Here is a 72,089-nt window from a genome sequence, read left to right on the forward strand (position 1 = left end):
CAAAAGTCCGTTGCAGCCCACACACGATCGGATAGTCTGACGGACTCGGTCCTTCGGACTTTGGATGTTGAAAAGTCCGCTCGTGTGTACGCGGCATTAAGAGTTTACAACCAATTTAAGTTTTTTTGTTTGCTATATAGACACTTCAAAGAAAACTTGCCATTGGAGAAATACTGGAATTTCAGGCTTTAACATATGTACAGTATTATGGAGATCAAGCTTTTACAAGGCATTGGTAAAGCTTTTGGGAAGGTTTGAGCAGTTTCAAACTTATAGGCAAAACTGGTGACTGGTATTTGTCCTCTGCTTGCCTTCACTGGGCACATTTTCCACAGTTTAGGACTTTATACTCCTCTATCTGAATAATAACATTATTGTAAGAAAAAGAATCATCAACAAAAAACTCAATAGTAATGACATCTGGATTCATAGAACTCTATGTAAGAATATACAAATTAAAGTCATAGTGAAACCCTTTAATAGGAATCAAGAGGTTTTAAAAATGAAAGAAATCGTTTGTTAGAAATATATAAATTACTAAATCCCTGCAACTGAAGTTAGATATGGCTTTTTCTGCTTACTTTTAATGGTCCAGCTTTGACCAATGTAGGTATATATGTGCCATACTTGGTTAATCCCTGGAGAAGATGGAAATTACTGTAGTAGGTATCACTACTACAATGATCACCATTAGCTTCTAGGTCCTGTGCTGAGCGGTTCTCCTGCTGCTTGCTAAACACAGGAGGTTGCTCGCTTGGCATGGGTATCATGCAAAGCATTCTATGATTGGACGAAGTGAAGAGGTGGGGCAGTGACATTACGATCCCACAGATATGGAACATGCATACTTAGGCCCCTTTCACACTGGGGCGGTGGTAAAACGGTGCTATTTTTAGTGCCGCTTTACCGTCGTCTTAGCGGTGGTTTTACCCCCTACCAGTGGCCGAGAAAGGGTTAAAACCACCGCAAAGCGCTTCTGCAGCACCGCTTTGCTGGCGGTATAGCCATGCTGCCTCATTCATTTCAATGGGCAGGAGCGGTTAAGAAGCGGTATACACACCGCTCCTTCACCGCTCCAAAGAAGCTTCTAGCAGGACGTTTTTTACCGTCCTGCCAGTGCCCCACTCCAGGGTGCTTTGCAGATGCTATTTTTAGCGCTGTAGCACCTGCAAAGCCCCCCAGTGTGAAAGGGGTCTTACTGTACATTCATCCAAGCTGGACCAATTTGATTATGCAAAAAGACATACCTAAATTTCAGCTTTAACAAAAGGCTCTCTCCTTTATTTTGTGAGAAAAGTGATGTCTAGTTATTGGCTATGTAGATAATCTTGTGTCTGTCAATAGCATCAATATCTCGCTCCAGCAGTCTCATTTCTGCTTCCAGTTTCTCTTTGTAAGCCTTTTTGGGTGGTGTGTCAATCACAACGGAGAGGCCTTGGTACTCGTGGTGAAGCTCATCCCAGTTTTTCTTTAATCCCTACACAAAAAAAGGAAAATTTTAAAATATAAACTTCTGAATGGCCTTAAATCTGAGCGTCTGAAGATACAAGACTTTATGTTTCCAATTTCTAAGTCTGTGAAAAACCTGATTACATGATATAATACTCAAATTAAAGCAGACCTTGCATATAAAAAAGACACTACCTTAAAGCAATAACATTATAAAACATCAGAATTTTTTTTAAAAAAATGCTTACCTTAAAACACCAAAGACTGGGCCTTGCAGCTGGATTTGGAAAAACTGAGGTCCCCAAATATCAGTTCAGCTCTGCTCAGAAGCACGTTCTTAAGGTTTTTGGGATCCTCAGTATTTCCAGGGTCCTACAAGAGAACCTAGTGGTGTAACCAGTCTTGGATCCGGCAAGACTGCTCAGGCAGCCGTAGGGTTGCCACCTCATCCCTTTAAACCCAAACACATATGAATTGCACAGGTTCTGAGGCTGATTTAATGCAGATAAGGCACCAAGTAAGTTTAATTACCACCTTAATCAACCACAGAACCTGGTAATTAATATGTGTTCAGTTTTAAAGAGATGAGGTGGAAACCCTAGGCAGGTGCCTTAGAGAGTCAGGATGTGGGGGGCGGTGCTGGCGGATCTTGAAGGGTCATAATGGTGACCCCGTCTTTGCTCCAGGGGGCCTGTGTGGCCTCCCTGTCACACAAGGTTTTACACTGGAATAGGAGCAGTGGCGGCATTTACTGGAACCAAACTCTGTATTTTCTTCCTACAGGGAATTGGCCCCTGCCGCCTCTCTTGTCAAGGTTCCCCTGCCTACTGCTGCCTGAGCCCACTGTGTGTGCCTCTGCCCTCCTCCAGTACTTCCAGCTCCCCTCCTCTCCTATCCCGCCGGCCACTGCAGGGGATTGTTTCAGAATGAAGAGTAGGGAAGGTGCCGGTAAATATGTAATTTGCTGCCACCTTCCTTTTCTCAATGAAAACAGTAAGTGATCGGTATCGTGGCTCTGTGTTAATTCATAACTGAAGCACAGTGAACTGTGTTTATTATGCTTCGGTTTGTGAATAAACAGGGAGACAGCATAATACACCTAATGCAGGGGCCCTGGGTTAACCCTTGCTTAAGGAAGTCAAGCCTACTGCGGTGTAAGGTATTTTTCAATTTGTTCTTCTTTTATTGCTCCTAATTTGAGTTTTTTATTCACTGGGAGGGGGGGGGGGGGGGGGGCTGCGAGGTTAGAAAACCAAGCATTTTCTTGCATAATCCACATTGCAATGTTTATAGGATTTGCATTAGCAGAGCACGGATATACCTTTTGCCTAGAGTTGCACTTTGAAACAAGTGTTCATAAATCATTTTTATACATCATTGGGTTAATATTGACCCACTGGCTTTTGAAGGCAGTATTGTGCATAAAGAAGAAAGATTCACAGACTGAACAATAAATGATTACAATTTAATTGATAACTTTTAAATAAGACTTGTGTAAAAAAAAAAAGAAGGTATCTTGATCTGGCATGGTAGCTGTTACTAGTAATGTTGTTAGGGTTACAAGCACTGTGTACTTTTTTATGCGTTAGTTGGTATTCAATGTAACGACTTGGATATCCGCTCCCTCCATGGGCAGAGTGGCTGACCAGAATTTTGGATAGAAACTGGGTGGATGGTGGCCAAAGCCACAAAGTAGACACAGAAGGCTCGGCTTGTTTAGCAATTTTGAGAGCACTGAAAAGGGCCAAGGTACAGAGCCTAAGATACCGCCTGGTCCTCACCCAAGCTCCTAGTATTGAAGATGTTGCACTGCAGGCAGTGTTAGTTGCAGTCCTCCAGCTGAACATGCAGGCCATAACCAAGAGAAGATGAGACTTTCTTGCAGCGCTGGGGCACTGGACTTACACAGTAGCAGGGTACACAGGGAAATAACCAGAGAATGCACTAGGTTCATCAATTTGAATCCCAACCACTAACTGCCTGGAGTTTGCATGTTCTCCCTGTGCCTGCGTGGGTTTCCTCCGGGTACTCCGGTTTCCTGCCACACTCCAAAGGCATGCTGGTAAGCTAATTGGCTCCTGTCTAAATTGACCCTAGTATGAGTATATATGAATGTGCATTGGGGACCTTAGATTGTAAGCTCCTGAGGGCAAGGACTGATGTGAATGTACAATATATGCATAAATTAAAGGCACTATATAAATACCTGTAATAAAGAAAATAATATACACAGAGAGACAAACGAGAGACACAGACTGTTGTGGATAACAAGGAAGCTTGGGAAAGAGTGGTGCAGAGACAGTAGTAACAAGCTGGAGTGCAAAAACAGACACAGGTGTAGGAATACAGACTGCAGGAGGAGTACACAGAGTGAAAAGAGAAAGACACAAGGTAGGGAGCAAGTTGGGATTGGCTGGGAGCAAGGCTGGACATGAACTGGGACACACTGGGAGCAAGGCTGGAAATTAACTGGGACACACTGGGAGCAAGGCTGGAAGAAATAGGGATGTTGGGGATCAAAAAAGGCACAGAGAAACACACAGAGATTGCAAGGAGATCCAGCTGCTAGCCTGTGGATGCGTTGCTTGAAAACTGAGCAATCCGTGGGCTAGCCTTTTTAAAACAGCGCTCACTCTGTGATTGGCTGGACGCCAGTGGCTGCACTCAGGGGGAAAGATCCAGTGCTGGAGATTGCAACAAACAACCATAAGAACTGCCTTTTCTATTCTCTAGAACTTGTAAAGTCCATCCAAAAGTAATATTTCAGATTTTAGTAGATCTGAAATATTTCTTTTTAGTTCAATATAACAGGAGGAGCCCAACAGAGGACGACTTGTCCTCCATGGACAGAGAGATCTTGCTTATGAAGCAAGTAATAGATATAGGAAGCGAGGGGCTAACACGGTCCACCAGGCTCTACCTATCAATAAAGTATCACAGTGGGGTGGACTGACCCTTTAATGAAAAACAAAACAGACACATTACCTCTAGCACACTCTGTCTCTCTTCTTCGGACAGTTGTTTCATGGCGCCCATCTTAAGCCGTTCTTTCACATAAGCATCATATTCTTCCTGGGCTCTTCTCACTTCCTCGTTCCTCCTCACCAAGTATTCGGGGGTAGAACCAAAATCCTTTAGAAAAAAAATGATAGTGCTGAATTCTATTCTGTGAGGTTTCACATTTACTGATGTAGATGAGGAGAAAGGTTGTGCCAGAATTGGAGGTAAGAAAATATACTCTCCATGGGTTGTACGTCTTTTCAAAGCACCTGAAACTCTAACGTCTAGAGGGGAGCTGAGAGATTATTGTGCAAAATGAGCCAACATCCCATATTTGTAATATGGACAAAGACAAAATCCCTCAATTAGTATGGGACTTTTAAATAATAATTATTCATAAAATATAGTTTTATTGTAGTATAATTTAAAAAAGATTACCTTCTATCTTTCCCTCCCTGCTCTTTGGAGGGGGGGTCTACCTGTGGAGAGCAATCAATTGCTTGGCTCTCAATTGATTTTTTATGAAATCGGCTTCCTACCCTACATATGAGAAGCATTTTGTAAGTACATCATTAATGCCTGTGCATATTTTGTTTATTCTCTGTTTCTGGATATGTAATTTTTCTATGTTCTAAGATGGCGGATTTTGTGTCATAGATCATACTACATTACTTGCAGAGTTCTCCCTGAAGAAGGAGCTATTATGACTCTGAAACGTATTGGACGTTTTTCTAGGCATGTACAATATATGTGACGTATACAGATTATTGTATTGTATGACCCTGTACTTACTAGACATGTGCGGTTCGTTTCGTACAAATCGAAAATTAATACGAATTTCCGAAAATGTGTGCATTCGGAAGCATCCGAAATACAAATTTCTATGCTTCCAAATTGTATACACAATACAAATTTCTATGACGAATTTAGGATCCACGTGTTTGCTGTGTACTCCACATGGTTTCTGGCAAACTGCAAATTGGACTTCTCATGGCTTTCTTTCAACAATGATTTCTTCTTGCCACTCTTCCATAAAGGCCAGATTTGTGGAGTGCACGACTAATAGTTGTCCTGTGAACAGATTCTCCCACCTGAGTTGTGGATCTCTGCAGCTCCTCCAGAGTTACCATGGGCCTCCTGGCTCTTCTCTGATTAATGCTCTTCTTGCCCGGCCTATCAGTTTAGGTGGACGGCCATGTCTTGGTAGGTTTGCAGTTGTGCCATACTCTTTCCATTTTCGGATGATGGTTTGAACAATGCTCTGTGAGATGTTCAAAGCTTGGGATAATTTTTTATAACCTAACCCTGCTTTAAACTCCTCCTCAACTTTATCCCTGACCTGTCTGGTGTATTCCTTGGCCTTTGTGATGCTGTTTGTTCACTAAGGTTCTCTAACAAACCTTTGAGGGCTTCATAAAACAGCTGTATTTATACTGAGATTAAATTAAACCCAGGTGGACTAATAGGCGACTTCTGAAGGCAATTTGTTCCACTAGATTTTAGTTAGGGGTATCCGAGTAAAGGGGGCTGAATACAAATGCACGCCACACCTTTCAGATATTTTGTTGTAAAAAAATTAGAAAAACAATTATGTGCCACTTTGTGTTGGTCTATCACCTAAAATCCCAATAAAATACATTTTATGTTTTTGGTTGGAACATGACAAAATGTGGACAATTTCAAGGGGTGTGAATACTTTTTCAAGGCACTGTATAATAGATCCATTAATCTGAATTGCTCCCAAACATTTGACAACCTGACACACATCACAGTCCGTCCACACAGATAATTGTACGACAAATAGAAGAAAAGCCGCGTACACACGGGCGGATTGTATGGCCTACTTAGTCCGTCATACAATCCGACGGACAGTCCGTCATACTTTCGAATGAACAGACTTGACCACACACGGATGCACAAACAGTCCGTCGAAAGCTTGCGCGATGACGTGTACAGCACGTATGACGGGACTAGAAATAGGAAGTCCAATACACAGCAATGCAACCTTCGGCCGTGTAAATCCTTTCTGAGCATGCGCCATTCTTAGTCCGTCGAACTAGCCTACTGACGAGCGGATTGTCCGCTGAAACCAAAGTATGACGGACAGTATTACGGAAATTCCGAAATACTTAGTACGCCAGACTGCACGCTGAAAAAGTCAGCTGAAGCCCACACACGAGCGGACTGTCCGCTGAAATGTGTTGCGACGGACTAAGTTGGCCATACAGTCCGCCCGTGTGTACGCGGCTAAAGAGAGGAAGTGACTACTCCATCCTCAAACAATTTTGCAAACGCTCGTGCCAATATGAGTGACCTCCAAAAGCATGGTAATGGAAAGGCAGATGGTATATCCCAATTAGAAAAACCTCCAGAAAGACGTCCTCCCTGTGAGAGGTCCCCCACCGAGTCTAATGTAACTATAATTTTGTTGGCAATTTTGTACACCAATCTACTTCCCTGGGTTACATTTGTTTCTCAGTTTTGAGCGACCATACAATGAAATTGACAGTGAGAAACTATTAATACCTCCTTCAATGCCAGCTAAATGTTATTTTTAATAAATTCTCATTTTAATAACTTGATCAGCTAAAGCTGAAATATGTGAAATAACAAGGCTGACAGATGTTTGTGGTTTGAAACTGAGAGGAAGTTCCACATTTTTTTTTAATAAGCCCTCGTCCATATTGGAGCAACTTGTCAGGCAATTTGGCAATTCAAATCGCATTGCAAGTCGCACCCTATTGCAAGCGATGGTACAGTTCAAAACGGTGTGTTGCCGGCTTTGTGGTGCCGCATTGATTTGAAAAAGTAGTTCCTGCACTAGTTTGGGCGATTTTGGGTGTAACTTGCATAGACATCTGTGAATAAAGCCACACAGATGTCTTCAAAGTTGCAGTAACATGCGGCTTTGAAATCATACGATTTAAGATGAAGTTGAACAATTTCAAAGCTGCGTTCAATGAAAAAGAGGGGTAAAGCTGCCAAGTGTATGGTCAGCTGATGGATTGCTATACACAGTGTCAGAACCAGAATCTAGTCAAACACAGAATGGATTTAGGTGCTCTCAGGGAGAATGACCTGCATGTCTGGGACGTGTTTGAAATGTATATAGTATATCAAGAGATAGGAATAAAAGCAAAGCAATATCATTCATGGAGAAAAGATTAAAAGTGAACAGTGCTCCATAGAATACAGTCTAAAATGTAAACACTGCCTTCCAGGTACTACACAAAGGTATGTTAGAAGCAAACCACTAATGCCTGTGTACACCAGCTCCAAAGATAACAAGACTTTAACCACTTCAATACCAGCCATTTAGACACCTTCCTGCCCAGGCCAATTTTCAGTTTTCAGCGCTGTTGCAATTTGAATGACAATTGCGCCGTCATGCTACACTGTACCCAAACAAATATTTTATCATTTTGTTCCCCACAAATAGAGCTTTCTTCTGGTTGTATTTGATCACCTCTGCGGTTTGTATTTTTTGCGCAAAAAAAAGACCGAAAATTTTGAAAAAAAAAAAAAAGTTTTTCTTTGTTTCTGTAAATTTTTTTGTAATTAAGTATGTTTTCTTCTTCAGTGATGGGCACTGATATGGCTGCACTGACGGGCACTGATGATGGGCACTGATAGGCGGCACTGATAGGTGGCACGGATGGGCACTGATAGGTGGCACTGATTGACACTGGTGGCACTGATGGGTGGCATCGCTGGGCATCATATGTTATATAATGGTGCCAGTCACTGCCCATTTGTGGATGGCCATGGGGTACATACCTGGCCATCCACATGTTGCCCCCTTCCCTGGTGGTCCTGGCGGCTTTCCTGGTGGTCTAGTGTGGGCTTCCGAGTGGGGGTTGCGCTGATAAATAATCAGCGCAGACCTCCCCTGTCAGGAGAGCTGTCTGTCAAACGTGAGTGAGGAGAAGCCGATCAACGGCTTTTCCAGTTGACATCGTGAGCAGCCTTGATTGGACACAGCAGATCATGTGGCAAAGAGCCTCCGCTGGAGGCTCTTTACCGAGATCGGTGGAGTGGTGTGTCAGACTGGCACACCGCTCCACCGATCGCTGCAATGCGTGCCCCCACGGGCACACGGCGGCTGTTATCCTGAAGTACGTCATATGATGCCCAGTCAGGATAACAGAACCACTTCCTGGACGTCAATCTGCTATTGACCAGGCAGGAAGTGGTTAAAGAGACATTGTCCCTTTGGCCGTTGTGGCATAAAAAATTGCAAATATATATATATATATATATATATATATATATATATATATAAATATATATATACAGTATCTCACAAAACTGAGTACACCCCTCACATTTTAAATTTTATTATATCTTTTCATGTGACAACACTGAAGAAATGAAACTTTGCTACAATGTAAAGTAGTGAGTGTACAGCTTGTATAACAGTGTAAATTTGCTGTCCCCTCAAAATAACTCAACACACAACCATTAATGTCTAAACCACTCGCAACAAAAGTGAGTGCAACCCTGAGGGAAAATGTCCAAATTGGGCCCAAAGTGTCAATATTTTGAGTGGCCACCATTATTTTCCAGCATTGTCTTAACCCTCTTGGGCATGGACTTCACCAGAGCTTCAGGGGTTGTCACTGAAGTCCTCTTCCACTCCCCCATGACGACATCACAGAGCTGGTGGATGTTAGAGACCTTGCGCTCCTCCACCTTCCGTTTGAGGATGCCCCACAGATGCTCAATAGGGTTTAGGTCTGGAGACATGCTTGGCCAGTCCATCACCTTTACTCTCAGCCTCTTTAGCAAGGCAGTGGTCATCTTGGAGGTGTGTTTGGGGTCATTATAATGTTGGAATACTGCCCTGAGGCCCAGTCTCCAAAGGGAGGGGATCATGCTCTGCTTCAGTATGTCACAGTACATGTTGGCATTCATGGTTCCCTCAATGAACTGCAGCTCCCCAGTGCCGGCAGCACTCATGGAGTCCCAGAACATGACACTCCCACCACCATGCTTGACTTTAGACAAGACACACTTGTCTTTTTACTCCTCACCTGGTTGCTGCCACACACGCTTGACACCATCTGAACCAAATATGTTTATCTTAGTCTTATACAGACCAATTTGATGCAGTGTGCAACGTATGGTCTAAACACTGACAGGCTGCCCCCCCCCCCCCCATCCCTTCAACCTCTGCAGCAATGCTAGCAGCACTCATACGTCTATTTCCCAAAGACAACCTCTGGATATCACGCTGAGCACGTGCACTCAACTTCTTTAGTCGACCATGGCGAGGCCTGTTCTAAGTGGAACCTGTCCTGTTAAACCTCTGTATGGTCTTGGTAAACCATGCTGCAGCTCAGTTTTAGGGTCTTGGCGATCCTCTTATAGCCTAGGCCATCTTTATATGGAGCAACAATTGATTTTTTCAGATCCTTGAGAGGGCTTTCACACTGCGCTGCCCATAGCGTTGGCGCTAAAACGCCGCTATTTTTCACACTGGAGACAATGGTGCAGCAGTTTGAGGGTGGATTGCAGGCGCTATTTCTAATGCTATAGTGCCTGCAAAATGCCCTCGGTGTGAAAGGGGTCTTAGAGAGTTCTTTGCCATGATTTTCCATGTTTAACTTCCAGTGACCAGTATGAGAGAGTGAGAGTGATAACAGCAAAATTTGACACACCTGCTCCCCATTCACACCTGAGACCTTGTAACACGAGTCACATGACACCGGGGAGGGAAAATGGCTAATTGGGCTCAATTTGGACATTTTCAGTTAGGGGTGTACTCACTTTTACGGAAAGGTTTCTTCACAGTAAGAGCTGTGAAAATGTGGAATAGACTCCTGCCAGAGGTGGTTCTGGCCAGCTCAGTAGATTGCTTTAAGAAAGGCCTGGATACTTTCCTGAATGTACATAATATAACTGGGTACTAACATTTATAGGTAAAGTTGATCCAGGGAAAATCTGATTGCCTCTTGGGGGATCATTAAGGAATTTTTTTCCCCTGCTGTAGCAAATTGGAGCATGCTCTGCTGGGGGTTTTTTTTTCCTTCCTCTGGATCAATTGTGGGCATAAAAGTGGGTATATTGGATTGTACGATTATTTTTTATTTTATTTATTTGTTTTGAAGGTTGAACTGGATGGACTTGTGTCTTTTTTAAACCTGACTAACTATGTAACTATGTATATATATATATATATATATATATATATATATATATATATATATATATATATATATATATATATATATATATATAATATATAATGTTTGGGGGTCCTAAGTAATCTTCTAGCAAATAAATGCAGATTTTTACATGTGAGAAATGTCAGAACTGGCTTGCGGGTAAAGTGGTTAAACTCCATGGGTTGTTTCAGAAGGTAAGAGTTCACATATACTTTAATGCTGCACTTTTACTGGCATGCACATAAATACTGGAGATGTAAAGTGCACATAGTTTGTGTTTTAAAATAATGGAATACACTGTACATCCCCCCTGTGCCTATTATACCAACATTAAAACCATCTCAGCGTATGCACGTGATTGACATGTTTGATAGATAGATATCCCCTGTCCATGCATTAGGCCTAGACTTAGGCGCATTCTATGGGACTATCACAATAACAGCTTTCCAGCAGTCAGGATGCTGAGTAAGTAGAGACGTTAATGTCATCTTGAGATGACTGATGGCAAGCATTCCTTATCTGAGTGTATAAATTAATTATGTGATATTTCCTGTTGGTAAAAGCCTGTGTGGTGGTAACTGCTATATTACCTTCCTTTTGATATATTTAGGAACGAGTCCTGAGGCTTCGAGGAGATGCTTGTCCCCTTTTTTGGTGTCCACATAGATGGGCTGTGGCTTTTTAGGTACAGCCATGACCGCTTCAGCTACATTGGTTTTAATGAAACTTTTGTTAGTTTGCACGCCCAGGATTGGCTGCTCTGCTCTTGTGGGAACTGGGGGCCGCTTCTTGTCTTCCACTAGGCATCTTGGGGGTCTTCCTGTAGAGTCAAGCAAAGCACTTTCTTGTTGTGCACAAGAAAGGCAGACGTGATTAGTAGCAAATAACACACTTCCCAATGTCCTTATATATTAAAACTGATCATCTTTACCTTAGGTTCACATTGATGTAGCTCTGAAAGCAGCATTTTGCGTGGACAAGGCAGCCCATTCATTTGAATGTAGGGTTTCCACCTGTCCGGGATTTGAATTATGTGTCCGGGTTTCAGGTGGACTGCAATCCGGACACATTATTTAGACTGGGCTGTGGCTCCACAAGTAACCAAGATAGTCACACACACATTTGTTGCCGTCCAGGAGCTGTGGGCAGCTGTTTGGGGGCAGGTTTGGCATCACTGCGGGGGCAGGGTGATGATGTCAGCATAAGCGATGTGGCCACACCCACTGTTCGCTGTGGCAAGCTAAGCACGCCACATTACTATTCTCTTTAGGGCACCCAAAGGTGTCCCAGGCTGCTAAAGAGTTCAGGTTTGGCTTGAAGAAAAGGTGGCAACCCTATTTGAATGGGCTGTCGTGCCTTCTGAAACGCAGAGAAAAGGGTCCCTGCACCAGTGTTGGCGCATCCATTAGGGGCCTATGGGCATCACCCACCATCCATGCGTCCAGCCCCCTAATCTACATGCAGGGTGCCAGATGCATGGATTCCAATAGGGGGGGGGGAGTGTTTTTTTGGAAGCACGTGATTAGAGCCAGAGGCCTATAATTAGTCTTCAAAAAAGCGTGGGCTCGGGGCACAGAGCACTGCGCTTTGAGCCCACCCAGTTGTGTGACAATAGTGAATCATTTTTAGTTATTGTTATACTGATTCTGCATCCTAGCCAATCAGGAAGCAGGTCCTGAGACCCATTTCCTGATTGGCTGAGACTACCCTATTGGCCGAGGGAGGAGACACACTGCGAGGAAACCGCCGTGATGCCGAGGAGGAGATGCACAGGCCGCGATGCCAAGAAGGAAACACAGGGGAAGCCAGCCACCCGTTGCCATCGGGAAGCGCTGCCCAGGGTAAGTATTGCAGGTGACCGACCCTGACCCAGAGAATATATATTACCAGCCGCCACTGCCCTGCACCATTTCTGGAATTGCAGCTCGCACAAGAACCGCCACAAGTGCAGTGCGGTTCCCAGTGCGGGAGCAATTTCCACTGTGTGCGGAGTACCATTAGGATTAATGGCACCCAACACGTTTTACTGTGTGGGAACAGGTTGCGGTCCTGTAGGGGCTATTAACTGCACAGAGTGTGAACCCTCTCTACCCCTCTCCAACCCATAGACAGCGGAGGAGGGGATAGGGTGTAACATGTTGCTTACTTTGGGCCAGTGTTGCCTCTTTTGTGTGTTTGTGTAAGTATTCCTTTGGGGATGGGACCTCGACTTTCGCTGGTCCCATGGTCCTGTGTGCAGTTTTATTCTTCTGCTCCTCTACTTTAACGGAATCCCTGAAGTTAGATATGTATCTAAAAAGAAAAAAAAAAACAGGTTAAAAAATGAAATATTTACAGATATAGGAACATGAATTAGGGCCGATTCACACCAGAACACAGTGCGGGAAAGGTGCATTGTGTACTGCCTGTACTTCCGTACACACTGTCTTTGCGATCTGTTGTGCAGGTGCCAATACATTGTTTACTGCACTCCAAAGGCAGATCACAAATGCAGTGCGTTTGCAGGCACCAGATTGCACGGTACAGCAATACCATGTTTTTCAAAAGTAGTGCATGCACTACTTTTTGTGCGTTCCGGTGCGATCTTCAGCAGGCTGCAAATGTGCACTGCAGAGAAATGCACAGGAATCACACAGGAACGGGGTCTGCATTCCTGTGCGACTGCAGTGTGAACCAGGGGGTGTTAAAAGCAGGCAGTTAAGCTGCAGTTTTTTGCCCCCCCCCAACCCCCACCTAAACAAGGGCATGCATCCTTGATGACGCACTGCGAGAGGGGCAAAACCCAATTTCTGGTTCCCTAACCAACGACGTCACTTCTGCCATCCGTGGTACGCTCGTGGCAAACCCGGAAGAGCCCTTGCTAGTATTGAAACGCCTGTTTCAATATTTTCATTTTGTAAGTGAATTTTAGCCTCTTCAGCCCCGGAAGGTTTACCCCCCTTCATGACTAGGGCATTTTTTGCAATATAGCGCTGTGTTACTTTGACAATTGTGCGGTCGTGCAACACTGTACCCAAATAAATATGTAATTTTTTTCCCCCCACAAATAGAGCTTTCTTTTGATGGTATTTGATCACCTCTGCGGTAATTTTTTGCTTTATAAAAAAAAAAAAAGACCAACAATTTTGAAAAAAAAAGAAAAAGATATTTTTTATTTTATGCTATAAAACATATCCAATAAAAAAATTTAAAAAAATATAATTTCTTTATCAATTTAGGAAATATGTATTCTGCCACATGTTTTTGGTAAAAAAAAAAAAAAAAATCCCAATAAGTGTATATTGATTGGTTTGCGCTTGGGTTGCACCGATACTAGGAAGTGCAGTCGTTCTAAATCTGAGGGCTAGATCTGAAATGAGGGGAAGTTCTGCTGATTTTACCAATCACGTGCAAACTAAAATGCTGTTTTTTATTTTCCTTCCATGTACCCCTCAGATCTACAGCGACTTTACTTCCAAGTGCACTTGCAGTGCAAAGTGGATTTTCCTTTTCGTAAAAAACCCCCTTGCTTTTTATTTTAGTGTTTCAGGGCAGAGCAATGTTGTTAATAAACATTGCCGGCTGCTTTTTTTTTATTTTATTTTTTTGACAGCTCCAGTTACCGGACTTCTTTAACACTGGGGAGACCCACTGACAGCTCAAATAACCGAGCCTGAAAGTATCGGTTTCAGGTATTGGTGCATTTGCACGAGTACCAATACTTGTGCAAATACTCGGTATAAGCACCGATGCCGATACTAGTATCGGTGCAACGCAAGCGCAAACCAATCAATATACACTTATTGTTTTTTTTTTTTTTACCAAAAACATGTAAATAACCCCCTTTGTTTCTTTTTGTATATTTCTGTTTCTTCATATCTGTAGATCAAAGGGATGAACAAATATTCCTCTGTTTAACCCCTTAATAACCCTTAATTTACTCTAATCAGCCTTAATTAACTCCCTATTCTCCTCCATTTAATTATTATTTTCCTGCTTTCTTTATTTTGTTCACGTCTATTTTATAAACGATAAACAACTAAAACTTTTTTTTTTTGCTTTGTTAGTGAATATTTTTACACATATATAGTAACATATATTTACACATTTCACACTGAAAGAATCTAAATTAAAAAAAGAATTGATTCATTTCATTTGTAAATAACTTTTCAATGATTTGTACCATTACTGACAGCTGAAGTTAAAACAAAACAGATGCGCTAGGTATCGGTAATTGGTATCGGCGAGTACTTAAAAAAAAAAAAAAGTATCAGACCTCGTACTCATTGTAAAAAAAATGGTATTGGTGCATCCCTAGTTTGTGCACAAGTTATAGTGCCTACAACCTATGGGATATTTGATGGAATTTTCTTTTATTAGTAATGGCGGGGATCAGTGATTTTTAGCGGGACTGCAACATTGCGGTGGACAAATCTGACACTAAGTGACACCTTTTGGGGACCAGTGACAATAATACAATGGTCAGCACTGTCAATGTACTAATGACACAGAGCAGGGAAGGGGGTTGACAGCAGGGGTGATTAAAGGGTTAAATGTGCTCCTAGGGAGTGCTTTCTAACTGTGGGGAAGGTGCTTTACCTGGGGGAAGACAGAGATCTGTGTTCCTGCTTAGCAGAAACACAAAATCCCCATCTTCCCCCTTACAAAACGGTGGTCTGCCTCTTTTGAGAACAATTGCAGGGTGCTGGTGAACATTGTGTCCTCTGGACCCTTTGATTGGCTCCTGCTGTGTCCAATCCCAGTGGGAGCGGGTGGCAGGCGGTGTGTGCAAGTCACAGTGCACAAAATCGCATACAGATATGTGATTTTGCGCAGGAGGGTTGCCCTGATGCAGTATATATGGGGTGGTCCAGAAGAGGTCAAACCTATTTTATACAGTACTTCACTTTGAGCTGCTCTTAAGAAAAAGAAAGTCCCCCAGACTGCATATATTTATTGATTGCATCATTATTTGGATTAGGAAATTTTTCACAATATTTGGACTTTTAATATATTTTGTGTCACTTGAATTATTCATTTATTTATATCAAATTTTTGTTGTACTATATTGTTTGGCAACACTGTAAGCGCTGTAATTTTGAAAATTTAAGGGCATGAAGCAAAATGCTGCAACAAAACCTAAACAGCAGGTGGCGCCGCCCTGCAATGGCGTGGCAGATACAGGTAAGCAGACAGTGAGGAGGTGACATGTCGCTTCCTCACCATCTATCAAACACCTCTAAAAATCTATCCACCCCAGAAATATTTTCAGATGGAAGCCAATGACTGCTGCATGTATGAACGAGCCCTAAATCTTCCAGAAACACATGGAAAATAATGTAACAATTTAAAGTGTATGTAAAGCCATTCTTTTTTTGATTTGGATAAAATAATCAGGGGTTAAAACCCCTGTCAGGTATGTGTCGCTGTTTGTGTCCCCCACGGGGAGAGTCGCCCTCTCTGTTTGTCTCAGTGACTACTGTCTGCTGCACTATGGAAAGTAATGGGAAAGCCAACATCCTTGAGTCGTCACAGGAACAGGAAGTTAGGGAAAATCTTCCAATGGGGACACCTATTCTTGTGACAGCCCTCTTACTTCCTGTTGTGTGTCTGGGACAGGACATGAAGGGAAATCTGCTGTCGGGATATAGACAGCAGAAAAAATGAAGGGGGCCACAACCATTCTGTATGATATCTATGAAGAAAAAAGTTTGTGCTTTAATTATACTTTAACCACTTAAGCCCAGGACCATTTGGCTGGCCAAAGACCAGAGCACTTTTTCGATTCGGCACTGCGTCGCTTTAAGTGACAATTGCGCGGTCGTGCGACGTGGCTCCCAAACAAAATTGACGTCCTTTTTTTCCACAAATAGCGCTTTCTTTTGGTGGTATTTGATCGCCTCTGCGGTTTTTATTTTTTGTGCTATAAACAAAAAAAGAGCGACACTTTTGAAAAATAACACATAATTTTGTACTTTTTGCTGAATTAAATAGCTCCAATTTTTTTTTTAAAAAAGCAGATTTTTTTCCTCAGTTTAGGCCGATATATATTCTTCTACATATTTTTGGTAATAAAAAAAAATCGCAATAAGCGTATATTGATTGGTTTGCACAAAAGTTATAGCGTCTACAAAATAGGGGATAGATTTATGGCATTTTTATTGTTATTATTTGTTTTACTAGTAATGGCGGTGATCTGCGTTTTTTATTGGGACTGCAACATTATGGCGGACAGATCGGACACATTTGACACATTTTTGGGATCATTGCAAGCTATACAGGGATCAGTGCTATAAAAATGCACTGATTACGTTGCAAATGTCACTGGCAGGGATAGGGTTAACTGTGTTCCCTAGTGTGTGTTCTAACTGTAGGGGGAGGGGACTGACTAGAGGAGATGACAGATTGCTGTTCCCAGCTAGTAGGAACTCTTGATCTGCCTCTTCTCTCCTCACAGAATAGGGATTTGTGTGTTTACACACACACACACACACACACACACACACACACACACACACACACACACACACACACACACATCCCTGTTCTGGCTCTCGTACCCGCGATCGCATGTGGCCGGAGCTCATCACGACCACGCACATCGGCACCCCCACAGTGCAGCGTGTACACGCCTGCTATCCCGCTTAAAGGAGCTGACTTACAGCTACAACAGTTTGCGGGATCGTGCCAACCTGCCGCAGTATAATGACGGCGGCTGGTCGGCAAGTGGTTAAAAAGCGGAACAAAAAATGCACCTCCTTTTCAAAGCAATAGGAAACACATAAAAAATGCACCATGGTTGCGTTTTTGTGCGCTTTTTTAGTTAGATGTCCATGTTTCACAGGTGCATGTTGGGAGTCAAGCAACCAGAATATGTACCAAAAATGTATATGCTTTTTTACTGCATTTTTTCAGCAAAGCAGTTGGAAAAGGCCCTAAATCTATCTGCATATTGCCATGGCCTAAATCTATCTGCATGTTGCCATGGCGGTGATGGTGAACCCTGGTACCCCAGATGGCTTGATTTCCCATGATACTCATGCACTCTGCAGTGTAGTTGAGCATCATGGGAAATGTAGATCCACAACATCTGGGGTGCCAAGGTTCGCTATCACCGCGCTACGGCAACATGCAGTTTGGCGTGCGCACAACTGCCCCACAGGTGCCGATGCATGTCAGTAGGAATTTTTGGCACCCCCCCCCCACTTTTACTAAAATGCAGTGCGTTTCAGTGCGGGTCAGAAACGCACCTAGGCTGAACGTCCAGCATTGAAACTCACAGTTCCTGCTGGAGTACACTGATCACAGCGGGTCACTCGCTTGGCACTTTGTCCATTGAGAAAACATCTTGCATTCTTTTCACAGTACAAGGCGTTCTATGATTGGAGGAGGGGACATTGTGACATTAATTAATACAAAGAACACTACATGGAATAACCTAAACATCCCCCAAAAAAAACACACCTAATAATTTTTTTAAAAAAAACGGCACAATGAGCAAAATTTTCAGCTTCAGCGCGATTGGTACATTTGTGGCGAAATCAATCATGCCACAATCACTGCACTCATCCCTAGAGAAGAAAACTGTAATATCTTAAGAACTGAATTTAAAATGCAGGAAGGCAGGAGTCGTTTTCATCATTTCTAGGGACAAATAACTCGTCATCGGATACATTCGATGGGCCAGCTCACCTGGGTGCTTTGTAAATTTTGACCTCCTCTTTGGGGATGAGATTATAAATGTTCTCCACGGGTTCTGCCATGTCCTTCATCTTTGTGAACATTCAGGATCACAGAAAGAAAAGTGCCTGTCCTCTCCAGGGGAAGAAACAGCTCCAGCCTGGATTGTTGTCACTACCGTTGCCTTAGCAACCGTTTCCACAAGCTGCTCTTGTCTTGTCTTTTTTTCTAACAAGCTTTATTCAGCTGACTCAGATTACACAACCTGCACCTATTACTCACCTTTCATTGAAAGATCATTCAGAGAGCTCCAGAGCCCTCTATAAACAACAGAGAAATATCCAATATATTCAATGATGGGCGAATGCCACATAGGGCACTTTTCAGTACGGGGGCCACGTTGTGTGTTTTACAAATATTTGTTGCCCGAAAACAAATCAGTTTAATAAAATTTAAATAATTGAATACGCTTCACTTGGAGAAAGAACTTCAGTAAACCAAAGCAAAGAAATTCCAAATAAAATTAAGACGTTGATAAAGGCCGAACAAAAATAAATTCAGTCTTAATGCCGGTTTACACTTATGCTCTGCGAATTCAGGGCGAATTTAAAGCGTAACGCGGTGCAAATTTGGATTTCAATTTCTGCTTGCCATGTGCAATTTCAATGTGAATTTAGTGCGAATTTGTGAGGGGAGTGATCACATCTGCGATTTGATTTTCTATAAAATCTAGGCAAAAACAAAAAAGTTTTGCAGTGTTCACACTGGACTGCGATTTCAATCCGATCCCGTAGAAGTCTATAGAGCTGAAATTCGCACCACAACGCAATAAACTTGCACAGGACCCAATTTGCACCGCATATATGTGAACAGCCTTTATTGGAAATAATGATTTTTTTAACATGACATGCGAATCTATGCTTTTCGGGTTTGCATCTGATCCACATAGAATTAGCATAAGACTCCTTTCACACTGAGGCTTTCAGGCATTTTAGCGCGTGAAATAGTGCCTGTAAACTGCCTCCCATTCATTGCAATGGGTGCTTTCACACTGGGGCGGTGCACTTGTGAGACGTTAGAAAAAGTCCTACAAGCAGCAACTTTGGGGCAGTTTGGGAGCGCTGTATACCAAGCTCACAAAACACCCCTGCCCATTGCAATAAATGGGCAGCACTTCAGAATCGGAAGCGTTGCAACACAATAGTTTTTAACCACTTCTTTGGGCAGTGGCGTAACTAGAACCTTCAGGGCCCCAATGCAAGAAACCATGAAGGGTCCCCCTGAACCCCAGCCAGGGCCCTTCCCTCCGAGTCCGGCAGTGGAACTCCAGGGCGTGGTCACAGGTATGACCTTTGTGAGCCCTGTAGTTCTACCACTGGTTGAGGAGAACAGACATTGGACTGAGCGGCAATGCATGGAGCAGGAGAGGGGTACTCTGAGGACACAGGTCATGCGGGGAATGCACAACTAAAGAGCAGCCAGTGCGTTAGTAGAGCATGGAGCTCTGCTAGTCACCCTCTGCTTCCAGCCACCCGTGTGCATGGTGCACTGGTACCCCTAGCTGCCTATGCTGCTGCCGGCCATATGTAGAGGGGGCTGCATGGGCCCCCTGCATCACAGGGCCCAGTTGCGGTCGCAACTGCTGCACCCCCTATAGTTACGCCCCTGTCTTTGGGGTTAAAAGCGACCCGCTAACGCCCGAAAAGCAGTGCAAAAGTGCAGCTTAAACAGTGGTAAAGCGTCGCTAAGTAAACTGGTACTAAACCTTTCTTGTCAGAGTCACCTTTACATCAGGATCCCCATCAGAGTCCACCCATACATAGGGGTCTCCCCATCAGTGTCCCCCCTTACATCAGAGTCCCCATCAGCCCTTTTCACATGTTTGCGCGTTTATGGTGCAACAGTGTAGGGCAGTCCATTAACTTGAATGGGCTGATCTACGCTCCATAAATGTGCCAAGGTAGCTCCTGTACCTTTTTTTTGGAGCAGACTTTGGCGCATTTTATGAACAGCATGTTTATCGAGGGACTTTTTCTAGTGCATTTGGTGTGCCAAAGAAAAAATGGCAACCAAACGCACGTTCCACATTTTGGAGTGTTTTTGCCTTTCTCTTGAAATGTGCATTTCTGCATGTGTTTCCACCACGGTTAGATAAAAATGGGGCCTAATGCTCTCCTCCCCTGTGCTCCTTCATCCAGAGTGGTGGCACTCTAATACAGGAGGTGGATCACCAGGTGAAAAGAGAGGGAAAAAATTTTAAAAAAAAGAAAACAAATGCAGTCACCACATCGAATGATTGGTAAGCTGCAATATACAACATTTTTGATTTAGGCATTAAAGTGGATGTAAACCCTCACATATACCCAGTGAAGTGAACAGCCCCAGATGATACACAGACATGAAACAAATCTCCCTACATAAGTTTTATATGGATATCTGCTGTTTTCATCTTTATATGTCCTTTAGAAAGTGCAGATCTTGTTAGATTTTGCTCTTCCTGTTCAGCTTTAGGAGTGGATTATTGGCATACAGCCAAGACAGCTGATTGGAGGAAAGGCACACACCCAGCCTCCACATTGGCAAAGGAATGTGCAGAGCTCTGCTGTGAGAAGGCAAGCTATCTGCTAATCTATTTATAGCAACTTCCCAGACACAAAGTTCAGGCTGCTTTTATCTCTTGAGAACTTGTCAGAAGTTATCAGGCAGATAACAGAGCTACTGAGCAGGAGAAAGCCACGGGACATGGAGAGTGCTTCAAAGAGAGATAAGAAAACATTGCAGATATATGTGCCCAGCTCAGATTTCGTGAATTGGGTTTACATTTACAGTAATACCACTTTAAGTAGCTACTTCATGGCTCTGGTTGTCATAGCAACCTATCCTAGGAAGAAATAATTGAATGTATACTGCAGTCTGTAAAGTCTAACTTGTTACAGATAATCCTGTTCATAAGAATATAATTACTTTATTCAGTCATTTCTCAGTAGTTTATTTTTTTTTTTATTATTTGCATCAAATTTAAAACATATAGGTTGGAAAATATTCAGTTCTTGGCAATAGGGTTGTAGCATGTATGGTGTAATTCCATAGATTTTTTTTTTTTTTTTTTTACAATCTTCTGGGGCAGTGGTTTCGAAACTGCGGCCCTTTGCTCACCTTTATCAGGCACTTGGGACTTTATTCCTCCCCTTGATACAAGACACTATTCCTTCTACACCAACAATGGGGCATAATTCCTGTCACTGATATCAACAATGGGGCACTACTCCTACCACTGACCCCAACAATGGGGCACTACGCCTACCACTGACCCCAACAATGGGGCACTACTCCTACCACTGACCCCAACAATGGGGCACTATTCCTACCACTGACCCCAACAATGGGACACTATTCCTACCACTGACCCCAACAATGGGGCACTATTCCTACCACTGACCCCAACAATGGGGCACTATTCCTACCACTGACCCCAACAATGGGACACTATTCCTACCACTGACCCCAACAATGGGGCACTATTCCTACCATTGACCCCAACAATAGGACACTATTCCTCCCACTGACCAAGGCAGTGGTTTCCAAACTGTGGCCCTTTGCTCGCCTTTATCAGGCCCTTGGGACTCTATTCCTCCCCTTGATACAAGGCACTATTCCTTCTACACCAACAATGGGGCATAATTCCTGTCACTGATATCAACAATGGGGCACTACTCCTACCACTGACCCCAATAATGGGGCACTATTCCTATCACTGACCCAAACAATGGGACACTATTCCTACCACTGACCCCAACAATGGGGCACTACTCCTACCACTGACCCCAACAATGGAACACTATTCCTACCACTGACCCCAACAATGGGACACTATTCCTACCACTGACCCCAACAATGGGGCACTACTCCTACCACTGACCCCAACAATGGGGCACTACTCCTACCACTGACCCCAACAATGGGATACTATTCCTACCACTGACCCCAACAATGGGGCACTATTCCTACCATTGACCCCAACAATAGGACACTATTCCTCCCACTGACCAAGGCAGTGGTTTCCAAACTGTGGCCCTTTGCTCGCCTTTATCAGGCCCTTGGGACTCTATTCCTTCCCTTGATACAAGGCACTATTCCTTCTACACCAACAATGGGGCATAATTCCTGTCACTGATATCAACAATGGGGCACTACTCCTACCACTGACCCCAACAATGGGGCACTATTCCTACCACTGACCCCAACCATGGGGCACGATTCCTACCACTGACTCCAACAATGGGGCACTATTCCTACCACTGACCCAAACAATGGGACACTATTCCTACCACTGACCCCAACAATGGTGCACTATTCCCACCACTGACCCCAACAATGGTGCACTATTCATCCCACTGACCCCAACAATGGGACACTATTCCTACCACTGACCCCAACAATGGGACACTATTCCTACCACTGACCCCAACAATGGGGCACTATTCCTACCATTGACCCCAACAATAGGACACTATTCCTCCCACTGACCAAGGCAGTGGTTTCTAAACTGTGGCCCTTTGTCTTGCCTTTATCAGGCCCTTGGGACTCTATTCCTCCCCTTGATACAAGGCACTATTCCTTCTACACCAACAATGAGGCATAATTCCTGTCACCGATACCAACAATGGGGCACTACTCCTACCACTGACCCCAACAATGGGGCACTATTCCTACCACTGACCCCAACAATGGGGCACTATTCCTACCACTGACCCCAACAATGGGGCACTATTCCTACCACTGACCCCAACAATGGGGCACTATTCCTACCACTGACCCCAACAATGGGGCACTATTCCTACCACTGACCCCAACAATGGGACACTATTCCTACCACTGACCCCAACAATGGGACACTATTTCTACCACTGACCCCAACAATGGGGCACTATTCCTACCACTGACCCCAACAATGGGGCACTATTCCTACCACTGACCCCAACAATGGGGCACTATTCCTACCATTGACCCCAACAATGGGACACTATTCCTTCCACTGACCCCAGCAATGGGGCACTATTTTTCCCACGGACACCAATGATGGGGCGCTATTTTTCCCACTCACACCAACTATGGAACACTATTTCTCCCACTAGCACCAACTGCACGGCCCTACTGTATTCTTCCCACTAATACCAATGGTGGGGTAATATTCCTTGCCCTGATACCAACAATACAGCACTATTTCTTCCACTGATACAAACAATGTGACACTATTCCTCCCACTAATGCCAATGATGGGGCATTGTTTACTCCCACTGACGCCAGGGCATTTTCTACTCACACTGACCAAAGTCTGGCACCCTCAAAGTCTGAAGGACAGTAAACTAGCCCTTTGTTCATAAATTTTAGAGATCCCTGTTCTAGAGCAAGGAAAATCAAAATTTTATCGTAGACGTAACATGTAACAGTAGCTAAAGTAGAGACCACAGAGCAAAGTTATATAAGTTATTTCTTGCCCGTGTATTGTCACGATTGCTCATTTGTAGCACATGTATTGTAAATCAGGAAGAAGAGAAAGAAGACAATAGAGGTAGCGAGTTAAACTGTCAACTCCAGACATCCATACTAAAATGCAAAATAGTAAAAAATGTATAATTTATTCATAGAAAAAAAAATTCACAAAGACACTTACCTACAAATAGAGAAAAGTACAAACATCCCTATAGGAGATCAATATTATACAGTAAGTACACTGTAAACAAGCAATCAAGGCCGACATGTTTCGCAGTTACTAGACATATCTGCTTCTTCAAGGCTGGATTGCTATACATTTATGTATTGGATTGACATAGATATATTTATACATAAACAGGTCTGTACAAAATACATGTGTTATAATACATGTGTAAAGCAAGAAGCAATCCAGCCTTGAAGAAGCAGATATGTCTAGTAACTGCGAAACATGTCGGCCTTGATTGCTTGTTTACAGTGTACTTGCTGTGTAATATTGATCTCCTATAGGGATGTTTGTACTTTTCTCTATTTGTATGTATGTGTCTTTGTGAATTTTTTTTCTATGAATACATTATACATTTTTTACTATTTTGCGTTTATAGTATGGATGTCTGGAATTGACCGTTTAACGCCCTACCTCTGTCTCTATTGTCTTCTTTCTCTTCCCTAATTTACTATCAGGGTTGGCACTCCTTGACAACAATGATTTTTAATGTTTGGTCTTGACTATATATATATATATATATATATATATATATATAATATATATATATACATATACACACACACATGACCATATAACCTTACCCTATCCTATTGCAAATCATTCCTCTTTGTTACATGCACTTTGTAACAATTGCCTGTTTGATGCCTATCTACTATATGGTTAGCTGTTTGTACTGAATAACATTTGAATGGTTTTTGGCTGCTTATTGTCACAATTGCCCATTTCTGGCCTGTGTATTGTAACAGTTGCCTGTTTTCTGTTTGTTGTTTGTCGCAATTGTCCACTTATTATATTGTACATTTAGCAATTGCCCATTGGTTGCCTGTATCTAGTGGCAATTGGCAGATTGTTTTTTGAATATTGTAACGTTTTCCCATTTGTCACCCATGTATTGTAACAATTTTCAGGCTTTTGCTTGCATATCCACTTGCGGGCCACCTGTCTGCAATGTAAAGCGGAAGTCTGTCAGCAGGTCCCATCCAATGATTCATGGCTGGGACCTGCTGACCGGCTGTGTCCAATTACAGCCTAGAGCCCTTTGTTGACAATCAACACAGGGCTCTGTACAGAGGTTTCTTATCCCTGCAAAGTAGGTCTTCCCTCGTGTTTCTTCTGGGTCCGCGGGCTCCGGCGTTGTGATTGGCCAGAGCCGCGATGATCTCACTCGGGAACCGCGGTTAATGGCGCAGGACCCTGAAGAAACCGTCCTTCCTTGAGAGTGCATTCGCCAATGACGTAATCGGCACTGTATACAGCAAATATCTTCTATTAGCCTAATTATAAGCTTACCTATAGGTACTAACAAATGAAGGGAGTTTACTGCCTCTTTAAAGGATAAGTTCACTTAAAAAAATAAAAATAAATGCTAAATTATTTTATTTTTTTGCACCTAAAAATTTGTGCATTTATTATGTTTTGTTGCAGGATCCTGGAAAGCATTGCACCACCCTTCATCAGATCTCTGATGCCACTGAGGTAGGTCTCCTGCACACTGTCAGTGTATTGGCTTACCTGTATTTCCCGTACGGGTAAGCTGATACTCCCTCTGGAAGACTCAATAAACTACCACGGTGCTCCACAGTGGCATAGTAGTTGATAAACCACTTGCCGACATTATACTGCGGTAGTTTGGCACTATCCCGTGAACCATCGTAGCTGTATGTCAGCCATTTAAATGCCTATAGCAGGTGCTCCCTTGCTGCATGGTGGGGGAGCCAAAGCACGTGGCCGGCGATCGTGGGCACGAGAGCCAGAACAGGGACGTGTGTGTGTGTGTGTGTGTGTAAACACACAAATCCCTGTTCTGAGAGGAGAGAGATAAATTGTCTGCTCCTAATAGCTAGGAATAAGGATGAGCTCAGGCGTGTTCGCATTGACCACGTGCAGAGCCCGCCAGGAAGTCGGCGCAGCGCTGTGCTAATCACAGGCAGTGCGGCTGCAGAGATCGGGCAATGTATCACTACCTGTGATTAGCGATGCGCCTACTTCCTGGCGGGCTCTGCACCTGGTCCATGCGAACACGCCTGAGCTCATCCTTAACTAGGAACAACTAGTCAGTTCCATCCCCCCACAGTTAGAAATACACATGTAACCCCTTAATTGCCCCTAGTGTTAACCCTTTCCCTGCCAGTGACATTTATACAGTAATCAGTGCATTTTTATAGCACTGTATAAATGTCAGTGGTCCCAAAAATGTGTCAGAAGTGTCCGATCTGTCCGCCGCTAAAAATCGGTGATCACCGCCATTATTGGTAAAAAAAATAAATAAATAATAATAATAATAAAAATGGCAGAAATCTATCCCATCTAATTTGTAGACAATATAACTTTTACGCAAACCAATCAATATATGCTTATTGCAATTCTTTATTTTTTTTTTACCAAAAATATGTAGAAGAATGTTTTGTTGCAGGATCCTGGAAAGCATTGCACCACCGTTCAACAGATCTCTGATGCCATGCAGGTAGGTCTCCTGTACACTGTCAGTGTATTGGCTTACCTGTACATCCCGTACAGGTAAGCCGATACTCCCTGACAGGAACACTCAATAAACTACCACGGCGCTCCGCGGTGCCATGGTAGTTCATTAACCACTTGTCGCCCGCCCACCATCAAATGACAGCCTCTCAGAACGACCGCTCTCATTGGCCAAAACTGATGAAGAAATTTGATTTTTAAAAACATTTTTGGTGATATTTATTTATTATTTATTTAGCAAAAAGTAAAAAAAAATGTTTTTTTTTTTTTTTTTAATTATCGCTCTTTTATTGGAAAATAAAAACCACAGAGGTGATAAAATACCAACAAAAGAAAGCTCTATTTGTTGGAAAAAAGGACGTCAATTTTTTTTGGGAACAGCAGGGATCCTCAAACTACGGCCCTCCAGCTGTTGCAAAACTACACATCCCATGAGGCATTGTGCAGCTCTGACATTCACAGACATGACTAGGCATGATGGGAATTGTAGTTCCTGAACAACTGGAGGGCCGTAGTTTGAAGACCCATGGGGTACAGCATCGCGCGATCATGCAATTGTCAGTTAAAGCGACGCAGTGCCGTGTCGCAAATAATGGCCTGGTCATTAAGCAGGCAAATCTTCCGGTCTGTAAGTGGTTAAGAACTAAATGCCGACATGCGTTAAGACTGACAATGCTACTGCCCAAAGGTGTGCCCTGTGCTCCTTCATCCAAAGTGAGAGACTCTAATACAGGAGGTGTATTACTGGCCAGATCACCAGGTGAAAACTGAGTGGAAAAAACCCTAAAAAACAAATGCAGCCACCACATCTAATGATTTGTAATCTGTAATCTATTACATTATTGGTTTTGGGTTTAATACCGCTTTAACATCACTTTAGGGGTTTTGGCATTTAAAAGTTTCGCTGTTTCCAATCTGATGGGGGAATTTTTTTTGTCTGAACGGCATTAAAAACCATCATCACCATTAAGCAGTCAGTCAGTGTTGTGCAGCCTGACATGCTTTCTTCATATTGCCCTTTTATGAGGTTGCCCTTTTAATGGAAGGAAAGTGAAGCATGCTGGGAAGTGTGTTGGGACTGGAGGAGGGGGGGAGGAGAGCTCTTGCTTGCTCTGTTGCTGTCAGTGCACATGTAAACAGCCTGGTGTCTGCAGGTAAGGTGCACACAGCTGCCATTTTACACCGGTATATGTTCTATATGATGTCATATTACTTTATATCGTATTACTGCAATGTGCAATCATGGTAGAGGATTTATGAGCACAGCTCTCAATATATGGACACACAGGGGGAGATTTACTAAAACTGGAGTGCACATCTGCTGTGCATAGTAACCAATTAGGCTGGATTCACACATATGCGATTTGGATGCGGTTTTCTCCTCTAAATAGAGCTGGTTCACACAGCTCTGGGGCGGCCGCGGTCCGCATTTAAAAAGGGTCCTGTGCGTCTTTGGTTCCGATTCAGGTGCGAGTTCAGCCAAAAATTCGGACCCGATTCGCACCTGTATCGGTGAACAATGACGCACTCCATGCTGTGAGCCACAGCCGCAGCATATGTGAACGGAGCCTTCAGTAGGGTAAGGGTAACACTATAAGAAAATCGGGTGACCAATCGTCCGATTTTCCTCATTGGTTCACACAAAATAGGAACCGATGAGCGAAAATTCTCGTCCGACAAGGGATTTATTTTTGTTGTTTATTATTTCTGATTATGCGCATTCTTTCATTTCTGTTTTTTCTCGTATGAAATTTGCACAAAAAGGTACACATTAAACAAAAATTGTTCCCACACAAAGAAAAAATTTGGAGCTTGTCCCTTCAGAAATTTCATTTGGATACAGTGTTGTATGACCACGCAATTGTCATTCAAAGTGCGTCAGCGCTGAAAATTGGTCTGGATAGAAGGGTTTAAGTGCCCAGTAAGCAAGTGGTTAAGCATTGATAATAAGACCCCTTAACACTGATGTGCTTTTCAGGCGTTTTAGCGCTAAAAATAGTGCCTGATAAGCGCCCCTTGTGCCTCCCCAGTGTGAAAGCCTGAGTGCTTTCACACTGGAGTGGTGCGCTTGTTAAAAGTGCCCAGCTAGGGGCCAAAAAGCACCACTAAAACGACGGTAAAGCTAGCGGCACTTTACCGCTAACGGACCTCTGCCTCACTGTGAAAGTAGCTTTAGAGCCCTTTCACACTGAGGAGCTTTTCAAGCTCTTTGGTGCTAATAAAAGCGCCTGAAAAGCTCCCAAAAAACTATTTCTATTAGAAACAATGAATGCCTCACACTGGGACTCCGCAACAGAGATATCTGAACCGGCTCCAAAGGGAGCCAGTCACATTCTCCCACTATATGAATTGGACGCAGAGAAACCCGCATCTAATTCGCATAGGTGTGAACCTGGCCTTAGTAAATCTCCCCCACACTTTTTTTTGGGGCACACATCATTCCTGTATGTAAATAAATGCTAGGCTGTGCAGTTTCCAGCCTGTCATTGATTTGTATAGGCGATTGTATGCAAATACCTACCAATCCTGGGTGCAGAGGCACAGTACATTTGTTTTTAAGGTGTACGGTTTTTGCGCCCATGTGAATGAGCTCCTAAAATAACTTTCATGGATATTATGCTGCTTAGCTGTTTCATTGAAAAGAAATATGATCCTCGAGGTCCACTAGTCACTTTCCATTTGGTTGTGATGTTTATCAAACCTTTTCTGAATTTTTTTTTTTTTTCCTTCAGCTTAAAGTTATTGTAGTTTTATTTATTATTTTTTTTTAAGGTTTTTGCACAGAGCGGACCCAATCCTCCTCTTCTGGGATCTCCTGGTGGAGAGCCGCTTTCCATGGAGGTGCTCTGGAGTCCTGCTGCTGCTTCATCCATTGACTCAGATAGCAGGACTTGGCCCCCGGCTCCCGTGTCGCTGGATACGATTGACACTCGGGGGAGCCATTGACTCAATCTGTCCAATGAGGACCTGAGACAGGCTGGAGCTGCTGGGCTCATGCTCATCGCTGGACCAATCGGGTTCAGGTGAGAAAAATATGGGGGGAGGGGGGGGAGTCGGGGGCTGCAGCACAGAAGGTTTTTCACCTTAATGAATAGACTGCATTGTAAAGCTTTGTTTTTTTTTTTTTTTTTTTTTTAAATAATAAACGTTCTACTTATCAGCTGCTTTTCTGGGGTGCCCCCACCGATTTATATATAGTTCAATGGGGATTTTTATTTTATTGTTTTATACTAGTAGTGGCAGCGACCTATAGCAGGACTGCGATATTGCAGAGGACAGTCAAACACTAACTGATACTTTGCGGGAACCGGTGACACATATACAGAGATCACTGTACTAATGTCACTGGCTTTGAAGTGGGGAAACATCTAGGGCAATCGAGGTTAAATATGTGCCTAGCCAGTGTTTTTGTGTACTGTGTTAGGTGCTTTTACTAAGACCCCTTTCACACTGGGGAGGTGCGGGGGTTAGCGGTAAAGCACCGCTAGTGTTTACAGCTGTTACAGCATCGCTTTTTAGCCGATAGCGGGATGCTTTTAACCCCCCACTATGACCCGAATGAAAGGGTTAATAGTGCCAGTGTTGCGGCTCTGCCGAAGTGCTTTGCAGGTGCTACGGCATTGCTGCCCATTCATTTTAATGGGCAGGGTTTTTGGGCGCGGGGGAATGCACCACTCCAAAGATACTGCTTGCAGGACTTTCACATTGGGGTGGCCTGAGAGGTGCTTTTCGGTTGCCATTTTTAGTGCTAAAAACACCTACACCTGAAAAGCGCCCCAGTGTAAAAGGGGTCAGAACGGAGATGTACCTTGTTTCCAAAGAACTCCTTCTGCAGATCCTGCGCCTCTTTATCCAGCAGCAGCACCCCCTTTTCTCCACCTCCCCTGGTCTCAGCTTTCAGCAGACTCTGGCTACTGACTCTAGCCCTCCTCCAGACCCTGCACTTTTTGCTTCCCAGCCCCACCTCCAGCTTGTTCCTGGCAGCAGCACAAGGTAAGGGGGGTGCGTCGTCATGTAAGGGAGGGTGGCGGACTCTTGACATCGGATGTAAGGGGAGGTTGGGTTCTGAGGACATCAGCTTATAATTATTATGGGAATAATACAATTCTATGCCAGTTGAAAAGGAGTTGTGTATCATCCACAAGAAACTATATTGGAAACTGCTCATACAGAACACCATGGCAGAACTATGTTCTATCTGAACAGTCTCCAATAAAGTTTCTTATGGATGATACCGGCATTGTACGAACCTCATTTTCAGACTCTCATCATCTACTAAAGAGCTATGAGTGGTTAAAAGTACTGTGCCACTCTGCACAGGTCTGCCCTTCACAGCTTGAACTGGTTGTAAAGCCTTAATGGGGTTGTAAAAGCTTTTTTATAAAAAAAAAATATATATATATATATATATATATATATATATATATATATATATATATAAAATCATACTTCCTTCCACTGTGCAGTTCATTTTGCACAGAGTGGCTCCAATCACCCTCTTCTGGGGTCCCCCAATGGCGCTCGCGGCTCCTTCTCGCATTGGTAAACCCCATAGGAGAAGCGCTCTCCCTGGAGGTTACCTCCCGAGTCCAGCATTTGCGACGATAGACACGGAATGCCGGACTCAGTCCCACCCCCCCCCCCTGCACACATCATTGGATTGACAGTAGCGGGAGCCAATGGCTGCACTGCTATCAACCTATACAATCAAGAGACGAGAACCCCGGGCAGAAAGGTACAGCGCGTCTCCACCGAGGAAACTAACGGGCTCAGGTTAGTAAAACAGTGTCAGAAGTTTTTGCATTTTGCACAGGATGCATTAGGTGAAAAAACACGAGGGTTTACAACCCCCTTTAAGATTTTTCTTAAGGCTTTACATGCTGTCAGTGTGAGGAAAAACAATAGCCGATTACCGGCTCTGTTTACATCACTTGATCTATAATCAGCCGAGTCTTGTGGACTCCCTGATCCCTGCGGGGCGTGCAGGCAGCTCATGCACAGTAGGACGTACATGGACACTCTCCCGGCAATTTAGCTGTCTTTCGGCTATAGCGCAGGCGCGAATGGATTAAAGCGGCTGTAAACCCCATTTTGGTCATTTTTGCCTACAGGTAAGCCTATATAATGAGGCTTACCTGTAGATTAAATGACTATCTCTTAAATGTGCACCGTTTAGGAGATATTCACCCTGGGTGCAGCTAGTGACATCACTGGCGCATGTGCTCTGCAGGTCCGGCATACCATGCTGGAACTTCCTTCAGAGTTTTTTGCTGTTACCGAGGGCTCTGGAGTGACATCATCCGGCGAATCCGGAAGGAAGATGTCAGTCTTCTCAGAGGTGACATTACAGCTGGAGGGCTTAGTTCCAAGGTGAGTATTTCATAATGTGCTAGTATGTATACTGACACATTATACCATTGCCTTGCAGGTTCTGTTTTTATTTGTGTTTGGTTTTTTTTTGTTTTGTTTTTTTTATATGCAACATCTGTGGTTTTCAACCGCACTAATGGCCTACTGTGTTGATTGGGAAGTCCAAGTTCAGCACAAAATAAATTTAAGTAGCATTAATGAACAAAATTGCAGTAACAGATAATGACTCTCTGCATTTTCCAAACCTTATTCCACTGGGAGGAAAAGACTGTTAGAATCAATTGAAAACAGTTTCTGACTTTGCCGTTTGTTAGTTTAGGACACACTTGGCGTTTCTTCAAGTAGCTATGACCTTGTAGTATTGCTAATTACTGTCTGGAAACCACTCAACCTTTCAGTCACTGTTCATTGAAAGGTGTATAATTACTTATGCTGGTGGCTGCCAAACTTTACATTTGAAGGAAAGAAACTTTATAAAGCCAGATCGGGGTTTTGAAAGACGTGGTAGCCTCCTTTAATCTAATATGGCTTAAAGCAAAGAAAATAGTCTGCCCTTAACATCTAGATTTGTCATCATTATTATTATTATTATTATTCAGGATTTATATAGCGCCAACAAGGTGACAGTACAGTTACAATACAATTCAATACAAGAGTAATCAGAACTATGCATCATTTTGTGATGGTAAGTAATTTGTATGAACTTGTTATTAATACCAAGAAAAACAGTAGATTCCCCCACAGCGAGCAGCAATAGACGCTCTCAGCAACAATAGACCCCGACAGCAACAACTGGTTTCTCAGAAGCCAGCTCAGCATCAATAGACTCTCCAGCAGACAGAAACAATAGACCTTCTCTCAACAGTAGATTCCTCCCAGTAACATAAGCCCAACCAGCAACATTATATCCCCCATCAGGGACAATAGACCTCCCAACCAACAATGGATCCCCCAGCAGCCAATAACAGTGGACCCTTCCTAGCAACCCCCCCCCCCCCCCCCCAGCAACAGTAGCTCCACCACCATGCAAAAATAGATCCCCTCCAGGAACAATAGATTCCTCGGCAGCCAGCATCAATAGAGCCTCCATCACACCCCAGCACTCCTTGCCATTATATACATCCAGTGCTGGAGTTCCCCCCGCATTCCCGCTGAAAAAAAGCCCTGACCCTTCATAAATGTATTTTGTATACTAGAGCTGCATGATTAATCATTATAAAATTGTGATTTTGATTCAAGCCCCCCCCCACACAATCTATATACAGAATTTCCGGATTGATTTATGTAACAAGTGTAGAGAGTTCTCTGCTCACTCAGCTGTCGGGAAAAAAAAACCCGTCAGCGTGCCAAGTTTTTCACAACATTGTCCGCACTGGTAACTATAATTATTGTAACCTTTCGTTCTTAGATGAAAGGAATGAACTTAGATCTGTAAATGAGGAACGTTTAGCCACTTAGACTAAATTTTTTAATTTTTAGCAGAGACCCTAGGGAATAAAATGGCGATTGTTCCAATATTTATGTCGCACTGAATTTGCGCAGCAGTCTTTCAAATGCAAATGCAATTTTTGGGGAAAAAATACACTTTGGTTAATTAAAAAAAAAAAAAAAAACTAAACAGTAAAATTAGCCCATTGATCTTTATTCTAAGCAAAAAAAAATGTGATTCTCATTTTAGCCATAATCGTGCAGCTCTAATGTGTACCAACACATAACTGTTCATTTAGACAAGTTTTATTTTTAAGTTTTTTATTTTTATTTTTTTCTGTGTGTCCACCATCGAACATAGAGGAAGTATGGGTGTGGAAAAATGGAAGGATTGTGCATTTCTGTGGCTATCAGGGAGTCCAACATGAATCCGATCAGTTTGGGGAGAGCAGAATGTGTTAGTATGGGAAATGGGCATTCTGGGATTTGTAGTTTTTAAGAGATAGGAGAGGTGCCAATTGGACATTCTGGGATTTGTAATTCTAGAGATGGGAGAGATGGTAGTGGGACAGTAAATAGATTCTGGCACATCAATCCAAAGTAAAACAGGAAATACAATCAAAATAAATCCAGAATTCGTTGCAACACTTCACCTTTATTGCTCCTTCATGCAAAAGACATCAGACAGTGTGGGGTACAGTAAAAGGTGACATGTTTCGTGCTGTGACTAGTGCTTACTCAGAACCTGGGGTTATGAGTAAGTGCTAGTCAGAGCACGACCTGCGTCAACTTTTACTGTACCCCACACTATGATGTACTTTGCATGAAAGATCAATAGAGGTGAAGTCTGTATTTTCTTTGATTTTGTATCTGCAGGCAAGCAGTGCTAGCACCATCATCTAAACCCTGGCCATGCTATGGATGGATGGCTAATGTGCCCACCTGGAGCAGCTTTCCCTCCAGTGGTGGTTGTCTAAAACTGGAAATAAGCAGAACAATTGGGGGCTAAACGGGATACAATTCTATTAATCCCACAAATGGTAACCAAAACGGAAGCTCAGGACTAGCACACTATATAGCAATGCACATTTACTAAGTATAAAGGCAAAGTATTTCATTACAATATTGTTTGCGTTAATAGAGCATATAAGGTCAAAATGATATTCAGCAGTTAGACGATACATAGAATCAATATATACAGAGTACATAAACGTTAATGGCATCCCAGTCTTAGTCCGTAGGGTTCAATTTTGAGTTGGCACACCCTTTGCAGTGATACCAGCTTCAACTCTTCTGGAAAGGCTGTACACAAGGTTTAGGAGTGTGTCTATGGGAAGATTTGACCATTCTTCCAGAAGCACATTTGTGAGGTCAGGCACTGATGTGGACGAGAAGGCCTGGCTCACAGTCTCCGCTCTAATTCATCCCAAAGGTGTTCTGTCAGGTTGAGGCCAGTCAAGTTCCTCCACCCCAAACTCGCTCATCCATGTCTTTATGGAGCTTGCTTTGTGCACTGGTCCAAATCCTTTGGTGGAGGGGGGGATTATAATTTGGGGTTGTTTTTCAGGGGTTGGGCTTGGCCATTGCTTTGCGCACTAGTGCACAGCCATGTTGGAACAAGAAGGGGCCATCCCCAAACTATTCCCACAAAGTTGGAAATTGTCCAAAATGTCTTGGTATACTGACACTTTAAGAGTTCACTGGAACTAAGGGGCCAAGCCCAACATCTGAAAATCAACCCCGCATCATAATCTCCCTCCACCAAATGATTTGGTCCAGTGCACAAAGCAAGGCATTACAACTATGGGCCCCTGACTGTGACAGCCTGTGGCATTACAGCCGGGTCCGACTGCACTTGTGCAAGCCACCCTGTGCTTCCTGGAGGGTCAAGCAATCTTTTAGGACCTGTGACGTGTCCCAGAAGATTGTAAGGAGAGAGGGGAAGAGGAGAACTTCTGCTCGGATCGCCTAGGTGGCCTTAACAAAAGTGGGAGTAGTTGCCTGTCAACTAGGTAACCGCCCCCCCCCCCCCCCCAAAAAAAAATACATGCCCAATGTGGCAGAGGAGTGCTCAACCACTTCCAGACCAGCTGCTGTAATTTTACTGAGTCAGGTTGGCTCCCCTGCTCAAAACCACGTTACTGTACGTGATCTTGTGGGGGTGCCGATGCTCGTGGCCGACAGTCGCGGTGACCGCCGGCCACGAGCGATCATGACCAGGAGACACAGAAGAGGGACAAGTGTGTGTGTGTGTGTGTGTGTGGAAACGTACACCTCCCTGTTCTGTTCTGACAGGAGTGACAGATTGTGTGTTCCTATTAGCTAGGAATCACGATCCATTACTTCCTGTTGTCAGTCCCCTACAGTTAGAATCACCTCCCAGGGAATATAGTTAACCCCTTCACCGCCCCCCTAGTGTTAAACCCTTCACTGCCAGCGACATTTTTACAGTAATCAATGCATTTTTAATCACACTGATTGCTGTATTAATGCCAATGGTTTCAAAAATGTGTCAAAATTGTCCGATGTGTCCGCAGATCACCGCCATTACTAGTAGAAAAAAATTATAAAAATGCTATAAATCTATCCCCTATTTGGTTTGCGCAAAAGTTATAGCGTCTACAAATATACACTTATTGCAATTTTATTTTTTTACCAAAAATATGTAGAAGAATACATATCAGCCTAAACTGAGGAAAAACATTGTTTTTTTGTATCTTTTTGGGGGATATTTATTATAGTAAAAAATAATGCGTTTTTTTTTTTTTTAATTGTCGCAATTTTTCGCAAAAAATATAAACCGCAGAGGCGATCGAATGCCACCAAAAAAGTTCTATTTCTGGGGGAAAAAAAGGACGTCAATTTTGTTTGGGTACAATGTCGCACGACTGCACAATTGTCAGTTAAAGCGATGTAGTGCAGAATCGCAAAAAGTGCTCTGATCAGGAAGGGGGATAATTGCACTAACTAATTCTTCTGGGGCTGAAGTGGTTAAAGCGGAACTGGAGCTCTGCTTTAACTAAACTAAAAATGCACCTTTGTAACAGTTTTTCTATACTTTCGATCAATCTTTGGTCTTTATATCCTCTCGCTATTAAAGCGGAGGTCCACCCTAAAGGTCCTTCCGCTCATTGGAACCCTCCCCCCCCCCCCCTCCGGTGCCACAATTGGCACCTTTCAGGGGGGAGGGGGGTGCAGATACCTGTACAGTACAGGTATCTGCACCCACTTCCGGCATAGATATCTGCAGGTACGCCCCTTTCCACAGAATCTACGCCCCTTTCCGAAGGTCCCCCGCTGTCTGCTGGGAAACACACGGATCCCAGAGACAGCGGGGACCATCCTTACTGCGCTGCGCGACTCGCGCATGCGCAGTAGGGAACCGGGAAATGAAGCCGCAAGGCTCCACTTCCTGATTCCCATACCCAAGATGGCGGTGGCGGCACCCAAGAGACAATCGAGAGATCGGCTTCGGGTGCCGACATCGCAGGCGCGCTGAGCGGGTAAGTGTCATTATTTTAAAAGTCAGCAGCTGCAGTATTTGTAGCTGCTGGCTTTTAAAAAAAAAAAAAAACGGCGGACTCCCGCTTTAAGACTGATGGCAGCTATGATGTATCTTGGGCAGGGCCAGTCTTGTAACTGCCTCAATCAGCAATGATGTAATGCTCTCAGTGGTGGGAGCACGTGGGAAGCTGATACCCCTGGTCTGATCCATTCATCCATGTCTGTAGGACTTGCAGTGCATCAGAAAAGTATTCATAACCCTTGACTTTGTCTCATTACAACCAAAAATTTAAATTTTTGTTATAGACCAACACAAAATGGCACATAATTGTGAAAGGAAAAGGAAAAATATTTTTCAAAATGTTTTACAAATAAATATGTGAAAAGTGTGACGTGCGTTTGTATTCAGCCCCCCTGAGTCAATACTTTGTAGAACCACCTTTCACTGCAATTACAGCTGCAAGTCCTTTTGGGGATGTCTCTACCAGTTTTGCACATCTAGAGAGTGAAATATTTGCCCATTCTTCTTTGAAAAATAACTCAAGCTCTGTCTGATTGGATGGAGAGCATCTGTGAACAGCAAATTTCAAGTCTTACCACAGATTCTCAATTGTATTTAGGTCTGAACTTTGGGCCAATCTAACACATGAATATGCTTTGCTCTAAACCATTGCATTGTAGCTCTGGCTGCGTTTTTAGGGTCATTGTCCTGCTGGAAGGTGAACCACCGCCCAGTCTTCAGTCTTTTGCAGACTCTAACAGGTTTTCTTCTAAGATTGCTCTGTGTTTGACTCCATCCATCTTCCCATCAACTCTGACCAGCTTTCCTGTCCCTGCTGAAGTAAAGCATTCCCACAACATGATGCCGCCATCACCATGTTTTTAAGTGGGGATGGTGTGTTCAGGGTGATGTGCAGTGTTCGTTTTCTGCCACACATATTGTTTTGCTTTTAGGCTAAAAGGTTCAATTTTGATCTCATCTGACCAGAACACCTTCTTCCACATGTTTGCTGTGTCCCCCACATGGCTTCTCGCAAACTGCAAATGGGACTTCTTATGGCTTTCTTTCAACAATGGCTTTCTTCTCGCCACTCTTCCATAAAGGGCAGATTTGTGGAGTGCACAACTAATAGTTGTCCTGTGGACTGATTTCCCCAACAGAGCTGTGGATCTCTGCAGCTCCTCCAGAGATGCCATGAACCTCTTGGCTGCTTCTCTGATTAATGCTCTCCTTGCCCAGCCTTTCAGTTTAGGTGGACGGCCGTGTCTTGGTAGGTTTGCAGTTGTGCCATACTCTTTCCAATAATGGATTGGAAAACGGATTGAACAGTGCTCGGTGAGATATTCAAAGCTTGGGATATTAATGTTATCTCTGACCTGTCTAGTGTGTTCCTTGGCCTTCGTGATGCTGTTTGTTCACTAAGGTTCTCTAACAAACCTCTGAGGGCTTCACAGAATAGCTGTATTTATACTGAGATTAAATTACACACAGGTGGACTCTATTTACTAATTAGGTGACTTCTTAAGGCAATTATGGTCTCTCGCATAAAATCCTAATAAAATACATTTACGTTTTTGGTTGTAACATGCCAAAATGTGGAAAATTTCAAGGGATATAAATAATTTTTCAAGGCACTGTAATTGACAGGGCAAGCAAATGCCCTCCCGAGCTCAGAATTGTTTGACTATGCATGCAGGAGTAGTAAAGAAAATGCACGATACCTGCCTGCAATCAACCCACATCCATCACTAATGTCTGCATTATGGGACATGAAGTTCATTGGGGTATGTCAACTGGCCAAAGGATGTGATGTCAGGCACCTCAATAATCCTTTTTTTTTTTTTTTTTTTGTGGCTCTTTTTTTACTTTCCTTTTCTTATTTTATAATTATTACATTTAACACGCTGTATAAGATGTTTATATTATTATTATTATTATATGTAGTCAAGTACATATCCTTTATTGTATTAATTATGTTATTCTGTATTTATTTCTAAAACCTAATTATATATTTTTTTAAAACATATATCTAGCTTCTGACACAGAGAGGTTGCAACACAAGCCTCTAGTAAGAAAATGGAAAGGAGAATTGGTTGCAATATCAATGCAATGACAAGAATATTTTTTGGATTGCACATAAATGTATCTTAATGTTTTCTTGCCACAAGTATGTTGTTGTTGTATATTTTTACTTGCCATTTAAAAATTGTACATTACCATGTGCCTAATTAATTTTTCTTTTTAAATGTGTTAACAGATTTCACATCAAGTTAACATGTTTACCAAGTCGATGGCAGGTGCCCGCCTTTTTAACCAACATTCCAGGAATAAAATGTTTCACATTCTATTTTCAAAGCCAGCAGCACATTCCAGACTGATGAAATTATGGCTTTCCACCCTCAGTTCCCTTGTAGGAGAAAATAATCTTATCTTGATGGGTCCTCCAGGGTCCGGGAAGACCTCAGTTGGTAGAATTCTTGGCCACAAGCTGGGTTGTCCCGTTATAGATGTGGATGACGATGTCCTTGAAAAAGACTGGAACATGAGTGTGTCCAATAAATTGCAGGAAGTTGGTGATGAGCAGTTTTTAGAAGAGGAAGGAAAAGCCCTTTTAAAGTTTTCAGCATCTGGAAGTGTGATTTCCCTTACGGGCTCCAACCCTCTTCACACTAGCAGCATGGAACACATAAAGAAAAATGGCTTAGTTGTTTATCTTGATGTCAATTCACAGGATATAATTGAGAGGCTCGAAGGAATGAAAGTGGATCGTATTGTTGGGCAAAAGTCCGGAGCTAGAATTGGCAACATACTTCAGAAAAGGAAGCTTTTTTATAAAAAGTGGTATGATGTGCGTGTACTCTGCCAGAGGGGAGATACTGTAGAGGTTTTGGCTGAAAAAGTAATTGATGCAGTAAAAAAATATCAGAATCTAGACTCTGATACTTTTGTTTCTACAAGATCCCAAAGCTGTGAAGCTGAAATGAGCCAAGACAAAGCAAAATTCTTTAGTGACGTTGTCATTGAGGGTTTAGCTACTGATGGTGGACTCTACGTTCCTAAGAATGGTCTACCAAAGCTTACTGCTGGCGAGTGGGGAAGATTGGTTGAGTTGACTTATGCTGAGAGGGCACAGATAATACTGGAAAGATGCATCCACCCAACTGATGTCCCAGCTGTTGTTTTAGGAGAAATTATTGAAAAGGCATATGGTGAAAATTTTGCTTGTAGAAAAATTGCCCCCATCAGGCATTTGTCTGGCAATCAGTTCATTCTTGAACTCTTTCATGGACCAACTGCTTCTTTCAAAGACTTGGCCTTGCAGTTTATGCCTCACTTGTTTGCTTATTGTGTCCCCAAAACATGTAACTATCTAGTCCTTGTGGCTACTTCTGGAGACACAGGTAGTGCTGTTCTGGATGGGTTTAGTCGCCTCAGTGACCTTGACAGGCGAAGGATGGCTGTCTTCTGTCTCTACCCTGAAAATGGAATAAGCCCGATACAAAAATCACAAATAATTGCTTGTCAAGGAGATAACGGGTTGGCACTGGGAGTGGAATCGGATTTTGATTTCTGTCAGACTGCAATAAAAGGAATATGCACCAATCCTGATTACACTGGCTATCTTACAGCTGAATACGGAACTACTCTGAGTACTGCCAATTCTATCAACTGGGCCAGGCTGCTGCCTCAAGTTGTGTACCATGCTTCTGCTTATCTTGATCTAGTCAGTCACGGTGTTATAACTTTTGGGAACCCAGTTGACGTATGTATTCCCACCGGTAACTTTGGCAACATACTTGCTGCCATTTACGCGAAACATATGGGAATACCCATTCGAAAATTCATCTGTGCCTCCAATCAAAACCACATTTTGACCGATTTTATCAAAACCGGTAGTTTTGACCTCAGGGGTCAGAAATTACTGCCATCCCATTCGCCAGCAATTGATATTCTTAAATCATCAAACTTAGAGAGGTATTTACATCTTATTTCTAACCAGGACAGTGAGCTTATCAAGAAACTTTACAGTCAGTTACAAAGTCAAGGTAATTTTCAGCTGCCGGAAAATTTATTCAAAAATCTCCAGAATGATATTATTGGCAGCTGGTGCTCTGAGGCAGACTGTTTGTCCGCAATCCGCTCTGTACATGGTACAAGCGGATATATCATGGATACACACACAGCAGTTGCCAAAGTTGTGGCCGACAGGGTGCAAGACCGTACTTGTCCAGTTATCATCTCATGTACAGCTCATTATTCTAAGTTTGCACCTGTTATTTTGCAAGCTTTGAGGATTGAAGAAATTAAGCAAAGCCCATTAAGCCAACTCCATGTGTTAAATTCCTTCCGTCCCTTGCCTCCCGCTCACAAGGCACTCTCAACAAAGCTTAAAGACCAAGAGTCTCATAAGAGCTGTGTTTGTGAGGCTGATTCAAACCGCATCATGGGCCACGTTGAAAATTACCTTCAAAAACAATTCTTGAGGGCTTACTAGCAGTTGTGGCAGCTATAATCTTTCCTGCAAAAAAAAAATAAAAAATCTCCTTGAAAATCCAGACATTTGATAAAGTAGAAAAACAAACCGTAGCCAAAGAGCTTCCACTCGAGCAGATAACAAAATGTTTCAGGAAAGCTTTTTTTCAATGCTAATTTGCAAAAGGAAAGACCTTCACTCAATCGGGCTAAAATTAGTCTGAGAGAATGACTAATGTAAAGTGTTTGGGTCGGAAGGCATTGTGAGTTGTAGGAAAACAAGTCATGTCTCCGAACACTGCCAGAGGATGATGACAAAATTGATGGTGTTTCCTTTAGGGTCTGTTATGTTGCTATGATCGCAGTCCATGGACTGTGCTGAATGCGTAATCCGGATTTAAGTGGTATGAATGACACCACACCCTTATATTGGCCATTTATAGTAATTACTATTTCAGATGGGTTACTAGTGGCAAAAGCTTGTTCGTTGTTTGACTACTATATTTGAACAGCAAATGGAGTGCGATCATAACTAAACCGATGGCGTTTGGACCAATGCAGATAAATATCCCTATAAACTGATTTTAGGGGTAATTGAATAAATGGCAATGTTACTCAAAACGGATTTCTCTATTCTGAGAATATTGTGGCAGAGTTGCTGCTATTCCTGACCATACAGGAAGATCACACTTCCTCTGTGATAGTTTTTCAGCTAATCTACTGTTGTCACTGCCTTTTCCATGGGGAAAAAAATTTGAAAAGTTACAACCTTCAGTGTCTTTTTGGTTGCTCTTGGATATGCTAATATAGACTTAGGTAAGGTCAAGGGCAACCTCTTCCAGCCTCAGTTTTTCAGATAAACGACTTTACCACTGAAATATTTGATGGGATTGATTTACTAAAGGAATAAAGACTCTTCACTTTACAAAGTGTATTTTTTACACTGTAAAATGAATGTTCATTTAGCTTAGTGAATAGAATGAATTTCTGTTCACTTCAAACATTCAATCAAAAAAAAAATTCTTTCTTCCCTTACACATAATTGGGTGTTCAAATTGAAAAAGCTTCACCTTTTTATTTGCTAAATTATTTGGGCACTTTTTAAAGTATTTTCCTTGGTAACTTAATAGCGTCAACTCTTTTTAGTAAAAGAGCACTGCATTTTCAATGATTCTGGTATTCCATTTTAATAGTCTAATACAGACTTTGGGAAGTAAAGTCAAAGGCCGACCAGCCCATATCTTGCACTTTGTTGTTGTCTTTGAATTTGGTGTGATAAGTAACCCATAGTTACAGGAGGGGCAGTTCAGAACTTTACTTGAATTTAAAAAATTGATGTTTCCATACCAACTCCTTGGGTTTTGAGGTCAAGGGAAGTTTGGGAACACATTTAAAGAAACATGCAGGCACATAAGGATGTAGTTTTGTTTTATTATTAATGTTGCAGCTTACTGTATATGGTTTTTGATTCTGCAGAATAATTTAATTTAGTGTAAAGTGCATATAGACATTATACGTATTTATATAGCGCCATCAATTTACGTAGCACATTACATATATATTGTATGTTGGATGGCTATTGTCTTTAGGCTGATGTCAGATGGGTGATTTTGTAGCAAATTACTTGCTGCTGCAAATCACTAAAGCCAACAATGCAACTAGAGATTTAATCGCAATTCAGTAGCTGGAAATAGTTCTTACAGCATTGGTTGTGCTTTTTTACAAATCATTCTCCTACAATCATTTGAGCAACATTCCATAGAGATGCATTGTGAGTGGTTGCCTCTAGCTATTTTGCCACCAACATGAAACGCTGCTGATTGCCAAGGCAAAAAATTGCTCTAAAAATGTAAAAGTTAGCAATCTCCTAGTCAAGTAGGAGCACTAAACACAAGAGTTTGAATGTAATTTTTTAAAATTTTGTATCCTTTTTATGTGCTCTAAATTCTTTAACTTAACAATCTGTTTGGGGCTCTTAAAGCGGAGTTCTGCCTAATTTTTTTATTTTTATATTCAGCGGCTACAAATACTGCAGCTGCTGACTTTTTTTAAATTAAGGACCCTTACCTGTCCAGGGCGCCCGCAATGTCAGCACCTGAAGCCGACGCATCCCTCGGGTGGAGGCGCCGCCATCTTCTGTTAGGGAATCAGGAAGTAAAGCCTTGCAACTTCAGTTCCTGGTTCCCTACTGCACATGTGCGACTCATGCTGCATGATCTCACCGGTCCCTGCTCTCTTCTGGGACCTGCGTATCTCGCAGAAGACAGCGGGGGGGGGGGGGGGGTGGAGAAGGTGCTGGAAGTGGCGTAGATACCTTCAGGTGGCTCGGGTATCTGGATTAGACAGGTATCTGCTTCCCCCCCACCCCAAAAGGTGCCAAATGTGACACCGGAGGGGGGGGGGGATTCCGAAAAGCAGCAGTTCCATTTTTGGGTGGAACTCCGCTTTAAGATACCCACTTCTCCGTGTGTGTGTATATATATATATATATATATATATATATATATATATATATATATATATATAAATTTGTATGTGTGTATATACAGTGCCTTGCAAAAGTATTCGGCCCTCTTGAACTTTTCAACCTTTTGCCACATTTCAGGCTTCAAACATAAAGATATAAAATGTTTATTTTTTGTGAAGAATCACCAACAAGTGGGACACAATTGTGAAGTGGAACGAAATCTATTGGATTTTTCAAACTTTTTTTTAACTAATAAAAAAATGAAAAGTGGGGCGTGCAAAATTATTCGCCCCCCTTGCGTTAATACTTTGTAGAGCCACCTTTTGCTGCGATTACAGCTGCAAGTCGCTTGGGGTATGTCTCTATCAGTTTTGCACATCGAGAGACTGAAATTCTTGCCCATTCTTCCTTGCAAAACAGCTCAAGCTCAGTGAGGTTGGATGGAGAGCGTTTGTGAACAGCAGTTTTCAGCTCTTTCCACAGATTCTCGATTGGATTCAGGTCTGGACTTTGACTTGGCCATTCTAACACCTGGATACGTTTATTTGTGAATCATTCCTTTGTAGATTTTGCTGTATGTTTGGGATCATTGTCTTGTTGGAAGATTAATCTCTGTCCCAGTTTCAGGTCTTTTTCAGACTCCAACAGGTTTTCATCCAGAATGGTCCTGTATTTGGCTGCATCCATCTTCCCCTCAATTTTAACCATCTTCCCTGTCCCTGCTGAAGAAAAGCAGGCCCAAACCATGATGCTGCCACCACCATGTTTGACAGTGGGGATGGTGTGTTGAGGGTGATGAGCTGTGTTGCTTTTACGCCAAACATATCGTTTTGCATTGTGGGCAAAAAGTTTGATTTTGGTTTCATCTGACCAGAGCACCTTCTTCCACATGTTTGGTGTGTCTCCCAGGTGGCTTGTGGCAAACTTTAGACGAGACTTTTTATGGATATCTTTGAGAAATGTCTTTCTTCTTGCCACTCTTCCATAAAGGCCAGATTTGTGCAGTGTACGACTGATTGTTGTCCTATGGACAGACTCTCCCACCTCAGCTGTAATTCTCTGCAGTTCATCCAGAGTGATCATGGGCCTCTTGGTTGCATCTCTGATCAGTCTTCTCCTTGTCTGAGCTGAAAGTTTAGAGGGACGGCCAGGTCTTGGTAGATTTGCAGTGGTCTGATACTCCTTCCATTTCAAAATGATCGCTTGCACAGTGCTCCTTGGGATGTTTAAAGCTTGGGAAATCTTTTTGTATCCAAATCCGGCTTTAAACTTCTCCAACAGTATTACGGACCTGCCTGGTGTGTTCCTTGGTCTTCATGATGCTCTCTGTGCTTTCAACAGAATCCTGAGACTATCACAGAGCAGGTGCATTTATACAGAGACTTGATTACACACAGGTGGATTCTATTTATCACCATCAGTCATTTAGGACAACATTGGATCATTTCAGAGATCCTCGCTGAACTTCTGGAGTGAGTTTGCTGCACTGAAAGTAAAGGGGCCGAATAATTTTGCACACACCACTTTTCAGTTTATTTGCTAAAAAAGTTTAAATTATACAATAGATTTCATTCCACTTCACAATTGTGTCCCACTTGTTGGTGATTCTTCACAAAAAATTACAATTTTATATCTTTGTTTGAAGCCTGAAATGTGGCAAAAGGTTGAAAAGTTCAAGGGGGCCGAATACTTTTGCAAGGCACTGTATGTATGTATATATGTGTGTGTATATAAATATACAGTACAATTGTAACTCAAGCCATATTGTATGTTAAATAAAATGACCTAGCCTTTTCAATCTGCAGCTCTGTAAGATTCAATGCAATATGGAAACCTGTTGGTGTACGGAACGCCCCCCCAGAAATGTAATTTCTTGTTTGTGTGATTGGTTCAATGATTTTCTCAGAAGTCTGCACTAAGATACAAGTCAAATTTTAGACATCCCCTGCAACAAAATGTAATTTGTTGTAAGATGCACCTAAAGGCATAACCACTTCTAAAGGAATGCAGACACTGCAATTTTCCTCTGCAAGTGCATCAGCTAATTAATAATGGAAAAAGTCACTCCAATTCAGAATCAGTATTTAAAAGATATACAAGATCAAATTAAGAAACCGGTAAGAATCTACAAAGTCTGTTATAACCCTTTCAATGTATATTAATGGCCCATGAGGTTTTTTTTCACTACAAAAGTGGAGTTATTTTTAAGACCCCCCAAACCACATTGGAACATTTTTGTTAAAGAATTAGAGCAAATAAAAGGATGAACCTTAACATTTTGACTTAAGACCTCTTGGGGTTGGCGCTTTTACACTTTAGTTTATGCTTGATCCTCCAAAAATTAGAAAGAAAAGAAATTTCATTGTCTAGATGTAAGAAGATGTCTCCTTACCCATCTAGAAAGAACAAAGAGTTTTAGGAGGTCCAGTCATCTGCTATTTCTATAGGCTGAGTCTAGGAAGAGGCTTCAGGCTTCTAAAGTCTCAGTTTCTAGATGGATCAGAGAAGCTAACTCTGTAGCATATGAGAGTTCTGGAGTTCCAGCACCAGCAAAAGTTAAAGCGCATTCAACCAGGTCACTAGCAACGTCCTGTGCTGAGAAAGCAGGGGCCTCCTGGGAACAAATCTGCAGTGTGGCCACCTGGTCCAGTCGGGATACGTTCCTAAAGCACTACCGTGTGGAAGTGTTGTCACAGCAAGACTTGGCTTTTGGTCAGAAAGTTCTACAAGCTGTGGTCCCACCCTGAAGGTAGGCCTGGGGTTACTTGATTATCCTCTCAGGTGTGCCATCCTGGAAGGTTATAGGAGAAAACCTATGTTAGACTTACCGGTAACGGTATTTCTACGAACTTTCCAGGACGGCAGGCCTACTCCCAACCCCCCCCCCCCCCCCCAAAGCTAGGTGGTAAGTACCTATGTAGAGCAATGCTCCTTGTGAACCAGTTCAGGATTACTTCATTACATACTGAGGATCAAGGGGGAGGGTGGGGACTTATAACAAAGCTGTTATGTGATTGTGTTTCCTGTAGGGAGGAGGCCTCATCTCTCAGGTGTGCCGTCCTGGAAGGTTTGTAGAAATACTGTTACCGGTAAGTCTAACAGGTTATTCTCTATGTTGCTCATTCATATAAATCGGCACAGTTCATTTTTGGAAAAGGGTGCAGTGGTACTTTGGTGCAGTTGCAGCGTGATTTTGGGCCCACAGACTCCAATGGAAGCACACCAAAAAATGCATGTACATGCTTTTTTCACACATATTTGCAGGTTGTTAAAGAGCTGGCACATGCCAGCGTCCTAACAACCATGACTTCTCCCTGCTGTCAGCAAAATGTAAACAAAAGAGCTTATCAATAAAAATAAAAAAAGTTGCGCAGTCCCCCCCACAATCTATACCAGGCGCCTCAATAATTTTGTTAATTTGTTAACACGTTTAGCATAATAGTAAATATAGGGTGTAACACATAACATTCAAAGAGTTATAACCTTAACAATTTAATTTTTTTTAAAACTGAGCTATTATAGGTTCACGTTCAATGTAAGAATGTGCTCCATAAGGAACCGAGAAAACTGTTTATTTATCCTGTGCCTTATTAAAGCATACTGTAGTTACCTGTTGTTTATTAAATAAAGGTTATTTCCCTTGTAATGTCTGAATGTACTGTAAATGAACAGGAACGTGCAAAGAAAAAAAAAGTCATTACAGATTGGTTTTGTGTTTGCTTTGCAAGTGGTTTACTGCTACTTCTGCAACCATAACAATATCACTTGAGTCACTGTAAATTTCTTTTTTGAATTCAAGTGACCTCTGCTGGCTGCATCAGGTAAGTGCAACTGAAGGAGTACACTAAAAAGCATTTTTAAAGGAAGCCTCTACTGAGAAAATATTGTAGGCTATGTTTTGAAAACTCTACTTGCCTGGTTGTCATGCTGCTTTAAAGACTTCAAAAATCATTGAACCATAACAAGTAGATCTGGAATTCTGACCCCTGACTTCACTAGCTGTCAAAAACTGCCAGGCAACTTGCATTTTCAGAAGGTCTACTGTGGAAACTTCCATATTGCTCTCTGCAGTTTTTACTTAATGCATTCTCATTTGTATAACTGGACTTGGATATAGTGTAGTTGAAGTTAACAGCTTAAAGTGGTAGTAAACGCTCTTCTAAAAAAATAAAAATAAAAAAACAAGTCTAGAGCAGCGCTAGAGGTCTTTTTTTTTTTTTTTTTAAATCATAAATGCCCCACTCCCCCTGTCTCGTTGGGTAATGCAATCTGAGCCGCGCATGCACAGCTCAGACCACGTTTATGGCTTGCTCTGTGTGCTGTGGCAAAGTGACTCCCTTACGCAATGCACACTAGTACAATTTGACTTAAACCTGCAAGGGGACATTTTTTTATTTTCTTAAGAAGACTTTACTGCCCCTTTTAAAGTTATCTTTAAGTTAGTTACCCACTTAAAAAAAAAATTCTTATAATTGGCTGTTAACTTTAATTGATTTTCGCCTTCATTTATTAGGTGAAATGGTAAATTTAATAAAGCAATAGGGCAGCACTCTAGTGCTCATAAAGTACATGCACTTGTACATCAATAGTCCAAAAAGCGAAGGAAGCAAAATAAGTGATCAAAAAGCATAAATGTCAGTGCTCCCACAGCCGTGATGGAAATAAGCCTCTCCAAGGAAGAGTGTGATGACCTGATAAGTGGTCAACATGCACTCTTTTTAACCAAGCCAGGCCAGCATCTCACAGGCTGGAGGGTCCCTTTTCAGAGTGGTGACCAAAACGCCTCCAGCACCCAGGCAGCTGCAGTAAAATGCAGGCATACACACCTGTTCCAGAGCGATACCAAGTTGAATATAAAATTAAAAAGCACTCCAATAGTGTGATATTCCTAAAACTGATATGACTTTTTTAAGCAATAATTATGCATGCACATTTCTTTAGATCGCATAAGGCATAAATGACAGCAGATCAGGCTTTCCAATGCATAGGCAAGAGCCACGTACACACACTCCCATCCATGCACACCTACACATTGGCTATTTTGTTGTTGGAAAGCCGATCTGCTGGTGTTCGTCACAAACAGCGTCCTCTCTGGCTGAGGAAGTATAAGTATAATTCTGAGCACAGGTAGGCCCCATACAGGAGTTATCAGGGGAGCACTGAAGTCTTCAGGGTTCAAGGACAGTCCTGGAGATGGCGCCTGGTCCCTGCTATTGCATGGAACAGAACCATTGCAGGCAGCAATCTCTAAGATGGCATCCAGTATGAGTAGTAGACCAAGTACACAGGTGCAGTGGTGCCCATGGCTGTGGGGGAAAAAACCGCACCAAATTCAAATGAATGCTTTACACTGATGTAAAACTTAACACTTCCTTTAAAGTGTTTGCAGTCTGTGCCTCAAGCATGATTTCAATAGATGTAGAGAGTTGCGGTCCATGTTTCATGCAAACCACAAGGGGGTATTGGAACTACACTACCCTAGGACCCTGGTTTAAAGTGTAATGACCTTGTTTTATCTAAGTCTATAGCATCAGGCCAAAAAAATCTCAGGATAAATGGAGCCAGTTCCATCCAGTATTCACCCTCCCAGGGAGCATACCCATACCCCACAACATTCTGAAATGGGAATGGGAATAAACATGTGGACCACAGCGATTCAATATGCAGAAAATGATTGGATTAACCACATAAGTGCTTTTTTTGAATTCTATTTTTTTTCCTTTATATTGTTTTTTCAAAATGATGAATACTGTAATATAGAAGTTGGATAAAAATTTTAGTACAGTATAACATTTTTGGGTGTGAAATATGTATAGAGACTTTTACATTAGCCCAAAAAAAGGAACAACCTGGGCTCCTTGGAGGACATGGGGATCTGGTTTTAAATGGGGGGACAATACGTCTAAATGAAGGAAAGTTCGAAGCTATGTCTATAACCCTGTCACCGACTCAATGCAATGCACCATGTGCCAAGCTTAGTGCCTAATGGAGGATCTAGTGTCTAAAGCGACGCTACAGATCAACCCTGTGAATTCCTTGAGGCTACATGGGGGATAGTCATAATGGCTATAGTGCAGCCTGAACATTGATAGAAGGATCTACAGATAAACCTCCACCAGTAAAGAAGCATTTTTCTTCCCTCAATAGAGAGAAGACATCCAACATTTCAGGACACTAAAAAAAACAGGTTTGCTGGGAATGGGAGGAGTTATAAAGGGGCTGCCCTAACAAATCTGTTTGCCAGTGTGTAGGTGGGTTGCCTACAGTTTTGTTGTGTTAGGCAGTTGGCTTGCCCAGTTTGGGGAAAGGTTTAACCAATCAGCACTGCCGTTCCCAGGCTTTTTGTCTTTGACCAACCTTCCACCTGGTGTTGCACATAAATATGGGTCAATGGGAGCTTGAAGGAGAAGAAATGCATCAGTTTAAAGAATCTGAGAACCCAAGAATTGGCACAAGCTGCTGGTGGATACTCCCATTTATTGGCGATCACCAGCTTTGGACTAGCACCTGTGAAGTTATGCCTGGCAGCCATCACCCTTAGTCAGTTTAGTACAATCACAGTTGTCAAACTGTTCCAAGCCTGGTCTGAAGTCATTTAAAGGGGTACATGATGATTTCTGGCGTAAATGGGGTATATTAAGCACATGTGGGGTAAGAAGCAAAGCCACTACAAAAGGTCTACTCAGCAAGACGAGCAGGAGGAGGAATGCAGTTGCTATGGATAACCAGTAGCTAGTGCAAGGTACTCTTCTGATAACAAAAAAAAAAATGTTTTTATTAGGAAACAGAATGTTACAAGTCACCAGTAACACTGAAAATTCAGTGCAATAAAATGCATAGCATTGAGCATGTAAACCATACAGAGTCTCCACAGCAATAATATAACGGAGAGGTACATGTATCATGACAATGTAAAATAGGTGCAGTAGTAACAGAAAAAGTAGCTATCCAAACAGGAAAACCTAACAGAAAGAAAAATAATAATAGCAAAAAAAAAGGGGGTAAAAAGATTCAGAAACACCGGAGAATTATAGAGTGCAGGGATAAAAGCGCCCTTGGAGCTAACACTGTAGTAATGACCATCGCCACTCCCCAAACAATAGTGTGCATTAACTCTAGATAGGTAACTTACCTACCATAGGCTTGAGTAGTGTTGGGTCAACTGGTGCGGCGCTAGGCCTGGGACCTCAAGCCAATCCTGCCAGAGATTATAACATTTTTGGGGAGTATTTCTGTGTTGGTACGTCAGCTTCTCTCGTATCAGCATTTTGTTCACCTGGTCAATCCATTGTTGCCTGCCGGGGACCCTGGGCATGATCCACAATTGCGCTATCAATTTCCAGGCCACGTAGAGCAGCCGGAGTATTGCCGTGTGAGCGGCCGGAGTTAGGGTTTCCTCGTCCAGGGCCCCCAGCAGGCAGATCACAGGATTTTTTGGAATGGTAATCCTGAATACCCGAGTAATAGTCTCCAGAATCCCAGTCCAGTACCGGACCAGTTTGGGGTACTTCCAGAACATATGGAGAAGGTCCCCATGGTCCCTCTTACATTTAGGACATGGGTGAGTTACGCAGGCCCCAACCATGGAGCCTGGCTGGCGTTCTGTAAGCTCTATGTAACAAATAAAGATGCAATTGTTTTTGGGAGGCCGACACTGAGACCAAGGGGGCAGAGGCGAGCAACGATTCCACGTCTCCCCATCCATCAGTCCCAGATCTTCCTCCCATTTGCGCCTACTTGGCAACGAGGCTGAATCCTGAAGCACACCAAGAACAATGCCGTACCCTTTTGAGATCATACCCTTCTTACCATCTTCCATTATTATCGACTGCACAACTGTATGATCAGTCAGGCAAAGCGGTGTGGTTCTGGATTGTACCTGTAAAGTGTTCCTTAATTGAAGGTACCTGAAGAAGTCATTCTGTGGTATTGCGAACTCCTCCTGTAACTCTAAAAAGGACTTGAGAACCTGACCATTGTATAACTGAGACAAATATTCAATGCCTTTTACTTTCCAGCCATTAAAACCCTTGAGTTTCACTAGCTGGTGGTAATTAGCGTTATCCCAAATAGGAGTAAGAGAGAGAGAACCCCTCACCTTCAACAGCCGTTTAACGTATGCCCAAAATGTGTTCAGCATGGCTACGGTTGGGGCGTCCCTATGTAGGTGAGGAAAACCTGCTTCCAAGTTTGAGAATGCTATGCGGTGGTGAATTGGGGAGTCCAGCAATCTCCGGATGGGGTCCAGTAAATCCTCCAGACCCCAGCTACCAAGATGCTGTAGTTGTGAGGGCAGAAAGTAGGCCCTGGCATGTGGGACTGCCAGGCCCCCCTCCTCCTTATTATATTGCAGTGTCCTTAAACCAATTCTGGCAGTCTTTTTGCGCCAAATTAATTCCCTGTACTGGGAGTCTATTTTGTCAAACCAGTGCTTAGGGATCCACACTGGGGAATTATGACAGACATATAGCAGCTGGGGTGCCCACACCATTTTTATAAGATTGGCTCAACCCACTACAGATAGTGGTAGTTCGCACCAAGCTTTGCACTTCCTAAATTTAGCTAGCAGAGGCACCAGGTTAAGGGGGATATATTGGGAGACCTCCTGGGAGACCTGTACCCCCAAATATCTAAAAGTGGACACTACCTGAATCATAGCTGCACAGTCAGGTAGGGGAGCCGGTAAGGGATCCAGGGGCAGTAACACCAATTTGTTCCAGTTTATAGAAAAAGCAGACAGCGCCCCAAAGTCAGCAGTTAGGTTCATCGTCGCCGTCAGAGAGCCTTGCATGTCACCTAGGTATAGTAAAGTGTCATCCGCGTATAGCGACACCATGTCCACCCCCGTAGACCGGTTAAAGCCCACGATTTTGTCATCCCCTCTTATCCTGGCTGCAAGAGGCTCCAGTGCTAGGGCAAACAGCAAGGGAGACAATGGGCAGCCCTGCCTAGTGCCCAGAGACGCTGGAAACGACTCTGATGTCTGAATTGACCCGGATCTTGGCTAAAGGTTTAGCATAGAGTAATTTGATGAATTTCTCGCCCAGGCCCATTCTCTCCAAAACTTTCCACAGGTAAGGCCACTCGACACTGTCGAAGGCCTTAGCCGCGTCCAGGATGGCCTTGTTACCAGGGTTCAACACTGGGACTTGAATATTCAAGTAGAGACGTCTTATGTTTTGCGCTGTGGATCTCGTGGGTATGAAGCCTGACTGATCCCTATGAATCAGACTCTGCATAACCCGAGACAGTCTAGTTGCCAGGACTCTAGCTAACAATTTACCATCTGTCGTGAGTAGAGAAATGGGTCGATAAGAATCAGAGGATGCGGCCTCTTTACCTGGCTTCAAACTAAACCATTATAACTGCTTCATTCATGGAGTCTGGGAGTGTACAAGTTTCTAGAGCATTATTAAAGACCTTTAAAAGAGTAGGCAGCAAGGTAGCTGCATATCGCTTGTATACCCCAGTTGGAAGTCCGTCTGTTCCTGGAGACTTATTAATATGAGCTTGTTCCAATGCTAGAGCAAGTTCACTTCAATTGGAGCATCCAATAGACATGCGTCTGCAGCAGACAAGCGAGGCAGCTCACTCTCCCCGAGAAAAGCATCTATGTCATCATCGCTGGGGTGAACCTTGGAGGTGTACAAATCCGCGTAAAATGAACGAAAGATTTGCAATATGGTAGAGGTGTCCGTAATGGGTTATACCCTGCGTATCACACAGGGAAGAAACCATAGGCGCGGAGCCCTGGGACGGCGCCAGCATTGCCAGCATGTGTCCAGTGGACTCACCCTCTTCAAAGTGTGTTTGCTGCAAAAAAAATCTGTTTTCCGTCAGCTGGAGAGCAAGTTGGCTAGACATAGCCTGAGCTCCCAGCCAGGCCTTCCTAGTGGCGTCTGAGGTGTGATTGACATATCGGTCTTCCGACTCCCTAAGTGTCCTACACACCTCCCTTTCCCAGGCCTTGGCGTTCGTTTTGATAGCATTAATTGTAGTTATGAACTACCCCCTTAAATCAGCTTTTGCCGTGTCCCAGATCGTACCTAATGGAGCAGAGTCTAGATTGTCCTGCAGAAAAAGTTTAAGGTTATCACTTATGGGATCGGGTGAGGGGAAACAGCGAAAGCCAGAAAGGGTTTAGCTTCCACCCTCTAGGCTTGATACTAGTGGACAATGTGAGTTCAACCCAAAAAGATGAGTGGTCAGAAATGTGTCTATCCCCATAGCCAGAGTTCATAACCATAGGAAGCAAGGCGGCATTCCCCAGATCAATTCTATACAGGCTCCCATGAGCTGAGGAGCAGCACGAGTACCGTCTGACCAGGGGGTGAGCAATTCGCCACACATCTGTCAAGCCAAGTTCAGCCAGTAAATCTGCAAAGGGGGTAGCACCATTAGGCATAGGAGGGGGGGCAGGTACCTTGTCCCACCTGTAGTTCAGGTAATTATTAAAGTCACCCAACGCCAACAGGGGGACATTGGAATGTGGGGCCATGAACCTGGCCAGACACCTAAGAGCCTCAGCTGAGTAAGGGGGTGGTATATAGATGTTAGCCACAATGCACACCTGTTGAGCTATTTTACCTAGTAGGAATATATACCTCCCCCCTGGGTCAATGAGTTTTTGTGAGCAGGAGAAGCGAGCATCCCGCCGAATCAGGATGCTCACTCCTCTAGCAAATGCAGAGAACATAGAGTGGTATTGGGTGGTGTATACTCTGGGATTAAGACTAGGTACAGCGTCTGGGGCAAAATGAGTTTCCGGTAGACAAATGATTCCTGCACCCATGGCTTTCAAATGTCTCAGGACCGCCAAACGTTTCACAGGATTACTCAGCCCCCTAACATTCCAGGAGAGGTATTTAACTGTTGCTGCCATTGGGAAATAACACAACAAGGTGCATACACAACATATATATCAACAGTAGTAGGGTTAAATAAGTGAACACCGCCAATCCCATGGCCCCAACCACAGTTACTCCGTATATCGAGATACCTGAGCAGTTCAAATGAGGGACTCCAGCGATAGTCCTGAAAATAGGTCGTAAAGGTAGCTCCAGGGCAATAAAAAGAGTAGTGAGTAATCTGAGGCGTTCTGAGAAAAAAAAAGGGAAAAACCACAGAAGAAGAGAAAACAACCAAAAAATGTGAGAATGTAAAATCATCATTAGCGGAGCCAACCGGGCTCAGTTCCTATAAGGCTAAGGTGGAATAAGGCCCCAACACAACTGATTTGGGGGGGGGGGGAGGCTTTGGAAACACCCAAAGGAATCACTTCCAGGTAGCAAAAGGGGTTTCACTCGAGCAAGCAACATAAGTCAACTCTTAGGTAGAAGTCATCTCTGCATTCTCACTCCGCCGGGTCTGCATGTAGATAGTCCCTGTCAGAAGGATTCAGCCGGGCCTCTAATTATGCTGGAGGCCGTTGTTGTCTGGCATCTTTAAGAGCTTTATCCTCCCGGTCCAACCATTGTACTGCCGCAGCTGGTCTTTTGAAGAAATGGGTCGTCCCCAGGGCGGTAACACGAAGTCGGGCAGGGTACAGCATGCCATATTGGATATTAAGATCCCTGAGCCTCCTTTTAACATCAGCAAATGTTGCCCTCCTTTTCTGCAATTCAGCTGAGAAATCAGGAAACAGCGAGACTGTGGAATTATCAATCTCCATCCTGCCAGCAGGCATGTACTGGCCATCGGGACTACCAGGGGTTTCCCGGTGGGCCGATGGCTCAGTGGGCCGGTTTCAGTGACAGCCTGCCAAATTAATGGCTGCGCTACTCGCGCGGCCATTAATTTGAGCACCGCTGTACTTCCGAGCGCAGAGCGGCGCACTTCGGCTCTTTCCGCCCCCACTCGGTGCTTGCAGAACACTGCACAGATCTTCGGCCACCTCCGGCCCACATTCGTCCTTTTCCGTCACCGCTCGGCTTCCCCCGCCCCCTCCTCTCCGACAGCTCTTCAGCTATGAAAACTCGGCTATCTCCGGCGGCCCCCGTGGTAACGGACGCTGTGAATTTAAATGAGCCGGGGCCGCCGTGTGATGTCATGAGAGCAGCCGACACCGACAGGCAGAGAAGTCCCTGGCAGATGAGGGAGGCCGGAGGATGGTGGTGCTGCTGGAACCCGTCCAGGTAACCGGCCGGCCGGCCCAGCACAGCCATTGCATATGGCTGTATATATATATATATATATAGAGCAAAGGATGTGGCGCTAAATAAAATAACATGTATATATACTGTATATAGCATATGGCTGTATTTATATATTGTATATAGCTATATCTATCTATCTATCTACACACTGCATATCTATCTACACACTGCATATAGCTATATATATATCCAACATACGGTAGCTAAAAGTTCGCCAAAACTGTCAATTAATATAAAAATGTGCATAAAAATATTGAAAAAATAAAAAAAAATTCATATATAAACCATGCTTATAATTAAAACCCCCTTTTTTTTTTTTTTTTTTGCGCTTTAATACCAAGGACATAGTTTGGATATAATGGTTGCAATTATGAAACCATTATATCCAATGGTTATAATGGTTTTATAATGAATGGTTTATATATGAATTTTTTGCTGAAAATTTTTTTATGCACATTTCAATATTAATTGACACTTTTGATGTACTTTTAGCTATGTTGGATTTTGCGTATTATTTGAATCATTATTTGCACCAAATGGATTTTTTATGTTATTCTGGTTAGCGTCACATCCTTTTCTATAAATGCAATTTATCTGTGGATTTGCGTTAACCTGTTTGATGTTGGCAGCTACTCACTACTGCGGTTGATCAAAAATATGTGTGTGCATTAGTTGTTTATTTTAAAATATATAATGCAGAGCCAGGCTTTGGGCAGGTGACAGGGGGACACCAGGGGGTAGAGAGGGACTGGAAAATAAAAGATCACCAGGGGACCCATGGAATGAAGAGGCTTTTGTGGGAAGAAGGGGTCCTAAGGCATAAAGATTTGAGATGTAGAGGCCCTATCAGAAGGACCCTATGGAATGAAGGGGGCCCCCAATGGGAAGAAGGACCCTATGGGATGTAGGGGTTGTATGGTATGTAGGGGGCCTAGAAGAAGGACCCTATGGAATGAAGGGGGCCCAATGGGAAAAATGGTGTTATGGTTTCTGCATCAGTCTTGATGACATCAGAAGACATTGGAGCATGGGGGGAGAAGACTCTGAGGACCATTCTAACAGGATGGAGGATCAAGTAAGCAAACCTTCCTGTTTCATGCTGCCTGGACCTAAACAAGCCCTTACAGTGTGGGCACGATTTTATTGTCAGATGACAAACTGACCTTTGAAGCAAAGCCCTCCAGTAGTGCGCTGTCACTGCTGCCGGGGGCTTCCCCCTTCACCTGGTCTTGCTTCTGAGTTTGCATACTCCTGCTATGTGGCTAGCCGGGCCGTGATGACGTCACTCTCATGCAAGTGCGCAGCATACTGTTTTTGTGCGTGTTTTCAAAATTGGAGTGGGCCGGTCTTGATGAAGTCCAGGGCCAAATTTTTGTCCCAGTCCAGCCCTGCCTGCCAGAGAACCCCCTTTGCCTTGGACAGTATTGCATCCCTGTCCTTGTAATTGAGTAGCTTGAACAGGAAGGGTCTGGGATGTTTACCTGGGGGTAGTGGACAAGAGGGCACCCTGTGGGCACGTTCCACAGCAAAGAGTGGGGAGAAGGATTCCCTGCCAAACGTAGCGATCAACCAGTTCTCTATAAAGTCTACCGGGTTCTTGCCCTCAGCCCTTTCTGGGATTTCAGCTTTCACCCCTTTTATGTCAGCAGAGAGAGCAGTTATGGATTGATTGCATAGTAAATATGTCTCTCAGCGTGGGTTATGTCACATCAGCATCAGGGGAGTGAATTTGCGACCCAGGTATATCACCATTGGGGGTACTCACTGCGTTCCACACTGTCGGCAATCCATCTGCATCCTCTAAGGGGACAGTATCATCAGCGTCCAAGGTCCCTCCGGGGGTAGCCCCCGATGCAGGCTGGCCAGCCAGGGCGTCCTTATACGATTTTCCCCCATATAGGAGTTTCTGTGCGGCCTCCTTGTAGTAATCTTTCGCCGCCCGCCGGCGCCATCTTGGTCAGGGGGGTCCGTCAGGGCCTTGCTCCCGTTATGTCTTTTAGACATGTTCGCGGTCTTTCGGCGGGTAGTGGCAGAGCCCGCTCGTCGCCCGGTGGAGCAATCCTGGGGCGTACCACTGTCCGGGGGAAGCCTGGGAAGGATAATTGCATGGATGGCCGGCGGAGCTCCAGGAACACACGTCCTTCTACATTCGCTGCTAAGCCACCACTAGTGCAAAGTACATTGCAGCCACTTGTGATGTGTGGAACCTGGTGTAGGGGACAGGTCTTCCGGTAGCAAAGGGGTTGGTGCTTTGGCTCCTTCCCTAGCAGTCGGTTCCCCAAAGTAACTGGTACCGAACCCATGGTACGGAGACCCTAAGTACCTGCCCACATGGTACAGGAGAGCTGAAGGCATTAACGGAGTGCAAGCATAAGGTCTGCGCTAGGTGCACAGAGTGACTCTATTCTGTCACTGGGAGCAAGATGGCAGCGGTATGCTGGACTGGTGGAGAGGGCACAGGTTTAGTGGTGTCTCTCCTAAGTGGCAAATACAAGTGAAGATGTGTGGGGACACAGGACTCTCTTACAGAAGGACTCTGTACTTCTACTGCTGCACACTGTCTACGGTTCATCTCTAAGCTGGAGAACCATCATAATGTTTGATTCTCACATGTACACGGTCCCCACCTGGTCCCAGGCATTGATAAGCATGCGTGCAATGAAAAGTACCCCCATGTGCAGGGCGAACAATATGTATTTTCAGGGTTCCCAATGCAATCAAGGTGTTCTACTCTGTCGCAGATGACAGCACCTCTCCTGGCTGGCTCTCCAATAATGTTGTGTTGTGGGATATTTTTAATTCAGGTACAAATATATGACCCCTATTAGTCAGTAATACCCAACCTCTGACCTCTTGGAATATTTAGCAAAGACATGTTGTTGGTTTCTCAATATATGAGGGATATTGTCCTATGTTAGCATGAATACATGGTTTTATTACCTATTTTTGTAATAAATATTGCTATTTTATCATAAATGTGGTCGTCCTTTGCTTGGTACCAGTAAAGTCCAGCATTTTCTAGTTTTTTTACAATACATTTCTTATGGATTAGGTACACTTCAGAGAGCATTGTATCACCTCCACACCACCTACTTTAACCCCGCACTAGCGTGCAGTGCTTGCAGAGCAATGCCATTCCCTTGAATGGGTCACGTTCAACACGGGTTATAAGTGCTGTTGCAAAACGTTGCAGCTGTGGCATGTGTACACCCTCAGCCGCTTCATCTCCAGCTAAAAGAGGTAGTGTTTGGGGGGCTATAAAAGTATAACTCAACTGCAAGGTTTTACTGCCACCCAACCTCACATTGGGACAAGCTTTAAGGGGCTCATTTACACAGACACTCTGGCCATGTGAATGAGTAGTTTGTTTATGAAGCCGGAGCCAGTGAATGTGGCCCTTTGCTCACCTTGATCCTGCACTTGAGGCACTTTTCCTCCCACTGACACCAGTGATGGGACACTACTCCTTCCACTGACACCAATGATGGGACACTATTCCTCCCACCGATACCAATGATGGGTAACTATTCCTACCAATGGTGGGTCACTGTTCCTTCAACCGATACCAATGATGGGACACTTCCTTCAACCGATACCAATGATGGGACACTATTTCTTCAACTGATACCAATGATGGGACACTATTCCTTCAAGCGATACCAATGACGGGACACTATTCCTTCAAGCGATACCAATGATGGGACACTATTCCTTCAACCGATACCAATGATGGGACACCTTTTCTCCCACTAACACCAGTGATGGGACACTTCCCCCTACTACCATCAATGAAGAGACACTACTTTTCCCACTGACACCAATGATGGAATGCTGTTCCTCCCACTAACACTAAGAATGGGACACTATTTCTCCCATTGACACTAATGGTGGGTCACTATTCCTCCCACTAAAACCAAGGATGGGGCACTATTCCCCCCCCACTAAAACCAATGAAGGGTTACTATTCCTCCCACTTAGTCCAATGAGGGAACATTATTCCTACCCCTAATATCAAAGATGCTCTGTTTACTCCCACTGATGGACAATTCTACTCTTAATGGCACAGTCTGACCCACTAAAATCTGAAGGACAGTCAACTGGCCCTTTGTTTAGAATGTCTGGAGACCCCTGCTCTAGTCTATGGAGACACAGCAGCTGTACAAAATGTTTTTGGTTGAGGTTTAACTTGTTGCTGACCGCCGTCTGTCAAATGACGGCCAGGCGGCGCAGCTCTTGTGGCGGGAGGGCGTCATATGACGGCCTCCCGTTTAAACAGGGAATGCGTGCGATCGTACGCGTGCATCCCTGTTCCTTTGGTGGCGGCGTGTCACGGAGACACCGCTCACCACGGAGAGTGATAAACAGCCATTGGTCATGGCTATTTACCATGTGATCGGACGATCACAGCTAGTGCCAGCATTGTGTGAACGGCGAATGGGCGCGATCGGGAGCATGCTGCTCGTTCACATCAGTGCCGGCGTGTTCCCCGGGAACACAGCTCGTCACTGATGCCGGTAAACAGCCATTGGCTAGCTGTTTACCCATGTGATCGGCTGTGAACCTTTCACAGCCGATCACTAAATGTAAACACAGAGCGGTAACTGACTGTTACCAGCTCTTCTCTCATCACACACCGTTTCCAGTGTGAGGAGAGAAGAGCCTGGAGCCGTGAGTTACCGATCTGTATACTGTGGTGTCTGCACCAACACCACACTTGTCAGATCGCCCCCCTGTTTTCATCTGTCACGCAACAGTCACCCAATAAAGTGAACCTGTCACATAGGAGACTGCCGTCAGTGACCATCAGCGGTGCACCTGTCACCCATCCCCCATCACCCATCAGTGACCGTAAGCTATCACCCATCATTTACTGTCACCCATCAGCCACCACCAGCCGTCACTCGTCACCCATCACCTGTCACCCATCAGTGACCGCCAGACATCACCCATCAGCCGTCACCCATCAGCCATCACCTGTCATCCATCAGTGACCACCAGCCATTGCCTGTCACCCATCAGTGACCGTTAGACATCACCCGTCACCCATCAGTGACCGCCAGAAATCACCCATCAGCCACCGTCAGCCATCACCTGTCACCCATCAGTTACCGCCAGCCATTGCCTGTCACTCATCAGTGACCGCCAGCCATCGCCTGTCACCCATCAGTGACCGCCAGCCATTGCCCGTCACCCATCAGTGACCGCCAGCCATCACCTGTCACCCATCAGTGACCGCGAGCCATCACCCATCAGTGACCACGAGCCGTCACCCATCAGTGACTGCCAGCTGTCAGCCATCACCTGTCATCCATCAGTGACCGCCAGCCATCACTCGTCACTTGTCACTCATCAGTGACCGCCAGCCATCAACTGCCACCCATCATGACCGCCAGCCATCAGTGACCTTAACCCATCAGTGACCGCCAGCCATCAGTGACCCTGTCACACCGTCATCACCTGCCACCCATCGCACAGCCCATCAGTGAACGTCACCTGTCACACAGCCATCAGCATCATGGCCAAAAGAGTATACACCAATGAGGAGGCGTTCCAGATCCTGTCCATGACCGATGAGAGCAACGGGGAATTCTCATCAGATTCCAATTCTGATTTCGAATTCGGCATTTAACCCGAATAGTGAATCGGAAAATGATTCGGAGGAAGACTGGGTCCCTCCTAAAAGGGCAAGGCCCTCTGAAAACCAGGATTATATTCCCAGGCCCAGTACCAGAGCTCCTGCCAGCAATAGGCCCCAAGAACAAATTCCCAGGCCCAATACCAGCGCTGCTGCCAGCGTTAGGCCCCCGGAACAAATGCCTAGTACCAGCTTTGCCGCCAGCGATGGGCCCCACAAACAATTACCCAGACCCAGTACCAGTGCTGCCACATCACGCCTGAGTACCAGCACAGGAAATTCCAATCCAACTACTGGAGTGTCACATCCCCCAAGAGGGCCTCTACATTTATGCCAGATGGTCTTGCCAACCCAATATGGCTGCCTTCCGACTCGGCATCATCAATTATTCCCCCTTTCACAGCACAGCCAGGTGTGCAGACCAACACCCAAAATTTTTCAGAGAACAATTTCGTTCATCTGTTTTTGCCCGACACATTTCTGCAATTAGTTGTGGACCAGACAAATTTATATGGCCAGCAGTATATTACCAATAACCCCCACTCATCATATGCCCGTCCCTTTGAGTGGAGAGATCTCAATTTGGAGGAGTTCAAAATTTTTATGGGCCTCCCCCTGAACCTGGGGATTACAAAAAAAATGAAGGACATGCCTATTGGTCCACCCACCCCATCCATCACATGGCCATTTATTCTGCCGAAATGTCCAGGTCCCGATACAAGAAGATAATGCGCTTTCTTCACTTTAGAGACATCACCGAGTGCCCTCCCCACAATCATCCAAATTATGACAAGTTATATAAATTTCGCCCACTGATAAATTTATTTTCCCAACAATTTGCAGAACTCTATGTCCCCGATCAAAGTATATGTGTCGATGAGTCCCTGGTACCCTTTTCAGGTGGGCTAGGAATAAAGCAATATATACCTAGCAAAAGGGCCAGATATGGAATAAAATTATACAAGCTGTGTGAGAGAGCCACGGGATATCTGTATGCGTTCTGCATATATGAAGGAAGCGATTCCCAGCTCCAGCCCCCTGAGTGCCTGGCCTACATGGGCACAACTGGAAAGATTGTATGGGACCTGGCATACCCACTTCTGAACAAAGAATATCACATATACCTTGATAACTTTCACACCAGCCTGCCCCTTTTCAGACACTTATACCTTGCAAAAACCCTGGCCTGTGGAACCTCCAGAAAAAATAGAAAGGGCTTCCCACAATCACTGGCAAACAAAAAGCTGAGAAGGGGGGAAAGAGCATCACTGAGATGCAACAAAGTGCTGGCCTTGAGGTGGAAGGATAAAAGGGACGTGCACATGATGTCCACCATCCATGAGGGCACTACAATTGAGGTTCAAAGAAGACGAGGTCCCATTGAAAAGCCAAGGTCCAAGATTATAATCTCTACTTGGGGGGTGAATTTCAACGATCAAATGATTCAGCCCTATTTGTCAATAAGGAGGTCCCGATTCTGGTACAAGAAAGTAGCAATCTATCTAATCCATTTGGCCATTTATAATTCCTACGTAGTCTACACCAAATCCATGGAAAGCCCCGCCCCCTTCCTAAAACTCATCGAAGAAGTTGTCATGTCCCTCATCTATCACCAAAGACCCCCCCAGAAGACCTTCGCTCTAAGGCTGTTTGCTGACTGCGTGGGCGCAACTTCCCCTTCAGAATTCCACCATCTGAAAGAGGCCGAAGACGGCAAAAAAAATGTTGCGCGTGCACCAAAAAAGGGTTTTGGAAAGATACCAGCTACCAGTGTCCCTCCCAACCTTGCCTTTGCATTGGTGAATGATTCCAACTTTATCATACATCCCTAAAATATTAGCCCATATTTTTAACCATTTCCCTATTTTCATCATCTGTGCTGACCATTTTTCATGCTTCCCCAAATAACTATGCCACTGCCTTCCACGTGAACTGACCCTGGCCTGTTTTTTGACTATGCCTCTGCCTACTGTTTGGACTGCTTCTACGTGAACTGACCCTGGCCTGTTTTGTGACTATGCCTTTGCCTACCGTTTGGATTGCTTCCACGTGAACTGACCCTGGCCTGTTTTATCAACTACGCTTATGCCTACCACTTGGACTGCTTGCACGTCATCTGACCCTGGCCTGTTTTATGGACCAGATGTGGATTGTCACTTGCAATTGTGGCATGGCACCAGATGTGGATTGTCACTTGCCACTGTCGCCTAGCACCAGATGTGGATTGTCACTTTCCACCGTCACCTACCACCTGATGTGGATTGTCACTTGCCACATCACCTGCCACCATTTGCAGATTGTCACGTTACCTGCCACCAAATGTGGATAATTGCCTGCCACTATTTGCGGATTGTCACTTGCCATGCCAGCCAGTGCCACCAAACGTGCATTGTCACTGCATTGGTGACAGGCTGGCGCCACTGGTCAATTTAATTCTGAGTGAGGGCAGGAGATTGGTGATGTGGGGCAGACAGTGAGAGACGATGTCATCTCACTGCTCCCTGCCGCACCTCCAATATTGAAGAGGTCCGCGCTGTGAGAGTGGAAGAGCGGTGATGCGAGGTGGGCTGAGAGAGATGATGTAATCTGCTTGTCTGCCCGCTCACTTCTGTCATCTGCCTGCCTAGCCCTCTCATGCAGCCCACCCGCCGCACCCAGCTGGCTCACTGGTTAGGTGGGGCCCCTCTGCAGCCTAAACTAAAAATGCCACAGCCATAAAGCATTGTGGCCGTGGCATATATACAGCCCTGTCCAGCTGAGTTATTACAGTTCGGGTTGGCAGCAGGGAGTGGTAAAACCGCAGCTCAGCAACCTGTTTTTACTGCCTCCCTGGCTGCCTATGTGAAAGAACCCTTACTATGTTTAACCACAAACTCAAGAAAGGCCCCTTTCACACTGTCGGACTGTTCAGGTCCGCCTGTCAGTTTTATCAGCGGACCTGAACGGGCTCTCCATGTTAGTCTATGGAGCGACGGATGTCATCAGTGACATGTCCGCTGACATTCGACCTGGTCCGATTGTTAAAATCAGACGGATGGCCCTACATTCGCATCCGTCCCTGGTGGATCGGATCGGGTGAGATCTGATGAAAATGGACATGCTGTTAGTTTTCATCCGATCCCTCCATAGCAACCAGCAGCGCTCAACAAGCCCCTCCCCGCTCAGTGAGCAGAGAGGGACCTGTCATCCGCTCAGCGGAGATCAACGGAGAGATCTTCTGCTGAGCTGGCAGACAGAGGCGGACTCCATGGCAGTGGATCCTCCTCGTGGGAATGATGTCTTATATGGTTTGAGGCTTGGTGCTGTATGCATCTGTGTAAGCCCTTGTACACACGGTTGGAGATTCCGACAACCAAATCCGTCGGAGTAATTCCGACGTATTAATTCCGGAAGAGATCCGGAAGTGATGTTGCATACACACGGTTGGACTGAGTTGTCGGAAAATCCAATTGTACATAATGTGATGACGTTATTTCGTTACGACGGGACTACATTCAGGCTAGTAGCCAATAGCTTTGGTCTAGGAATTTGATCTGAGCATGTGTGGCACTTTGTCCGTCGGAGTAGGCTACACATGATCGGAGTATGTCCGATAGGAGCATTTTGTCTGAAAATTTTACCGGCAAGTTGGAAAAATTGGTCCGCGGAAATTCCGATGGAAACAGTCCGATGCAGACCACACACAGTCAGAATATCCGACAAAATGGTCCGATAGGAAACATTCCGACGGAATCTTCGACCGTGTGTACAAGGGCTTAGTGTTTCTTTAAATATTTTATTTAAAGAGGGGTTCCACCCTAAAGTGGAACCTCTGCTGATCGGAACCCTCCCCCCCTCCGGTGTCACAATTGGCACCTTTCAGGGGGGAGGGGGGTGGAGATACCTGTCAAAGACAGGTATTTACACCCACTTCCGGGCATAGACTCCCGTGGGAGTCTACGCCATTTCCTGTCCTGCCGCGCTGTCTGCTGGGACACACACGGGTCCCAGTGACAGCGCAGAGAATTCCTATTGCGCTGCGCGACTCGCGCATGCGCAGTAGGGAACCGGGAAGTGAAGCCGATTCGCTTCACTTCCTGATTCCCTCACCTAGAATGGTGGCGGAAGCAGCCGAGGGCCGAGCGATCGATCGGCCTCGGCTGCCGGCATCGCTGGAACCCGGGACAGGTGAGTGTCCATTTATTAAAAGTCAGCAGCTGTAGTATTTATAGCTGCTGGCTTTTAATTTTTTTTTTTTTTGGTGGAATCCCTCTTTAACCACTTGCCGACCGCCGCACGACGATATACGTCGGCAGAATGGCACGGGCAGGCATATGGGCGTATATATAAGTCCCTGCCTGCCCGCGGGTGGGGGGCCCGATCGGGCCCCCCCCGGTGCCTGCGGCGGTCGGCATTCCTTCGAGAGTGATCCGGGATGAGGGGGCGGCCATTCATTCATGGCCACCCCCTCGCGATCGCTCTCGACGAATGGAAATCCCCGGTGACATCACTTCCTCTCCTGTAATGTAAACACAGGAGAGGAAGTGATGTATTCTCTCCTCCGTGTCGGTATTTTTCGTTCCGACACGGAGGAGAGCGGATCGGTGAGTTGCACCAACACTCTACACACACAGTAGAACATGCCAGGCACACTCACACCCCCCCTTTACCCCCCGATCACCCCCCCAATTACCCCTGCCCCCCAGTCACAGTGACACCAATGTCATTTATTTTTTTATTTTTTTTGCATTGGTGTCATTTGTGACTGTAATAACTGTTAGGGCAGTTAGAGTTAGCCCCCTTTAGTTCTAATGTGCCCCCCTAACCCCCCCCAATAAAGGTTTAACCCCGTGATCACCCCCCGTCACCAGTGTCACTAAGGCTGGGTTCACATTGCAGCGGTTTATGAGAACGAATGTGATTCGCACCGCACTGCAGTGCAAATCACATCCGATCTCTGTGCGATTCGAGTTCAGCCATTCGCTGCACCCGCCGCACCCGCCACACCCGCCGCACCCGCCGCAAATTCGCACGGGACCCTTTTTTTGGCCCGCAGCAGAATCGGATCGCATGGGTGTTCACACCATGCGATCCGAGTTTGCAGATCGCACTGCGATATGCGAACTGATCTGGGGGTGTCAGTAACATTTCACTGACACTCCCAGCAGTTTGCATAGGGCAGTGTGAACTGCCGCCGGGAGGCATGCGATGCGGGAACCCGCCGCGGATTCGCGGCGTTTCCGCATCGCTCCAGTGTGAACCCAGCCTAATAAGCGATCATTTTTCTGATCGCCGTATTAGTGTCACAGGTGACGCTAGTTAGGCAGGTAGGTATTTAGGTTCGCCGCAGCTTTTTATAGCGCCAGGGACCCCCATATACTACCGCATAAAGCCCCCTGATTGCCCCCTAGTTAACCCTTTCACCTGTGATCACCATATAACTGTTACAGGTGACGCTGGTTGGTTAGTTATTTTTTTATAGTTTCAGGGCACCCGCCATTTATTACCTAATAAAGGTTTAACCCCCTGATCACCCGGCGGGTGTCATTTGTGACTAATAACTGTTAGGGCAGTTAGGGTTAGCCCCCTTTAGTTCTAAGGTACCCCCCTAACCCCCCCAATAAAGGTTTAACCCCGTGATCACCCCCCGTCGCCAGTGTCACTAAGGCTGGGTTCACATTGCAGCGGTTTGAGAACGGATGTGATTCGCACCGCACTGCAGTGCAAATCACATCCGATCTCTGTGCGATTCGAGTTCAGCCATTCGCCGCACCCGCCACACCCGCCGCACCCGCCGCAAATTCGCACGGGACCCTTTTTTTGGCCCGCAGCAGAATCGGATCGCATGGGTGTTCACACCATGCGATCCGAGTTTGCAGATCGCACTGCGATATGCGAACTGATCTGGGGGTGTCAGTAACATTTCACTGACACTCCCAGCAGTTCGCATAGGGCAGTGTGAACTGCCGCCGGGAGGCATGCGATGCGGGAACCCGCCGCGCATTTGTGGCGTTCCCGCATCGCTCCAGTGTGAACCCAGCCTAATAAGCGATCGTTTTTCTGATCGCTGTATTAGTGTCACAGGTGACGCTAGTTAGGCAGGTAGGTATTTAGGTTCGCCGCAGCTTTTTATAGCGCCAGGGACCCCCATATACTACCGCATAAAGCCCCCTGATTGCCCCCTAGTTAACCCTTTCACCAGTGATCACCATATAACTGTTACAGGTGACGCTGGTTGGTTAGTTATTTTTTTATAGTTTCAGGGCACCCGCCATTTATTACCTAGTCTCACTAGTGTACCCCTAAATTTAGGGGTGTCTACTTTCCAAAATGGGGTCATTTGGGGGGGGTTTGTGCCATCTTGGCATTTTATGGCCTTCAAAACTGTAACGCCCTTAGAAAGCCTGAAGGCGGTGCTTGGTTTTCGGGGCCCCGTACGCGGCTAGGCTCCCAAAAAGTCCCACATATGTGGTATCCCCGTACTCAGGAGAAGCAGCAGAATTTATTTTGGGGTGTCATTTCACATATGCCCATGGCATGCGTGAGCAATATATCATTTAGTGACAACTTTGTGAAAAAAAAAAAAAAAAGTTTGTAATTTTCCCGCAACTTGTGGCAAAATATAAAATATTCCATGGACTCAACATGCCTCTCAGCAAATAGCTTGGGGTGTCTACTTTCTAAAATGGGGTCATTTGTGGGTGTTTTGTGCCATCTTGCCATTTTATGGCCTTCAAAACTGTAATAGGTAGTGAGAAGTGAACTCAAAAATTTACGCCCTTAGAAAGCCTGAAGGCGGTGCTTGGTTTTCGGGGCCCCGTACGCGGCTAGGCTCCCAAAAAGTCCCACATATGTGGTATCCCCGTACTCAGGAGAAGCAGCAGAATTTATTTTGGGGTGTCATTTCACATATGCCCATGGCATGTGTGAGCAATATATCATTTAGTGACAACTTTGTGAAAAAAAAAAAAAAAAAAAAAAGTTTGTAATTTTCCCGCAACTTGTGGCAAAATATAAAATATTCCATGAACTCAACATGCCTCTCAGCAAATAGCTTGGGGTGTCTACTTTCTAAAATGGGGTCATTTGTGGGGGTTTTGTGCCATCTTGGCATTTTATGGCCTTCAAAACTGTAATAGGTAGTGAGAAGTGAACTCAAAAATTTACGCCCTTAGAAAGCCTGAAGGCGGTGCTTGGTTTTCGGGGCCCCGTACGCGGCTAGGCTCCCAAAAAGTCCCACATATGTGGTATCCCCGTACTCAGGAGAAGCAGCAGAATTTATTTTGGGGTGTCATTTCACATACGCCCATAGCATGTGTGAGCAATATATCATTTAGTGACAACTTTGTGTAAAAAAAAAAAAAAAATTTTTTTTTTGTCATTATTCAATCGCTTGAGGCAAAAAAATAAAATATTCAATGGGCTCAACATGCCTCTTATCAATTTCCTTAGGGGGTCTACTTTCCAAAATGGGGTCATTTGGGGGGGTTTTGTACTGCCCTGCCATTTTAGCACCTCAAGAAATGAGATAGGCAGTCGTAAACTAAAAGCTGCGTAAATTCCAGAAAACGTACCTTAGTTTGTAGATGTGACAACTTTTGCGCAAACCAATAAATATACAATTATTGACTTTTTTTTTACCAAAGACATGTGGCTGAATACATTTTGGCCTAAATGTATGACTAAAATTGAGTTTATTGGATTTTTCTAATAACAAAAAGTAGAAAATATCATTTTTTTTCAAAATTTGCGGTCTTTTTACGTTTATATCGCAAAAAATAAAAATCGCAGAGGCAATCAAATACCATCAAAAGAAAGCTCTATTTGTGGGAAGAAAAGGACGCAAATTTTGTTTGGGTACAACATTGCATGACCGCGCAATTACCAGTTAAAGCAGCGCAGTGCCAAAGTGTAAAAAGACCTCTGGTCATTTACCAGCAAAATGGTCCGGTCTGAAAGTGGTTAAATATCCTTCCCATTACATCAATTAAAGCTCCATCGACTTGCGGCAGTTAATTGGTGATTGGCTGTCTTATTTTTGCTATCTGCTGGGCACAATACCCTATTTCCATTATAGATTTCATTTTACAATATCAAGCTCTTTGATGCTGTAAATTTGCTAACAGGAAAAAAAGTAGCAGATGAGAATTAAATGAAACCCACACTGAATTGAACTCTAATCAAAAATGTGATTAAATTTGTTAGAAGTGGTTAGTTTAATGGTTATAAATGATTCAAACTATTACAATGAAGCAGAGATCCATTCAGCATTGACCTCCTCTTCTATTAGGTTAAACTGTATTGGAATTTAAAATTCTAAAGATGAAAAGGGTTTGAAATATTGTATCGTTAATATCCACTTTAAGACCAGGCCTTTTCTGGCACTTGTTGTTTACATGTAATAATCTGTATTTTTTGCTAGAAATTTTTTTAGCACCCCCCCCCCCCCCCCCCAAACATTGTATGTTTTTCAAAGCAGAGGCCCTAAATAATAAATTGTGGGGTTGTAATTTTTTATGTCACATGGTATTTGCATAGTGTTTTTTAGAAAAAATACACTTTTTCTATATTTTAATGCAAAAATAAAAACACATTACATAACCCCATTTTTGGTAAAATATAAAAGATGATGTTACACCTGAGTAAATGGACACCAAACATGTCACGCTTTAAAATTGCGCACACCTGTGCAACAGCAACAAAGGATGTACATTTTACTATCCATAGGTGACAATTTAAAAGCCTTTACAGGTTACCACTTTAGATTTACACAGGTCTGGTGCTAAAATTACTGCCCATGATCTGACGTTCCCGGTGATACCTCACATGCGTTAGGCAATTGCTGTTTGCATGCAAGCGGGACCAACATGTGCATTCATTTTTGTGTGCAAGCACAGAGGGACGGGGGCACTTTAATTTTTTTTAATTATTATTTATTTATTTCTTTTTACACTATCATTTTAATTTATTTTATTTGATTACTTTTATTGTTGTCAGAAGGAATGTAAACATCCTTTGACAGCAATAGGTATGTGACAGGTGCTCTTTATGTAGAGATTTGGGGCTAAAAGCATTTGATCACACCAAGAGCAGTGTGATCGAATGCTTTTGATTTTTAAAAATGGCTCCGTTTACATCCGGGAAAACCGGAAGTGATGTAAGGTGATTGTTTCCAGGGTACTATGTCAGACAGCCGAACAAAGCTGGTTAGGTCTTTGGCTCTGTGATCAGTCAGAGAAAGAAGCACCGGTTGGTTGATCAGGACTCCTGGTAGGTTGGGAGATCCTGGTAAACCTGTGGGGGCACACTTCCCCCTTCCACTGCTTGTAAAAGCGATCCAGCATCTAATTAGCCACTAGGATTGCTTTTACAAGAGAGACAACTGTCGGTTTTAGAAAATGGTACCGGGATGATGGCTGTATTTTCCCAGTATAACCACTTGAAGTCCAGTGACGTGCCAGGTATTTGACGGGTCGGCAAGTGGGCATTTAACGTCAGCCCCAAGCACCTGCTCTTAAAGTGGTTGTAAAGGCTGAAGGTTTTTTACCTGCATGCATTCTATGCGTGAAATTAAAAAACCTTCAGTGTGCTGCTCCCCTCTTAGCCCCCCTAATACTTTCCTAAGCCCAATCTTGATCCAGCCAAGTGCAGGAGACCCAAAGTTCTCCCTGCTGATTGGCTGGGTTGCAGCAGTAGGAGCCATTGGCTCCCACTTCTGCCAATCACACCAAGTGAGGTGGGAAAGGTGGGTGGGGCTGAGTTTTATGGATGCAGAGAGCTGGCTCGGGAACGAGCATGCATAAGTACCCCCGCAGCAAGCAGCTTGATATGGGGGCACTTGACAAGGTGGAGAGGCCCACGGCGCCAGCAGGCGACTCCATAAGTAGAGGATCTGGGCTTCTCTGTGCAAAACCATTACACAGAGCAGGAACTGTATACATAACATGTTTGTTATTTTTTTTAAATAAAAGTTTTTCCTTTACAATCTCTTTAAGCTGCAATGGCAGTGGACGGGGTAATTTACATGCTGCGGTTGCAATGCTTCACACCTGTGGCATTAATTATCCTACATGTAAAGTAAATGAAGACTCACGGCAAACACCCTGCAACTGCCTGTAATGCATTTGGTTGCAGCGTGTTTGTGCAAGAATTATGGGGTTAAAATAGGTGGTGAAGAGGCATCGCATCGCCTTCTCAACGCCTGTCAAATGGGTTTCGAAAAGTGTTCCTTGTTCTGATTCCTTTTCAGAGCAGTTTGACAGGTGGAGAGGAAGCAATGAGATGTCGCCTCACTGCCTGTGTTAACCACATAATTGCTGCACAAATGTGCCGCAACCAAAATCTGTGTTCAGATTGCTTTTCAGAGGAGCGACAGTTTAGATGCAGGTCTAAACCTAGCCTAATAATACAATAAAAATAAAAAAAGAGTTAGGAGGGCCTTGTTCATGAGAGCGTACAATCTCATCATGTATAAAGGCCTATCTAGTGTGTGATGGCTGCTGTATGTCAGTAGTCATTAGATTAATTATTTTGTACCTTTTTAAAGCGGAGGTCCACCCTAAAATGGACCTCCGCTCATCGGAATCCCCCCCCCTCCGGCGC

At 44.1% G+C, this 72,089-nt stretch overlaps 2 protein-coding genes across 3 annotated transcripts; one reads left to right on the top strand and one right to left on the bottom strand.

Annotated features, from left to right (window-relative positions):
• Window positions 1-455: 455 nt before the first annotated feature.
• Window positions 456-18,460, bottom strand: ENKUR (enkurin, TRPC channel interacting protein). Its single transcript, XM_077490985.1, has 5 exons — window positions 18,288-18,460; window positions 12,763-12,908; window positions 11,207-11,460; window positions 4,435-4,581; window positions 456-1,477 (listed from the first exon to the last, which is right to left on the bottom strand). Exons 1-5 carry the CDS (start codon window positions 18,377-18,379, stop codon window positions 1,304-1,306), a joined length of 813 nt encoding a protein of 270 aa, XP_077347111.1. The 5' UTR covers window positions 18,380-18,460; the 3' UTR covers window positions 456-1,303.
• A 9,089-nt stretch (window positions 18,461-27,549) lies between these two features.
• Window positions 27,550-43,741, top strand: THNSL1 (threonine synthase like 1). Of its 2 annotated transcripts, none has more exons than XM_077490986.1 (2): window positions 27,550-27,629; window positions 39,036-43,741. In XM_077490986.1, the coding sequence occupies exon 2, from the start codon at window positions 39,054-39,056 to the stop codon at window positions 41,271-41,273; it is 2,220 nt and encodes a 739-aa protein (XP_077347112.1). In that variant the 5' UTR covers window positions 27,550-27,629; window positions 39,036-39,053; the 3' UTR covers window positions 41,274-43,741. The 2 variants fall into 2 exon arrangements, with proteins under 2 accessions (XP_077347112.1, XP_077347113.1); XM_077490987.1 differs by lacking the exon at window positions 27,550-27,629 and adding an exon at window positions 29,252-29,498.
• The last annotated feature ends 28,348 nt before the right edge of the window (window positions 43,742-72,089 follow it).

Source organism: Lithobates pipiens, unplaced genomic scaffold, assembly GCF_037356315.1.
Source record: "Lithobates pipiens isolate NorthernLeopardFrog02 unplaced genomic scaffold, aLitPip1_a1.2 Scaffold_19, whole genome shotgun sequence".
NCBI classification, from domain to species: domain Eukaryota; kingdom Metazoa; phylum Chordata; class Amphibia; order Anura; family Ranidae; genus Lithobates; species Lithobates pipiens.

Excerpts from the sequence above, each read along its gene's own strand:
- ENKUR (XM_077490985.1), bottom strand. The coding sequence starts at position 18,379 with ATGTTCACAAAGATGAAGGACATGGCAGAACCCGTGGAGAACATTTAT. Across the intron at positions 11,461-12,762 it reads AGAGGCAACACTGGCCCAAA|AAAGTGCTTTGCTTGACTCT; the intron begins GTAAGCAACATG and ends GTGCACAACAAG. Across the intron at positions 1,478-4,434 it reads AGAGACAGAGTGTGCTAGAG|GGATTAAAGAAAAACTGGGA; the intron begins GTAATGTGTCTG and ends TTTTTTGTGTAG.
- THNSL1 (XM_077490986.1), top strand. The coding sequence starts at position 39,054 with ATGTTTACCAAGTCGATGGCAGGTGCCCGCCTTTTTAACCAACATTCC.